Below are 60,948 nucleotides of genomic sequence, written 5' to 3' on the forward strand. Positions count from 1 at the left end.
CTACAGAGAAAGAAATTTCCCTGGTGTTTAAACCCAAGAGAGAGTTTCAGGGCCACATATGCCAGTTGAGTGACACTTGAGTAGAACTGTTGAGGAGGTAGGGCAAGATGTAACAAAAAAAGATTTATGTTAATGCCATCAGCTCCAAAGCCAGGAAAGACTCCATCTAAATGTGACTTCACACAGTATGTATATTCTACATCTTACAGTTTGAAACATTCAGAGTCTTCTTGGCATCAGTTTTGCTAATTACAGGCATGAGAGGGAAGACTGCCTGTTAGGCCAGGGGTCTGGAAGAAGGCATGGTGGAATTGCTGCCTGTTAGTACACAAAAGTCAAAAGACAACAAAATCTCAGCTACAGAGCTGTGTAGGAAAGCAAAACTGAGAAAACAAATGAAACAACAGGAATTTCCTTTTGGCTAGAACAAGTGCTCTGTGATCAGCAGGTTGCTTCCTGTAAGCCTTTTCCCCTGTTCACTAGATGCCTATGTGGATGTTTTATTACATATTTTAGGTTCAGCAGAGACTATGTCAGGACCTTGACTTTTAAGTTTGCAGTTTTCATTAAAGTGAAGGAGAGCTAGCAGCCTACCCAAATGTGAGGAACATCAAAATGCCAAGTGCTGCATAACTCATGCATGTTCAGCTCCAGGCTGCATTTCACAGCACCCCACGCATTAAACAGGGGAGAGGTACAGGACGAAGAGGCATTCAGTACTTGGAGAGTGCAACAGCCAGCATGCCAAAACCAAACACCCTTACTGGGCCTTCACTGAACTACCTCTAAAATTGCAGTTAGGAGCTTAATAAAAGCTTCTGGCATGTATGTTCTCCTGAAAGTCAGGTAATCCTCCCAGGCAAGTTGATTTCCTTGTTCCAGTGGGTATCCAAATGAGTTGGTTACAGTGTTTTGTGGAGGATGAGCACTGCTGTTGTGGTCAGATGTGGGCTCACAAAGAGAAGAGTCCAGATGATCTTTGCAATTAGGGACACAGCTCACCTCCCTCAACTGTCACTGTGATGCTTCAGACAATGGATAGAAGGCAAGTCCCCTTTTTCCTCAGGTTCCTACTGTCAGTTCATCCTGGCTATTGCAACTGTGTTTGGGTCCCTGGCTGTGCCTGAAACACTCCAATCTAATGGCTAAGGCACAAAGCTGAAGTTTGAACTCAGCACCTCCACCAGAAAAAGGTCAGCCTAGAGCCCAAGACTTTGACACACAGCAGGAGCGCTCCTTCAGCTCTTGGATGTTAATTCCAGCCCTACAGCCCTTTAACCTTTGCCGTTGGCTGTTTATTCCTGTTTATTCCTACCTCCTACCAGCCTTCCAGTGGCTTGATGTTTGTACTCAGTGTAACTCACAGCAGAGAATCTACTCAGTTAAAAAGCAACTTGAGGGGAGATAAAAAGAAAACAGAAAACAGAAAAGAGAAAAAAGAGAAAAAGAAAAAAAGAAAATAGATAAATGAAAAGAGAAAAAAGAAGAAGAAAAAAAGTCATTGTTTCCTCAATGTCTTACTGTGTGGATGTATGCAAAGCATTATGTTAACACAATGCAGGACCACAGAATAAGAGACATATGATGGATACTGAAGTTCATACTGGTGGCAGAAAAAGTACCTGCCAAACCCTAATCTAGGCCAATACATGCATTAACTCACCCTGTGTCTCATGCACTCACAGAATCTGTCTGAAGAATGTGCTTTGCAGCCTCCCAGGTGAGCTGCGTTTCAGAGCAAGGAGGACAGAACAGAGACAAGTGTGAATGTGGATCCATTTTAGCTCAGTGCTAACAAATGTGGTTCTGTGACATTGTGTTAGTTGTTCTCTGCATCTCATGTGACCCCAGTGGGGGATGAAGCTGCCTAGACATCCAGCTTGGCCAAGAATGGAAACAAGAAAAAGCATGCTCAGTCACACAATTTTCAGCATGTACATACATTTCTGGTGTCTCCACTGCTGTCCACACGTGTTTGGAAAAGTGTTTTATGGAAAATTATTCTCTGCCTGGAGAAGCTTAGCCTTGCAGCACTGATGTGACAACAAATCAGGCCCTGTGCAGGCAGCTCCTTTGGCTTTACCAGGTTGTGCAGAGGCAAATTATTAAATTGCCATTAGTCTTCAAACTAGTGAAAACAAAAGTGCTTGTTACACCAGAAGGGAGGATGATGTGCACAGATATGTAATTAAGTCGATACTAGGTTAGAATTGTATGTCATTATGGAGTTATTTTTGTACTATAATTAAAAACAAAGCGAGAACAAAAATAGGTCCACCTTGATGGAAACTCCTGGAATAGATACAGAATTTGCTGCAATAATTAACTTCATGCAAACAATTGCCTGCTTTTATGAAAACTTCTTTCAACCTGACTTCGAAATATGCTGAAATTATCTGCTTTACTAAAGTTAGCACTTCTGTTTGTGTACAAATACAGACCTTTTATTAGCCTACAAGAGAACTGAGGTCAAATGAAACGCCAAAAAAAAAAAAAAAAAAAAAAGCATTTCTTAAGTCAGGCCCAGAATGGATAAAGTTGATTCTAATAACTGCGTTTTGCCATCATACCCTCCAAGGCCACACCTTGAGGCGTCTTATTTGCACAATGTTTAATACTATAACATCCCAAGCTCTGATGCACTTTGTCAAGAAATATTGAAACCCACATCTGAAAAATGACATGGAAAGACTGACAGGAGAAATGCTATGAACCATGTAAATACAGAACTTCCTGTGCTCCTGAAAAGTATTTGTTACATATCTCTACCTCCTCTCTAGCTGAGATGTCTTTGTCTCACTACTTCTATGCTGATGCATAGAAATTTGGTTCCAAGCAGTGAGTGGGCTAACAGCTCAGCCCAAGGATAGTGCTGGAGAAGTCATATTTCTTTCCCTGGATACGGTTTAGTGTGGGTAGAGGGTGTTCCTGCCTGGAAGGTTTGTGCAAGGAGAATTTTGAAAATCCTAGCCACTTATTTGGGATTCACTGAAACTGGCAGCTCAGCTTGAGTTACATGAATTCTAGTTGAAAGGCTCCTGTTGATGTGGAGATCAGCTCTGGAGCGTATCTAAAGTTCATAACAGCTTAGAATACTCCAAATTCATCCAATATTCATCAGACATGTTCAGACCATGGACTGATGCACAGAAAATCTGAAGCAACAACTTACTAAGCCTTGTAGTACAGAGGGCATTTCTCAGTGAAATCTCTTAGAAATGGATAAAGCACGGCAATATCTAGCTGATAAATTGGTGATCAGAAAAGTGTGACTGACAGGAAAGGCACTGCATTGGAAATAGAGCCAACACAGCAGTGACAAAGAGTTGTGAAATAAGGAGCATAGTTAAAAGTTGCACAGAACATGATAGGATGTTTGAATGTGCTGCTGTCAGGGAGCCAGTGAAAAGCCTTGTAAAATTATGAGCATATGAATGTCTGAGATGTTCTTGATATCTTTTATTTTCAGATTTCCATGCTTCTCTGGCTATTACAAATCTAAATTGCTTCTGACTCTCATAAATCCTAATTTTTGTGATGTAATTAGGCCTTTCCACTACTGTACAAAGTATGCCTCTTCAATTTCATATCCATAAATCACACTTAGTTCTAGGACTGATTCCACCAACTCTTCCACAATCAGCAAGATTGTTACCATTTGTCTGTGTTTCTTCAAAAATATATATTTAGCTTTATTCCTTTCCAAGAATTCCTTTTGGTGTCCTATTTCACTGTATGATGCATCCAACGTGATGATTAAGCATGTGCTGTACTTTACACTGCCAGTATAACCACCTGCATGATGGCACAAGTGCTTAGATCAAAAAGCAGGCCTGCAGCTGTTAACTAGTTACAGCATGGAGATTGTTATAGCAGGGGAACTTCAGCACCAAGTCCCTTCTCAGGCACCAGTTCACTGTAGCCCCTGAAGACATGTTTAACTGAGGTATTACAACTTAGCTGAATGAAATACAAATGGAAATGCCTGCTTATGGGAGCATCAGAGGCCACACTAGAGCAAGGGTGGAAAGAATGAGCATTACTAGACACGGGCATGAACAACTGTAGTCAAAACAATGAATGGTGAGGAGTGTGCTGATTACATCAAGATCACAAGACCAAAAGTTTGGTTCCCTTAGCATAGGCTACTTGTCACACCCTCCCCCCAAAAAAAAACCTGTGTTCTGACAACATGGGCTCAGATGACGTCTTCTCAACAGGAAGGCAGACAGTAGCCATAAAGATGTGAAAATGAGGAAATATGGTGATGTGTCACTGCTGTCTGCAGGGATGGCGAGAAAAACGACACAGAATCCAAGTCCAGGATAAATGGAATTATTTAATTAATTACCGACTCATTTATATAGCTTTGTTCACAAGAGTGGTATAACGTTATTGGGTGCTTGACCATACACCTCCCAGAGTGATTGGCTAAATGCTACGACACCCATTTCAAAATATTTTCTTCAGTGTGGAAAACAAGACTGTGCATAACAAGTTTGCACCTGTGAGATACAGTCTTGGTTTACAAAACCCTCTACACCGTTTTCAGCTAGCTTGCATGAGAAAGGAGACTTTCACAAGCAGCTGTAAAAATGGGAAAATTTCTCTGCCAGCGTTTTTAGCATCTACAGTGACAGGCAGAAACTTTTCCAAAGGCTCTGTAGAGTAAGGCAAGGAAGGGTCTGAGGCAAGATCATTGCACAGCTGCTTGACTCAGGAAGATATAAAAGACCTGTTCAAAAGAATTGTTTGTAGCTGCCACTGAAGATGGACTCAAGGTACTCTGTGAAGACTCAACAGTCCATACCCTCGTCCTCTGTCCTACACACAAATGACCCTGGTCAGACACAAAGATCTTGGCATTTGGCAATGTGTGGCAATGTAATCCATCTCCTGTCACCTCTGTAATGCGTGCGAGAAATTTTACTTTCACTGCCAGCCATGAGGGTCTTATTACTGGCAGTGAATCCAGTATTTCAACACCATGTATTTCCCAGGCATCTGAGGTAGATTTTTTTTTCCCAGTGAAAGGAATGTGAGTGCATTAAATTTAATTGGTTTTGGCAAGTAGTGTTTTTCTTCCAATTTCTTTTTAAATTCACTGCACTATCAAAGTTAGTGCAGGTCAGTAGATCAAAGTCCTCCATTACTTCTCCCTGCAAACACAAAAACCACAATAGACTACATGGTTTTCCTGCAGACAAGAGAGACCAGGGAATTTTTTGAAGCCCTTTAGCAGTATATTACCAACATGTCCCTGGATTTACAGGCATAGATCTTTAATGATCAAGAAAATTCCCTGTATTTGAAAATAATTAATTACCAAGAATTTATTTCTCTGGGGTCAGTGTCCTCTTCCAAGAAAAGCTCTGTGTCAGCTTGACAAGAGATGCTTGCACTGAGACTTTGTAGGAAAGAACTGTTGCATTGTAAGGGCACAAAAATACATACGCTATCCCCAGTACTTGAGGTTATTCTTGGCATGAGCAGAGGTTACTCCTGTGTTTATCACAGCCAATCTGAGTTTTGTTATTGGCCTTCCAGAACACATTCAGTCAGACCCAAATTTGCTTTGTTGGTTGTATTATATTATTTTGTTTTAAAGAAAACAGGGATAGCCCATAAAAACAACCATTGACAGACCTTTGCTGGCAATACTATATATTTGCAATTTCAGGTTTTTGTAAATGCTGGTAGAAGTACTACCTTTCAAACTTCTGGTTAAACTGTATGGTCTGTAAAATGTGCACGCAACTTCTCAGCAGAGGAAGTTCTTTAATATTCTTTATTGGCTGGAGGAAAGTGGGTGCCAAATACAACTGTGAAACGGGAAACAATGCACAAAGGAAAAGTTCCAGAACATCAACACATCCGTTCCTTTTCTCTGCCATAAATAACCAACACACCCTTAAACACAAGACTAAATGTCTCCAGGAAACTCTCATTAATGAAAATGTCCTAGCTGGACTTCTCACTTTCATTTAGAATTACATGCCTCAAGAACTTCTTTCTGACCTAGACAGCAGATCTGCTGTTCTCTAAGTAATACTAAGAGATTACTGAGATAGACTAAGATAAACTGAAGCTAGCCTACTTTCCATAGAGACTTAAACCTCTCCCTCTCAATGTCCAAAATATTAGTGTTGAAAGGCACAGCCCTGTTGCTGTTGACATAAATGACAAGATCCTACACTGACTTATATAAAAACACAGTTGCACTTTCCAGCATCTGCTCTTCAGTTTTCTGGAAACAGAGATAAGGCAGGAAACAAAACAAATGGCCTTCATGTATGTACTCTATGCAGATAAATTTCCTAATAAAATATAGCAGGTACGATATTTTAGAGAGAACACATCATGTTGAGACTGGATGCGTTTATAGAATACTTACTGCAGATCAGAAGTAGTGGAGTAATTATTTCATTTATCTCATTATCTCATTTAACTATGGGATGTTTATATTAAAATTAACATTTTTCATTGTATAAAAAAAGAGATAACTGGTACCAACCATCTGTAGTCTTATCATCTTGAAACCTGTCCTATACAGACTTGTAAATTGCACCAGACCTAGAAACTTCTGTCTCTTAACTTCCAACCGAGCCACTGAAAATGGACCCATTATTACAATATCAAAACATTAAAATAACTTCAGGAACTACTCCTACCTCTGTTCTCTCCTGCAAGCTTCTTCTAATTTTACAATCACACTTTTCTGCTTAAAAAAAATCAAATAAACACACTTCCTGTATGAAATGTCTGTGAATTACAGGGAAGCTACCTGGCTAATTAAAAAGAGAAAACAGTAAAAAATACTATTGCTTGGTTTTGTGATCTAGAAAATTTGCCAAATCTTCTGCCACTACTGATGGTACCATGTACATAGTACAGGGCTTTCTGACAAGTGAGATGCCTGTGAGCCTTTACTAAAGTTGAAATAGCATGAGCTGCAGAAAAGGAAGGTGGTATAATTTAACATTTTTAATGCCTTTGAAAAGACAGTTCTTGTCTCATTTTCATGGATGGAAACCTGCATTTGTGTGTCTGTCATCCATGGCACAAGTGCATGCTACAGCCTCATGAAACTTGGATGCAGACTCTAGAGAAGGCACCAGGCTCCAGTAAATGAGGTCTGGAAACAAAGACAGAGGCAGTCTTCCCTTGAATGGGTGTGTACAATGAAATGTCCACCTTCTCCTCAAAACTTATGGTGCTATGGGTATTCCCAGTTACATTTTGATTTGGCTGCTTTTGCATGGAAAGAGGGTACAAGGACATCTGGGCTAGAATGGGAACTAAATGGGAAAATGTTCTTAGGCAGTTGACATATCAAACCTCTTTGCGCCTGCAGTGAAGTCTTCACCACAGAATTAGCTGTCCAGCAGCCTTTCCAGTGGGGAGAGATTTGGTACTGTGAAAGGATGACTGATGTGCTGGAAAGACACCTGCTTAAACCTACTAAATAGAAGATCCCTAATAGGGTCTTGTCTAAAAGTCTGTCCATCCTTGGAGTTGTGTTTCAATGTGCATCAATGTTCTGCTTGGGAGTCATAGCCCATGGCTTCTCTTCAGACCAGGTCTAAAATAATCCAGGAATGGTAGGTGTATACGGAGACTCAATCCTTCCTCTTGAGATGACACAGACCAACACATAGACAAGTATCACAGAGTTTAAGGCCTGAGGTCAAGTGTGTTCTTGAGCTAGAATAGATCTGAAGTTATATCTTGATGCATGACCAAATCACAAGGTTCACATACATCTTGCTGGTCTACTGAAGCTCCTGTTCTGTTTGCACAAGTAAAAGTGCTGGAAAGGAGATAGAACAGTGGCAGATTTCTTCTCTACAGAACAGCCTGTGTTCACTTAGACCATGCAGGCAATGTGCAGGATGACAGGAGAGTCTGTATTTGGTGACCTGAAATCATCTACTTAGCCATCATGGGACACAAGTTTGGCCCAGGACTTCCATGAAAGTATTTGCAGATCCCTGTCATCTGGGTTCTGAGACAAACGAACAATCTGCAGCAACTTGGAAAACCACACTAAGAAAACGTAGGCAAAAAAATGCAAGGAAAATCTAGCACTCACTTTTTCTCCCCATTCTCCTGTGGTTGACTGGGGCACAAGAGAGGAGCCACAGGCTTGCCAACTCTTCTGATTTTATGGGTCTCGTGGCATACTTTTTAATTGCCCGACTCTTGAGACTGTGGGATTGTGAAGATTTCAAGTTTAATTTAAAAGAGAGGCTGACATGCAACAGTTGTGGCTTCAAATAAATACTGGAGGTCAAGTCCCAGACCTCAAAAACTAGTGGCAAATACAAAGATAAAATGAATCAAGAATCGCCTGGGTCTGTAGGGCCAGGCCCACCACGTCCAACCCTGGAGGTCTGGCAGCGCTGGAAGCATTCAAGGTACTTTCCTAAGAAGGAAAGTGTCACGGAGAAAACCTGAAAGGGTGAGATGAGATCCGCGCCTTCACCCTCCCGGCCGTACACTCGCCACAGCCCGCTGGCGACCCAGCCACACGGCCGGTGCTGCAGTGTCCCCGGCAGCTCGGCCCCCGCCACACGGCCAAGGGCGCCGTCAGCCCGCAACCCCAGGCCGCTTCGGCCCAGCAGCAGCGGCGCTGAGGCAGCGGGGCCGAACCGGGCCGTGCCGGGCGGCGGGAGGCGGCGGTGCCTGGGGCAGGGCCGGGGGCGACGGCGGGCGGTGCGCGGCGCAGGCTCCTCCCGCGGGCAGCCCGCCAGCCCTGCTCCTCCATCCCTCCCTCCCTCCCTCTCTTTGCCTCCTTCCCTCCCTCCGCGTCTCCATCCCTCCTTCCTGTCGGCGCTACGCACTGCTGCCGCCGGAGCTGGGCCGCGCCGCGCACCGCCCGCGCACCCGCGGCATGCGGCCCCCTCAGGGCACGGCCGGGCGGCGCCGGGTGAGTGCGGGACCGCGCCGGGCGCGCACTCCCGGCCGCTCGCACCTGGGAGGGGGCGGCCCGAGGGGCGCGATGATGGATGTTCCCTTCATCCCTCCCTCGCTCTGCCCGCCCCGGGGAGGTGCCGGCCGGGAGGGGCGGAGGGGGGGGCTGGCAGCCCCGCCGCGACCCAGCGCGGCGGCGGGGATTTTCGGAGACCACCCCCCACCCCCCAGCTGCCTTACCGCTGTCGTGCGGCTCGGGGCTCGGCCGGGGCTGGGGACAGGTGGTGGCGGTGGCGGCGGCCGTCGGAGCCGGTGCGGGCGCAGACCGCGGCAGCCTCCCTCGGGGGCGCGGGGGGAGACCGGCGGCTCCTCTCTGCCGCTGCCCGGAGTCTGCGACTTAAATAGAGGCTGTGTTTTGTCAACAGCTCATTCTACTGGCTGGCAGGTTGGCTGGCTCAAGGACTGAGCAGCGGGTAAATACTATTTATGCCTCTTTTTGTGATTTTATTTTAATTTTATTTTATTTTATTTTATTTTATTTTTAAGTAAGTAGCACCCTTTTGAAAAAATGGACCTTAGGAAGGGACTCCAGAGCCTCTTCTGTGTTTGGGGAACATCCAGACATGCTGGGCGCCTCGCTGCACACTGGCTGTACAGGGACTCTGGCACAGTAGCAGCTGTGTCTGTTTTGAGTAATTGAATTTGTAATGTGTGTAGATATCGTATTTGTAAACGATCTCTCAAAGCCTTTGAGGTAGTTCTGTAAAGAACATTATTCCCTTGTTAAAATTCAACATGTAAATTTGAATCGAGTATGCTTGTGCTGGCATGCTGTGTGTTACTTCGGTAGGAATTGGTTATTGGTTTTTCAATTGTCCTTGGTGGTGAATGCCTCGGAAGATTGCTATAAATGGGAGCGAAGATCTAGATAGGTGTTATAACCATCTAATACTGGGGAGACTGCGATGGTGAGCTGTTGTGTAGGAATTGTCACTTTGATTCTTTTTGACAATTACCGTTGCAAAAATAGTCAAATATTTATATTCCATTGTCAAGGCAATGCCCTGTCAAATTTCTTTCAGGGAAGCCTGGGAATTGGGTAGATTTCTGCTGTATTTGAAACCCAGCTTGTTACCTAAGTAAGGCAGTGTGACTCATCTTTGGCATCTCACCTGGAAGTCCATTCTGTCTTTTTTCCTTACTATTCAAGAAGTCTTTAAATTCTTGCTAAACCCTTAGTTCAACCCCACAGCATGAACCCAGACTGTTAATAAGACTGAGCAGGTTTAGTACCTGTGGGAAAGATTAAACTCTATGTCATGCCATGTTCCTTCTCAAATCAGCATGTGGCAATGCCTGCTGACACGGTATGTTTTTTGTGGTGTAGATCCATCAGTGCCCACATGCTTTATATATAAAGCTTTGCACATCATGTGGGGAAGAATGCATGAATGCCTTGATATGCAAAAAGTCTGTGCTTAGCTTATCCTTAGCTCATCAACTGTTTTATGCTGCACGGTTTTGGTGATAAAGATAAGCTTTGATTTCTGTTGACTTCTGTACATAAAGGTGAGAATAGACATAGAAATCTCCTGCGTTTGGCCACAATGTGAATCAAGGTCAAAACAAAAAAATATCTTTGATGAGGGGAAGGATTTGGAAGAGACAGGAGCAAATGCCATGAGTGTATCCGCGGAATGAGTAGCAAGCACCATATCTGTACTTGATTGGTATTTCTCAGCATGAGCTGCTGGCCATTAGCTGCAGATTACTTCTGAGAGGACTAAGAAAAGACAGTCTAGTGTCAGTAGACTGCAGGGCTGTGATCTACCCTGGAAAATGTTGCAGAAGTTCACAAAAAGAAAGCTGAAAAATCACTAAGTTGGAGCTGGTTTCGAACATAACTTTTAGGGAGTCAGTAGATAATCTGATTTTTGTTTGCTTTCTGTTTACTAAGTCTTTGCATCCTTTCATCTTATCGCTGTTTCACCTATTCAAACTTTTATCAGCATTATTAAGTGATAACAGTTTCCATTGTGCACTCTCCAAATACGCCACTTTAGTCACCTAGAGCAACCAGTGGCAAGCATTATCTGTGGGTTAGATTGTGCAAAATCCCTTTACAGGTGTGCTGAGGAAAGGGAGAGACTTAACCTTTAGGTGAGGGCATTCTTGCCAAAGGCAAATCAGGAATACATGGGAACAGCCATATGGGTGGAGATGCTCCTCTGAAAGAGAGGAAGACTTTTTCACAGGTGGCAAAGCTGCTGCTGCTGCTACTCTAGCAGGTATTCATAGGGCTCTAATTTTCAAGTGCTTGTTGAGTTACAATCTGTGGCTGTAACGTCACATCTATTTCAGTGTCGTGCAGCTCAGTGCTTTAGAAAAGGTTAAAAAAATACCTGAATTTATTAACATCCATAGGTAATGCTAGAACAGAATCTCTAAGTGTGTTAGAAACAGCTCTCTTAGAGTATGAATGTTGGATTACTTAATCCAGTGAATGTCTGACAGCAAATATTGTGCTTTATGAAGAGGATATATTTAAGCTCTATATGTTAGCAAGAATTTCATCTGAAAGATGAAACCTCTAGAAAAAAGTGTTTGGCAGTCTTAAACAACCTAGATGTTTGTAAATACTGACTCTATCTTGCAGAGTGCAGTATATCACAAGGCTGATGCAGATGGATTATGTTTTTCTTTTCCCCTGAGGTTTGGTTATGATTACTTTTTGACTATTAGGCATCAAATTTTTGTCTAAAAATAAGAAAAATAAATTGCTTCTAGACAGGACTTGAGAAGTGCTCTATGCTTCAAAGCTGGTTGATACATTTTGTTCCATAAACAGTTTAATGTAAAAGAGGAAAATAATCCCTGGGACCAAGACCTGGAGACCATGGTCCCTCACTTCCAGTGAGTGCCCTCTCACAAGGACATGAGTTCTGCACTGGGTCAGTGGTTACTTAAGCTTCAGAGAGAAATGCCAACATCAGAAGAGCTGGAGGAGTCTTCATCCTGACTCATTTGTCACTTTGAGTAACCTCTGACGGTGGTCAGAGATGTTTCTGATACCCCAGCAAGTGCTGCAGTGACTGGGTTGCCTCAGAAAAAGGAGCACTCCTCCTGCTTTCTTCTCCTATATCTTTAACCAAAAGAAACTGCTTTTCTCTTTGGAACCTAATTCTTTGGTTTTGTGCTCATTTTATCTGCAGATGCATGCAGGGAGTAATTGCTTTGTGAATCTTGAGTGTTTAAGTATCAGGCAAGTGGTATGGCCCTGTCAAAGACAACGCTGTGTCTGTGCGTGCTGATGCCTACAAAATTTATCATCACCTTTTATTTTTTTTTCCTCTCTAATATTTACCTGCAGCTAAGTGGGATTTTGGAACATGTCTCCTTTAGGTTGAAGCATCAGAAGTCTGGGTTTTATATGTGCTTAAATGTCTTCAGGGATCATCAGCCAGAATTGCATGGATTTCTTCCAGAGTCATTAGCATGGCGATGATGAGGGCCATATAAATTCCTAGATAAACAGACCTAGATGAACAGACTTGCATTTTTAGGGCTTGAGGGACAACTAGGGTATCTATCACAAAGAAGTTCCCTCTATTCTTTGCCTTCCTTCCTTACTGACTTACAAACTAACAGATTTTAATTAGAATAAATGATCTTTGGAAGTTCTTGTCTCTCCCTGAGAAATATATCCAGGGACTGTTTTTCATACACATCATCATTTTTTTGCTGCTCATTGCTATCCTCCTTCCTCTGGAAAATTTGCAGTCCCTACATTTATGGACTGTGGGAGCCCTCCTGCTGTGTGTCTGTAAGGTCCTTGAACTCCTGCAAGCACCAGAAGCTCAACAGGGGCTTTTTGCCACTTCGCTGCTGTCTGCCTTTCCCTGCTGCTGTCTCTTGGAATCCCTCCTAGTAGCAGGTTTCACTGTAAGCAGAAAGTGCTTAAGCTAAAAATAACTTCTAAGCCATTGGTATGAATGTTGGTCAGGGTGTAAGGTTTTGAAGGGCATATGTCCCCCCTCCTTTCCATGCACGGTCTGGAGCTGGCACTGGAGTGAGGTCAACTGTTGCTACAACAGAACCAGCTTTCCCTTATCCCACAGGCAGAGAACTGCTGAGTTGTCAGCTGTTGAGTCCAAATTGTGCCTTTTACCTCAGGGAGCACAAGTTATAAAAGCACATGCCATGGAAACAAGAACAGCATTGTGGCAATTCCCTGCTCCTTCTGCCTCACTTTCTACCCTGCCAAAAATCAGACCCTCAGCACAGCGCACAGCAGAGGATGGACTGCTGTGTTGGCAGGTTGGTTTTAGGACCACCTCCCCCCTCTATTGGGCCATGTGTTGTCAGGGAGCAATGTCCTTTCTCATCTGTACCCAGCAATTCAGGAGCAGTTTCCTGCAAAACGAAAAGCACAGCCTTTCAGCCAGCCTCAGTCTCCTGAAATTTCCTTAAGTAGATAGTGTTTTCTTGAGGTTGATTTTATGTTGCAGCATTCTCTCCCCAGCCAGCCAGTTTCAGTGATACAGTAACACTGGTTAGGAAATGACAAGAGGTGTTTTTTTAGTTTTTGGTTGGAGTTTTTTAGTTTGGTTTTTTTGGGTGTTTTTTTGTTTTGTTTTGTTTTGGAGGGGGGCGGCTCTGTATCGATGAGTAATGTTATGCTGGTGTTACCTGCCAGTATAGCTTACTGCATTTTGATCATCAGTCAAAAGTACTTTCTTTTGGAATATACATATATGCCAAAAATAGAGGTATACCTTTGTGCTTGCTTTGTACCTACAACTGCACTTATAACAGTTTTGTAATATTGACTGAATCTTGATAGTTTCATATCAAGGTTGCTTGGTAGTTTGTAGTGAGTAATCATGAATTTTAAATAAAGCAATGTATTTGAGTGTTTTCTTTAGGTGATAAACACTGTCTGAAAAGTATGCTGGAATACTTCTTATGCTTGCATAATTTTGTCATTATTGCACAAGTTGCTTAAAGGTATAATAAAAGTACAAGTAACAGGAGTGGTTGAGGGTGGTTTACACTGTCAGTCTGGCTCAGAAATAGTCCATGTTTTACTTCTGGGCCTCAGCCATCAACTTAAGCGACTTTTGCTCCCTGAATAAATCAGCTACTTCCCTCCAAGAGGAAATGCAGGCTCAGTTGACTGTACATAACTCAGGCACAGTTAAGCATTTTTTCTGGATGGTGTGGATATGGCCTATGGCAAGGTTGGCTAGGGCGGTGAGCAGAGCAAGCCAGCTCTCTCCTAGCTGGCTTGATGCCCTTGAATGCCCCCCACATTGTGCCCTTGGGCATCACACATCTTTCAGCCTAAAGCTTTAAAGATTGCTCTTTCTTCATTTCAAACACTTTGAACATAGAAGCACAGAAAAAGCTGTTTTGGAGCCAGATGGTAACCCAGGCCACTTACTGCAAAATTGTCTAGGGTGGTCTCAAAAAGTGAGAAGGTGAACACATCTGCAGCATTTAGGCTGTGGGTGAAGATACCTCCACACTGCAGTGCATCAGGGTGGTCTGAGAATATCTGATATTCATATTTTCTTTACCTTTATTAGCTGCATTTCAAATTACTTCCATGTTTGAGAGTTGCAAATCTCACATGCCTTGGAGAACCCAGAGGAGAGGAAAATTTGAACAAGTGGAAGAAGAGTCTTGGCTCTGCTCAGCATGGGGCAGGTCTGCCTTTGGGGGTTATTTGGTGGTATCTGCCTTCGCCTGGCAGCCGTTCTCCTTTCCAAACAGGACTTAGCACAGTCACCCAGAAGCTCTTGTGCCAAGACAGCAGTGTTGCTCATCATGTGATTTAACTCTGTTTGTATGGCAGATCATGGTTTTGCCCTTCTTGAACTGGGTTATCTAACGGCCTCTCTTAAGTATAAAATCAGTGAGGACAGAGATTCAAAATATCTTTCTTAAATAATTGGTTTTAATATTACTGCAGGGCAAAAATGCTTCCTAAATCAAATGAACTTAGGAAGAAAATTATAATGGTCAGTATTATAGGTGGAGCTTCTGCAGATTCTGAAGCCCAAAGGTGAATGTAAGTTATAAGTATTCCAATTGTAACTAATTTTCACAATAATTCGTATTTTGGATCAAGTTCAGCACTTGCGGCAAGAGATGTTTGACCTCTGAGGTTTTTACAGCTACTCTGGAGCTAAAACCAAGGAGATAAGCTTCTAATGTTTAATCCTAGGCAGAAAAAAGAGAGGAGATGAAAGAAAAAAAAAAAAAAAGAAAAACTGATTTATTTATATTGTAGACTTCAGTGTTGGCTTGAGTTATGTGCAACAAAAACTGAAGTACTGTGTGTGTGAGGTGAACATAAATGTCAAACCCTTTTAGGGCTTCTCCTGGTTGTGAGGATAATAATATCTGTTCCCTAGAGTATACCTGTTCCTCTTCCTTTTCCCCTCCTTCTCCACACATTTCCAAAGGTCATGGCTGTGGGAAGTCTTTAGTGCACAGGTCTCAAGGCACGTAACTCGTAATTCATCTGCTAGAGCAGCATTGTCACAATTCCCAATATAGAACAGCCTTCTCCAAATTAAATGTGGTTGGTCTGTTTCTTTCTTCAAGATGATGGGAAATTTTTGACCAAATGTTGCCTCGTATTTCAAATGACGGAATCAGTCTGGATGTAAATCCAGCAAGATGTTATATGATCCTTATTTTAAATCTTACCTCAAAGTTTGTATTTTGTCTCCTGTATATTGTCTTCCTTCAGCATTAAAATCCTTATTAAAGTGAGATCTGTGCATGATTTGTGCTAATCTGGTCTGACATTGGAGTCATGTGAACAAAAGGCTTTAATACAGGAAGACTTGCATTGAACCCATATTTAGAATTTCTTGATAATAGATCCAATCTTATTTTTTATTTCAGTCAGTTCACCCCTCCCTTGAAAAGCTTTGCCAATACTTAATTAGTTTTACTTCTCACAACGTTCACTTTTCAATGGAGGTCTACTGCATGGCATTTCCTCTCATGTCTTAACATGGTGGGTTAAGTTTAAATCCTTTCTCTGTGTAGGTAATTGAGAACTGTGACCAAGTAACCTCTCTGAACTAAATGGTTGCATTGTTTTAGCCTTTGCAACAACAGACCCAAACTGCTTGAAGTAATAATTTGATCCTGAGTATAAATCGACTTTGTACTGGATGAAACCATTTCCACTGCTAATGAATGGCTAGTTTTTCTCTTGTGCTGTTGGATCAAGGGCTTTTGTAAGGTAGCCTGATCCATACAGAAAAAGTTGTTATGACTTCAATTTTCAGTATCTTTTTTGTATTTATTTGCTTGAGCTGTGATAACTGATACTTTGAAAATTGAATGTTTTCCAGTTCCTTCTTCATATTTCAACTAATGAGCAATGCAGCTGGTGTTAATATGCAAAGAATGTATCATTGAAAACGTTAGATTCTTGTCTGCTATCCTTTTGCCCTGGTGTATGCATGGTTGCTAATCACTGTAGGTAGCTCTGGGCTGGAATTTGGGCAGTGATTACTGCAGGCAGAAATGGGAGCAAGCACTCAGCATTACAATAGCTGCTGTAGAATTAGGTCACTAACAGGCTTTCAGCAAAATAGTGTTAATTTTCCTCTCCACACACTCAAACATAGAATGTATAGTTATAATTCCACATCTTTTCTGAGTGATCCTCAAGTGTAGCATTCTTAGCAATGGTTTATATATGAGTCCTTCAACTTCAGGTGCCTCATGTGACTGCCCTGTTCAGTGATCACCTCTCCAGTACTGAAGACTAAGGAAAGAGCTCATGTAGTTGGGCTCCTGCCAACAGTGCAAATATAAGTTTGTGCGTACCTTCATTCATAAGTTAGAATTAGTCATATACTTTATGTGTTTGCAAATTCCAGAGCAATATGTGTATATATGTGGTTACTGAGGCTTATTATCTTGCATAAATCTGCAGTGAGTTAGTCATGAGCAGCTCTCCTTGGCTGTGAAATGCTCTCTCATCAGAGGACACAGGTGATCTCTGATAGCATTTAGCTGCTTGTTTCATGAGACCTGAGAACTAAGATGAATAAGGTCCTGCAATCTAAACCCAGATTTTTGATTAGCCGATCACATTAAGAATTTAACAAGTGTTGGTAAAACTTGTCTCCATTTGATCTCTTCTTTTGAAGCAATGACCATTAATTTTTGCCATCTTTAATGATGGTCAGTTGTTTTGGTTTGGTTTTAGTTTTTAAAATTTTCTTATTTGGACAAAATATGGTATTTGTCACTTGCATTCTTAATACCTACACATATATCTGATCTTTTTAAGCTCTTCTACTGTGCCTTGCAAGTATTTTCTGTATATACTATTCCAAAGTCAAATACTTACATCCTTGAGGCATCTGCATTGACATCTAAATATGTTTTGCATTTATAGTCCTTGTGCAGATTCTGTGAATAGTATGGGAAGTTGCAGAAATGGGAAAAGCAGAGTACTCTTCAAAGATGTTTGAGATGGTGTTATTTGTATAATGCTTTGTGAGTTCTAATGACTTGCTTCGTGGTGAGATTGGCACAGGCTTTTGTAGAAGAATATTTCAAACAAGGAAGAAAAAGAGATGTGTTGGTGTTTCATACCATAAAATTAAAAGTTCTACCAGTTTCTGGGTTTAGAAAGGTGAACTTGTAAGGATGTGCTTGGCCTCATGCATCATGTGCTGTGTGTCTGGATAGACCTGATTAGATGCATGAAGAGCAGAACTTTTGCTAAGGAATAGAATACTGGAATAGAAACTAAAAATAAACTGAAACAGAATATGATTCATGTAACTACACCCAGATTTTAATTCTCCAGTTCTCCAGCTCTTCAGGTTCCCCTTGCCCCTGCCTTCTCTCCCCCATGTCTGGGCAGCCACCAGAAAGACCATTGAGAATTGTCGCACGTCTCTCTCTCCCGCAGTCGAGAGCCCTTGCTCAGCGCTTTGGAAACAATAGCTGCTTCATTGCTGACTTGTGAAACAAAAAAGTTAAACATATCAGCAACAATGCATGAAAAATGTGATGAACTGCCTTCCACAGGAAGAGGTTTTTCATTCCACTGTGTAGGTATACAGAATTTATTGGTGTCAGAAGCTAATAAGTAAGAAATCCTTCTTCTTTGTGCTTTATCTGCCAGCTCAATACTGAGAGAAGATGTGTGATTTACTAATAATAGCAGGAAGGAAGAATCCTGTTAAGCAGAGATAGAAAAGTTGGAATGACTTGTGTGTGTAAAATCCAAGGTTGTTTTTTCCTCTCCTCAGCCCTTTTTTATAGTCACTCTTCAGAAAAGAAAAAAAAAAAGAGAACTTCAGGAGGTAAATCTCACTTTCAAAGGAGGATTGAGGGAGAAGAGGCAGATGCAAGTTACAGATGCTATAATGATGGTCATGTGAAAGTGATGTGAAGATGTGAGATGTGGCCTTAAAAATTTCTGTTTTGTTTCTTATTCTAAGCATGAATCATGTCAGAAGAGACTTGTGGAACTGACTCACTCCATGTCCTATTAGTAGCAGTCTCAATCTTGTAGGAGCTGCTTTCAGTTTTAAATGAGGTGCAGCATCATTACCCTTGCAGATGCTGCTGTCTCAGCACTTGCTGGTGGGTTATTTACAAGGACTCAATTCTCTGTTTTTCTTAGCTTCTAAAAGAAATTGCAGAAAAGCATTGTTTTATTTTACAGCAGTAAATATCATGGATCCTAGCCATTGTGCCTATTATTTAAAAATGTTCCTATCTTCATTGCTTTGTTTCTTTTGCTGAGCATTATCTTAATGGTGCAGAGTTTGCTTAAGTATTTTATCCCTGTTGAAACCAGGACAACATCCCTGCAAAGTACTTTCATAGCAGTATTTTCCATTCTGAGATGCTCCATGAAACACCTAAAGGGCTGGTAGTTTTTTTTTCATCAAGGAAAATAAAGGAACTTTATAAGATAGAAAAACTCATCCAACAGACAAAATACAAACTTCTCATTTAGATTACTCTGAAAAAACTTAGGAATTTTTCGCATCTTTGTTTTCTTTTTAGACAATGTGCTGCCTAAACTGAATGATCAGTCTAAATTACTTGGAAGGGAAAGCTGGGTGTTAATTTAATTGTAAAACAACTACATCTTGTGCCTTTGGCGTTGCAATAAGTGATTTGTTTCAGTTAGGGCAATACATTTAAGGAAGTGCTGCACGTTTGTAGAGGGGATAACATGAAGGAACACACTAAAACTGAGGTGAGGCTGTCTGTTTCCTGGAAGCATCAAAGTCTATTAGACAGGTAGAAAGGATGACATGAGAGAGTCAGTTTATATTGAGACACTGGTTTGCTGTGCTGCTACAAGGTCTACAAGTAGACCATAAACCCTTTGCAGGGATCTCTGTGAGAGGAGCAGAGCAGAAAAGGAGGAGTAGTTGCCCTCAGACAGCTAGATTAGAGTGCCTGCATGTCTTTTGGATCCTTGGCTCCAGTGGAAGCTGTGAGAATGAAGCAGCAAGAGAATGAGGGAGTACCATAAGCAGGCATGAGAGTGAGTCCATGTATATGCATGAAGTGCATGGTTAATATTAATTTCTTATAGCCTGTGTCTATGAGATTTGATTAGGAAAGAGACCAGCTCTGAAGTATATCAACTGTAGAAGTCAATATTTGTATTTCTGAGTACTTAATTCCCACACTTTGCCACCTTAAAAGGAGGGGTATGCATGTATATATGTGTAAGTGAAAAAGTCCAGGGGGGAAAAATATGCAACTAAAACAGCATGTGAAGGAAATAAACAAAGGAAATACAACTGCTATGTAATTACACATGGACTGACTTGTTCTGATAATGTCCTACTGTATTGCAGACCTTCCTCCTTTGTCAAGATTGGAAGGGGAATGGCAGCATTGAGGGCCCACTTGGGAGCCGAGCAGACAGGAAAGTGTCTGCCCACCCCAGTGGAAGGGTGGTCATACATGATAACATCCTTCAGTATGTCTTCATATGATCTGTCAGCTACTTATTAAGAGTGGAACTACAACAGGGAGTGAGAGCTTTTAGTCTCAATAAAGATTAGTACAACAGGAATTTGTCAGAAAATATAGATCTATAGTTTCAGGAATTGCCCATTTCCTTGATTAGTAAAAAAAATCAATTTATTTCTCGTAAGTGACTCTCATTCCTTACATTCACTCTAAAAGGATATCACATAACTGTTGCTCTTTATTCTCAATATATTATTTAATGTGAAAGCCACATTTCAGCCTTTGATCTATTTATATGCTCCTTGTAAATATGAAGAGAGACTTTCTTTGGATTTGGTTCATTGTACCTTAAAAATAATTCAAATACCACAGGTTTCATTGTAAACAATGAAGGATTCCAGCCCTTGGGTCATTGCTGGTTTTTAAAAAAAACACACTTGGAATTGCTTCAGTAATTATCAGTGTTCTCTTATAAAACTAATTAGGCTTTTCCTGTGTTGGAAAGAAGATTAGAGGTCATATAGTTCAAAATAAGTTTTTGGACATTTCCAGATTAAGGAAAATAAACTCTTCATTAATAAGGTCAGCTTCTTTAATGTTTCTGAGTTCATAAGGAAGTATGAGCTGAAGAGAGCCGGCAGGGACAAAATTATGACTCTTCTAAGGAACAGCAGTTTTATTCTGCAGTCTTTGTAAAGTCTGAGTGATGTGGTCTGGCTCTTGAACCTGACATTGAGTAAAATGCAGTTGACAATGTGGGCAAACGGCATTTTCCTCTGAAGACATGCTGTCTTGAGAACTATACTGTGGCTAACAGTATCCTCCAAAACTGAAATGTGCTTTGGAATAATTGGATTATGTTTTCTTTCAGTTATGTGTCAGTAAAATGCAATCAGTACTGGAGCTGGGGGAAACCTTCTCTGTGTGTTTTCATTGGATCCTTGGTTTATCTACTGCAAAAAAAAAGAGGCTGCCTTTTTTTCTATGCTTTGCACCTGTATTAAGTATTGAAAAGGCATAGTGGGTAGCCATTGGAGTAATGATAAGAAGTATTTTTTAGTAATCAGACTTGTGTGCCTTTGCTCACTGTGCTTGTTCCATGCTGCATTGCAAAGCACAAGAATTCAAGGAAGTGTGTTGATTGTGATGTCACCAAATTCAAGCATATCAGGAAATGTGTGTAGCCGAATCAGATTTATACAAGTACATCCTTCATCTCCATACAATATTGATTTTCCAGTTGTAGTAAGTATCAAGAAAATTTTTGAATGGGTTAAAACAGAAGTGTGCAAGTGACTCTGAGTTGTTTCCTTCTCCTGCACAGCATAATAACCTAGAAGATCAAAAATTCTCTTTTGGCCAGTAGTGTCCCTTAACCTTCACCCCTTTGCTTTGTTCTTTGTTCAGATGATTAGGTGTTTTCCATCTGCACCTCTATGGCAGAAGAATCTGTGCTTGTTAATTTGAGCTGACTTCCTAAGGAAGCTGGGCTTATCTGATAATGTGTTGTCTGTCCTCTCACCCCTGCAGTAACCTTTGAACACACTGCTCAGGTTCACTTCAGTCAGGAGGAGGAGGTGAGATCTCAGCATACTGTGTCCTTACAAACTTGGTGAAACTCTGCAGCTGGAAAATGGCTGCAGAGTGAAGTCAACCTTTACTGGACTGCAATTCAAACCTCTCTAGCATGCCTTTTCTGATGTCTAATAAGGCCTAGGGGTAATCCATAATAATATTGTCTTAATATGTAACAACAATAAATCATGAACAGGCTTGCAAATATCCCAAAACATATTTAGTCTATTTTTGATTGTATTTGGGTTCACTGGGTTCCTCAGAAGAGTTTGTTTTTTGTTGTTACCATCTGGAGAGCAGTGTTGTGCTCCTAGTAGTCATTGGTGTGCTTGTATTTAAACATGTACTCGATGACTAATTGATATGGCAAGGGTTTCCAAAATCAGGAGTGAGATGCCCAATTTTCCTTTGAAAGTGTCTTGTTCTTTTGAGTAGCTCACGCTAGGAACATTAAATGCAATGTCTGGCTTGGGAACTACTCATGTGGGGTACACTGAACAATACATGAAAAAATTACTCTAGTAGGACTAAGAGTTTTTAAATTAGCATGCAGTTTAACTGAAAACAGGCATAAATCAGTGAGAGCAAAAGGCAAAGTGTGCAAAACGCATATTTTGCTTGAAAAACAGAAAGTGACTGAATAAGTTACCTTTTGATTATGGTAGAAATAAATCATCAGTTCCTACAGTGTCTCTTTGCTTTGTTCTGCCCTTTCAGCCCACTGCTCTGCCTGACTGCTCCACCTCTTCAGTATCACTGTGCTTTTTTTGTCTCCAGCTCATCGGTCCCAGCAGGGGTATTCTTCCCAGTAGTCTCTGTCTTGTTCTTGTTTGGTGGGGCTTTTTTGTTTTACATCAGTAACACAAAGGAGTCTTCCATTGTACTTTCCAAATCCATCTCAAAATTGTATACATTGCTATGATTAAAGTATTTGATATCTGCTTCTGCTACGTATTTTCCTTTCTTTCAAAAGGCAAGTCCTGGGGGTCTCAGTTTCTCTGTGTTTGTGTTGTATAGTCCAGCAGGTACTAAATACTTTCATAAAATCACCCTTGACTTGTGGCACTTGTTCATGAATTTGTCATCTCATGTCCTTGCCAGGTAAAGGTGCTTCTCATGCAAATCACTACCTGGAAATACCCTGCAGCTCTTCCAGTCTGCAGCTTGCTTATTTGTATTTCCATAGTGTCTGACAGTCTTGGGATCAGAAAAAAAAAGGAAAAACTGAAAATACTGGAATGCATGTGCAGTTGCAAGTTTGCCTTACAACCTGAGACTGATGACATACTTACCCTGTCTGGGGTGCACTTTTACCCTTGTTGGTAAAATTGCTTGCTAAAACACTTGCCTCTGTAGGTGGTACTAGAGACCAGGAGCTTTAAAAATGTTGAAGTGTTGATCCTTATGTTGAGCTTGTGTGCTGTCTCCTGACTTCTCACTTCACCTTGCAGAGGCAGGCTGGGTGTCTGCAGTGGCTTTCCAGTATCTCAGAGGTGATGCTGCTGTTCGGCAGCTAGAGGAAGCAGTAAAGAGGGAATTTTTCTCCTTGTGCTTGACAGGAAAAAAACCCCACCAAAACAAATGTCTCATAAGACTGAAAGTTTGGCCTTATGTACTCATGCACATTTACTGAATAATATATTAACACCCTGTCTTTGTTTTCTTTTCTTCCCCTGCAGATTAGGAAAAGACATTTGGTGCAGATAGGAAACTTAAATTATTTTATCAGCTTTCAGAAAGAGAAATAGCAGATTCTTAAATTAATTCCTCAAAACTGGGGAAAGCCAGATTCCCAAATGGGACTCAGTCTTCATTTATAAACGCATTTCAATGATTCATGTCCTGCAAATCTTTTATAAAGTGGAATGGTGCCATGTTATAAAACAGAGAGGGAAAGCCTGCATTTAGATTACTAGAGATTTTTGTCTCAACTTTGGAGATTTTTTCAAGGAGGTGGAAGAATGTACTCTATTAAAAAACAGCCAAGCTCTCTCTGCCTCAAATAAATCTTATTAATTCTTTTTTTTATTATTATTACTCAACTGGTTATAAAGTCAAAGATTGGAGGCTGTGGGATCAGCAAAGCTGTTCTAAAGAAAGCCAGTTCATCTTCTGTTTCTGTGTTCATTGCCTTTACTGTCAGCTGTATTGGCCATTTGCTTGGTTTCCGAGAAATGTGTACTTCTGGCATGGTTTTTCAGATAGGGGAATTTTTTTTTGGAAGCTTTCAGTTAGCAACAGTAGCATGCATAACTTGATATATGCATTTTTATGTGGATGTAAGTGTGTTTTCTTTCACTTTGAAGGTTGAAGTAGTATCTTTCAGCAGAGACAAGTAAAATGAGCTTTCTCCACCTGCTGAGCAGAGTAGTTTTTCTTCTAGCAAGGTTTGATCTAGGCACATACTTAGCACCTGCATTTCTGCCTGACAATATTTGGGATGATGGCTGTCTAGTATTGCCAAAAATTCAGCCTCTTATCATTCTCTACAATATTTTGGTGCTGTGCTATGTAATTATTTTTCTTGAGAGCTTTTAATGTTCCATTTGGTGGCAAATTGTTGTGATGATACCTTTAGCTGTGGAGGCAAAATATAAATTGTAGCTGGAGAAAATTTATCGATCATGAGACTTTTTCTTTTACATTTAATACATATATTTTTACTGTCTTAATGGTTTCATCTAGATTTCTCCACTTAGTTTCCCTAAACCTTTTGTATAAGCTGACTTTTTAACCATTTCTTTTCAGGTATCTGCTTCTGGAGCACAGTTTTATATATAAAAACTCTGGCAAATAATCTTCAATTCACAGACATTTCTAAAAAACAAATCTGGAGGCTTGTGACTGTCAAATCAGGTTGCAGGTAGAAAGCAGTCTGGAAAGATTATTGTTTTTTTTTTTTTCTTTAGCTGTTTTGTTTGTTTGTTTTCAAAGTGGTTTCCAAGCACTTGACAATGAAAAAGTTTGGAGACCAGAAAACTCAAAAGTACAACAAAGCTTTGCAGAACTTTTGTGCTTAGAGAACTGATCTGTTACAACTGACTAAGTGTAAAACACTTTTTTTTTTTTTTTTTTTTTTAAGAGAATTGAGCACTTGGTCAGCTGTGCTTAAAAAAAAGATACACGGAACCAATTAAGCCAAGAAATATGTAGTAACAGAGTCAGAAAGAGAGATACCAGTTATTTTCTGATTTCTCCTTTAAGAGGTAAAGTCTAAAGAGGCTGGTAATATCTTAGCTGCCCTCATTTTCTCAGTTTGTCATAGAACCTTTAACCTTCTTTACAGCTGACAAGGTTTTAAAGCAAAGCTGTCTACATGTATTTTCCCATTATTGTCTTGGAGAGCCTTCCCTTTCTGATCTATCTGATCACTAGTAGGTGCACTGACTGCATCAAAACATCTTTAAAAGTCATTTAAAAGTCTATGATGGCTACTGAGCTCTTTTAAATATAGGCCACCAACTGCTGGCTTCAGTGGTTAAGAATCTGAATCTAACTGTTCTTTTACTGTGTAAAAAGAAATTCAGAATTTCTTTTTTCTGACCACACGCACAAGGGTTCTTCCTCTACATGACATAAAGCCCTGGGCAGAAGTCAGGACATTCCCATGTGCTGTACCTTCCAACAGTTATTATGGAATCCTGCTTGTAGTAGCTGCTCTTAAAAAAGGGCAGTATACACTGCAGCCTGTCATGCCTTTGCTGTTGGTATGGCATGAATTTGCATGTGAATACTTTTTATATACACCCACAGTTTTTTTACTTAGCAAAGACTTATTGGAGGCTCTTTCCATATTTTAAAATTTCAAAAGAGAAAGACCTTTTCAGGCAAAGGCTTTAAGATGAATTTGCTGTGCAAATACACTCATGCTCAGTCAGGAGATTTGCAGTCCATTTGAGGATGAGATTGAAGTCTGAAGTACTAAATAAACAGCTATGTGGCAGCTTTGTACAGTATCCAAGGCTGGATCACACACCGAAATTAAGTCAACAAGGTCTGAATGTAGGAGAAAGCAAATATGGCATGGGCTGTGTAAACACGTAGCTTTGCCTTAGGAAAGTTCCTTCATTGTTCTTGATAATGCTCAGGCCTCAGGGCAGAGATATTTCAAAACTGTGGATACAGCAGCTTTGGTTCACAGAGAAATGTTTATTCCAGGAATGATCAGAAATCTAAAAAGTGAGACAGTGAAATGGTGAAAAAAAATTGGAGTTTTTAAGGGAGGAGCTATTGGAGATCAGATATCAGTCATCTTCTATGTAAGAGGTTGCTGCAAGGCAGAGGATAAACTGTTCTTTGTCTCCTGGATATAGGACAAAGTAATGTGCTTAAAATGGAGCAAGAGATAGTTGTGGAGCACATTTGAAACACTGATGATAGTGCCAGTGAAGTGATACAAATACATTGCCCAAGGAAATGAGATTGTTATGGGATGTGCTATTGCTGATATTTTTTTAAGATGGACAACTGTTAAAAGTGGTTTAATTCTAATGGCTTTTTCTGGTGGAGACAATGGGCCTAGCCCCCTTCATACCATTTTTAAAAACAAAGACCGGCAATGTAAAGACATTTACATTTAGTAACAACTGCTCTTGTTGTGCTCCGGCCAACAATGGTCAAGGTTTTGCCTTCTTCCGACAATGTTGAGCTTTCTTGTCCTACATAAATATCCCTTACTCCTAAGAGTGCCTCTGTCTAGAGGATAACATGCTTTTGATATCTTTCAGGGTAAGGAAAAACACCCTTTCCTTGTTTGATTTAGTCTTGAACTGATAGAAGGCAGCTTTCATCAAAAGAAAGGAAACTTCCTATTTTTAAAGTACTTCAATTATTTTGTAACTTTGTAATTAAAACAAACCTATAAATGGGAATCTTCTCTCCTGACTAATGGCCCTTAATTATGTGACATGAGGCTTCTAATTGCCAACTTTTCAGCAAGTTATAAAACGTGTATGAGAACACAGGAGCCAGGGAGTCTATTCTTGTTACAAAAGTTTGTGGTTTACAAGACTCTCATCATACCCTGCATGAGACTACATAGGTTCACTTCTGTGCCTGACTCTGAAACTGAAATTAAAACTGTGCTTTGAATTAGGAGAACTTGGTATGACTCAGATTTCTTGTAATGCACTGCTATGATGTTACTCTTAAAAATTTTTCAGTAGGAGGACAACTCAGTAAGCTATGTGTTGAAAGAGGTGCAGAAAACCAGATTTTGTTAGAATACACACACACACACACACACACACACACACAGAGTTGCTGAATCTACCTCATAAACCTGGCATGACCAAACAGGTTTTGCACAAACCTACACAGGTAATGTGTTTAGAGGGTTGGGAATAATATGAGAGGCTTGGGATTTAATTACTATCACAGTTCTCTCTCCTTCATATGGCATCAGGGCTTTTTATTCTTTCCTAGACTTTGCCAGCTGATAGGGGTCTGTCAATCGATTGCGATATAGAGCTTGAAGTTTTTGGGTTTGGACTTTTCTGCAAACCGGAAATAGCCTTCAAAGAAGTCCTCAGAAACAGATAAAAGTTACATATGCTTCACAAATATAAATCAGTCATTTTATTCATGTAACTCCCAGGCCTGAGTGGTCTTCAAGTTTTGTATGAAGTTAAAGTCTTGTGAGCAAAGTTTAAACCTGGAGATAACATCCCATATTTTCATTAATAGCATGGAGAAATACAGTATGAAGACTCTGAGATATACCAGAATGCAGTGGGGGAATTTGGCACAGAGACTAATATATTTTATATGCTCATTGGTTCTTGATTCATCTTTTCCTGGATTTGTCAGCCTCTGCTCCTGATTTGGCTTTTAACAAGTTGCACAGCATGGATATTACAAATTAGGAATATATGAATGATACTGGCTGGGGGCAGTGTAGCTTAAATTAGTGGGTGTTTAATGAGGTTTTCAAATGGTTTGAGAACATGCTGAAATTAAAATAACTATTATGTGTTATGGGTGTCCCTCCATATGTAACAGTGGTCTTTTCCATAGCATTTCTCTCATCTCTTGTGCTGCCTGGGCCTTTCCTTCAGACTGGTTATTGCAGACCAAGAGAAAGAAGAGAAATGGCCTCTTTTGAGCAGCTCTGGATTATTTGGCATAGTGCTGCTATGTTTCTCCTTGCGCAGTGCAGATTGGTAAGGGACAGAAGAGCACTTCAGCCATTTCCAGCTGTCCCCTAAGGGAGGATTCCTTACAAAAATAAACAAAAAACCAAACTAATAAAAATACATAGTTGTATTGCAGGGATGAGGGAGCACACTCCTTGTGGCACAGGGGACTTCAGTGAAAAGGGGTTTCTTTTACAATTACAGAGGCTTTTAGACAAAGTTTGTTGTTCTGCCAGTGATGTTCATCTGGCTTTGGAAGATATTTCTGAGTCAAGGTCAGGAGCGTTTCAAAATCTGAGCGTGGACAAAATGGGAATAAAGCTGTAGGCTTGGTCATATTCTCACATGAAAATGGCCCAGCTCCTGCTGTTGGTTGCTGAGAGAACTCCTCTTGCTACCTGGGAGTTATGGTGTCTGGAAGGGTGCTCAAGTCTTCATAGATTGAAGCAGGGAAACCATGCACCAGGAACTGACTGAGCTTTTGGATAGGTTTTCCTTCAGTTTTTCCTTTTTGAGAACAAAATCTGAAGGTGGTTGATGTATGGGTGGAACTGAATGTGTTGCCTGGGTCCTGCCGAACAGCTGAGCTTCTCTTTATAAAACAAGAAACCTGTTAATCTTCAATGGACACACTAAACATCCAGATAAGTTTTTACTCTAAGGTCAGTAGTTGCAGCGACAAGTATCTTTTGATAGAGAAATGGCTCACTTTTTTTTCCCCATTATTTTTCCTCCAGGGGTTATTAGTTAACATTGTATTGAACCAGTGATCCTGGGTGATCAGGTCTGGTTCTGCAATGTCTTGGGTGTTCCATAGCTTTGAATAGCAGCAATATGAAAATTGAACAGAGGAAAGAAGAAAACAGATGGTGTGTTTGGTCTTAAGTGTGTAAATGAAGTAGGGGACATTTCCATTCACGATATACAGTATCTTTTGTGGATATGACATTTCATCTAAGATGAAGAGACTTATTCTAGGGGAATATTCTGCCATGCCTGTTCTGTTCTGATATTAGATAGTCCTGCAGAATACCTATGGACTATAGAGTTTTATATGTCTATGATTCTTGAAGAAATATCTTACTGAAAATGCATGAATCAAGGAGTTGTTGGGACAGAGAAGAGGTTTGTTTGCCAGATGAAGAAAAAGGAATTGCTATGCCTGGGAACGTTACTGAAGAAGAAAAGTATATGGAACAAAAAGTGGCATTTGTGGCATACCAGGTCTAGAACTTAAAACTTTGTTGTTTTTTTTTTTTTTTATATCTGTATTTAATTTTAGAACTGACCAGCTTGTTGGAAGATGACGTTTACTCCCGCTTAAAGCTGCTATTCTTAAAACAAACAGTAGAAGAATGTGGGAGAGCTCAAGCCTCCGCTGCCTTTTAGCACTAGCTATTTTGTGCTTAAGAAGCTTAGTATATAGCCAAGAGATAGGTAAGTTTATTGCCATGTAATTCACTAACTACTTTTTCTCTGTAACTTCTGTACCTTGTAATTGCGTTGCTTTCCTACTATATGTATGTTCAAAACCTGTCTCCTCTGTGGCCCCACACCATCCTAGGAATGGAGGCAGTGCCAGGCCTGGTCTTCTGCTTTCCAGCACCCAGCAGCATCTTCTAAACCAGTGAAAAACTGGGTGTTAAATTTTCCATAGTGCCACTGATAGTCTGCATATGCATTGGTGTAAATGTCTGCATTGAAGCCTTTTGTTGGCTCTCTTCAACCGTTTCACACGTTATCATTAACTGCCCTTCTGTCATTAATCGCCCTCCATGTATGACATGGAGGAGAGCAAAAAACTCGTTAGGTTAAAATCAAAGCTTGTGGTTTTGCCATTGGCCCAAAGCCTGCTTATTAGGCTAGGCAAGGAATAGGTATTGTGGAAAGAGGCAGCTGCCTCTGTTATACACATGGGTATAAATCCAGATCTCTGGTCCCTCTAGAAATGAGTGAGTCTGTGGCTGTCTAACCAGGCACACAATCATTCTAAAGTTTTAAAATACTGGCTAGACATGCATGCAATACAAATGTAAGAAGAATGGTTATAGATGTGAAAAATAGCAGTTGTTTTACAGTTGCTCATTTTTGACCTACAATTTTTGACTGTATTTTGACAATTTCTTTTCTTATATGATTTCAGGCTCTCTAGGGGACCCCCAGAATTTGAAATGTGTAACGCACAATTTACACAAGATGCTCTGTACTTGGGATGTCTCTTCTAGAGGAAGACGTGGACAAACTGACTTTTGCTATGCTACCAAGTAAGTCCCCCCCACATACCTGGTTGAAAAATACCAAATGATGAAAATACAGTTTTTCCTCAGTCACTGCCCATGGAAATTGTGATGCTGTTGTTTCCCAGCATCTCCCCATCAGTTTTCCTCGGGTGGTGTTCTCCCTAGGCCTTGTTAACTCAGGCAATGGCAGCGTTTCTGGCAAAATTGTTCCATGCTAACAATTTGCCTGCCAAAATCTGCTTGCTCTGTTCAAAGGACTGGAAGATGCTCTTATTTACTCAGACTTCTCTGTGTGTCTGCCTATCCCTTGCTCAGAGTTTTCATGAGGGATGTCTTCAAAAGAGGTTCAGTCCAAAAGGAAATTAGAGTTGGAAGCAGTGAATCCTGATGTTATGATCCAAGGCAGTAGAATATATGACCCAAGTGTTGAGATTCATGTGGATTTCATGTGGAAAAACATGAAAAATCTTTCAGCGACTGCCTCACAACCTTTGTAAATTTTAAGCTATCTGAAGAACACTGTATTAGAGAAAATGTAGAAAGTATTTCACAATTAAAACAGCTTTTCTGAAGTGAATGCAAGTTGAGAATTTTGAGAAAAGTTAAAAAAACTTAAATCTTCTGTGCGTTTTTCACTAATGAGAACTACATGTTCAATTCCCCGTGCTGTGGGTCTGCCAAATACTTATCATGGGCTAGGGATGAGTTCAAATCCATTCTGTATCTTAATCCTGCCCCCAATCCAGATATTTGTACTGTCTTTTTTTCCTGTAAATTCTGCAGGCAGCCCAGACTTTTCCTTGGGGTCCCAGGGCTTGGCTGCACTTAGTCCACCTACATGCTTGATTTTCTGTGTCTCATTATTCCTGCTGCATTGCCAGCTATCATTTCTATTTTAAAAAAACACCGTATATATGACCCTGTGGCAAGAGTTCAGAAGTGCAGAGTTCATGAGGTATTGCCCTCTGAACAAGAACAATTATGTAGCTGCTGCTGTCTCTCTTTAGCAAAGCAGGACAGGCTGGGGTCCCTGAAGCAGAGAGTCAGAGATGAGCTTGGTGCAGACATTCCTGAAGGAAAGAGGTTGAGTTTTTCAATTTCCCAAACATCCTCTAATAATATATCAGTACTGAGGAGGAATAGCCTTTCTGAGCACTCAAGTCTCAGCTGGCCTTTGCTAGCCCAGAGTTTTGTGTGAATCTTAAGAGTTCAACCCAAGCTCTTGACTCCAGCCGATGGGAGCTCCAGGGTCCTGTTCCAGTTTCTAAGTGAGTAACAGTCCCTCAGCAGGAAGTCTGGCATTGTTCTCTCTGCTTTCCTTCCTGCCGTCATTCCCCCAAGAGAAAGGTCTGGATTTTTCCAAACTTTCTGCCTTTCTAGTTGCGTATCCGTGATAATGAGCAAAAGGACTTGACCCATCCATTATTGTTTCCTGTATATATCTACAATTCCAAGACAAAAGCCAGATCATGTTGTGCTGAGCACTGCACAAACATTAAGCACAGACTGCATTTTCACCTGGTATCTTAGGAATCCTCTGCCCTGCTGTCTGCTCTTTCCTTGTGAGCTGAGCAGCAGAAGGGAGCTAAAAGATTTGTTCGAAGATGTGGACACAGATGGTAAACCTGCCCTTTCAACCCATATGCCCTTGCTTTGAGAAGACATGGAGGGAGAGTGAGTCAGGAAACACAAAGAGAGGGGGCGATACTACTAGGTTTGGTTTGGGGTTTTTTATTTTTCTTATTTTGAAATATTGATTCATGGTGACTAGGTTTCAGAAACGTGTCTTTTGTTGGCCTCGAGTTTAATATTAAGAAAATATTAAAATATTAAGAAAATTTTTTGCACAAAAAGGGTTGTAAAGCATTGGAACAGAGTGCCCAGGGAAGTGGTGGAGTCACCATCCCTGGAAGTGTTCAGAAAACATGTGGATATGGTACTTAAGGACATGGTTGAATGGTGAACATGGTGCTTGTGTTAGGTTAACAGTTGCATTTGATGACCTTAAAGGTTTTTTCCAACCTTAATGATTCTATGATTCTATGATTTTGGTTAAAAAGCAAAGTGAAGAGTTCTCCTAACAACTAGGTGGTTGCATTACACAGCCAGTGCACAACCTATCAGTATGATAAAAAGTGACTTGAAAGGTGAGGGAATGCCATTAATCTGAGATTAAAGCCCGTGTAAGGCTCATTTCTTCACAAACTTGATATGGAGCTGTCTGTTTATTACAGATAATTTGTGTTTTATTAGTGTGCAAGAATAGGACTTAACTTGCCTTAGCTTCCTATCAGCTGAAATAACTGCTTAATCCTCTCTGTCTTTTCAGTGACCTTACCCCTCAAGTGTGTTTTAAAACTAAGGAGAGAAGGGTTGAGATTCCAGTCCCAGAGAGCTCCATCACAGTGACAATCAAAAGCCCTGGAACTGCTTTTGCCACCAAAGAATTTGTAATTCACCAGAAAGACATCTGTAAGTATCAGGTCGTATGTGTACCTAAGGCCTTTATACTATGTTTAACAACTCTTCAGATGTGTATATGCTTGCAGGTTTCTTTGGCAGCATTCCTGTATGTAGCATGTTGATATGCTGAGTCCATATGAGGCTACCATATATCATTGTTTTCTCTAACCTTTCAAGAGAAAGAATACTCCGCTTACCCCTAGTTCATAGCAAAAAAACCAAGGGCAGAATGTGAGGAGGAAAACAAAATACGTTACATCCCTCACTCTTTGCCCTTTTTTGTCCTACTTATAAATTAGGAAGCATTTGTAAACGAATTCCTAATCTACATGTATAAGTAAATTACACTTTTTCCCACTTCCTTCCGGGAAAAGAAGGAAGTTGTAAACAGAAGATGGCAGTGACACAATCTGCCATCCTTGCTCTAGTTTTTGCCTTCGGTTTGCTTGCTTACTCCTTCAGTGTAGTCAAATTCTAGTGTCAGTAACACTTCTTATCCATGGTTCTGTTTACAGTCAAGAGCAGCTTATGAACTTCAACAAAATGCAACTCAAAAATATTTGGTCAACACGATGAGTCGCTCGGGTTCATCATAGGTTATCATGGGCAGTTTGATTGTGCTGAACACTTTGCAAGCTCTCAGATTCTTGGTCAGGAAGTGGGATGTATCACACATATTTTTAAAATGTTTTTGCTTGCACCAGGCCCAACCTTGTATTACCAAGGTTCTTCCCTGTTTCTCAACCTCTTGCTTACCACCACACATTTACAGAAGAGATGCTTCTGTTTAATCTCCCTGTCCTGTCCCCTCTGTGATCTCATGCCCTTAGTACTTCTTGTAGCTTAAAATCACTTTCCCCATGATCTTCTTCAGAACCTCATGTGAGCTTCTTCCATCATGTGGTCTCCTTCCTTGCCACTCTCCCTTTTGTTGCAAGTCCTCACTTCCCTACTGGTCTCCAAAACATACTTCTTCTTCTGGGGATGTTTTTCCACCATCGTCCCTAGAAGTGTTCTCATGCGTACTTCAAAGACTGCCACCATGTTTCCTTTATCACTGTGGCATTGAAGGGAGGTTGAGAAAGATGGGATGTGTTCCCTACTATGCATTGTGAAGAGTCATATTCACAATCAGTTACTTGCCCATCTGCAAGCTGAGGTATTAAAAGAAAATGCTACCTGATGATTCACCAGCACCTGTGCTTTCCTGAGAACTCTCATGCTCAAGTAGCCACAGAGCCTTGTTCTAATTACAGAGGTTGAGTTACGTGTTTGTATGGCTACTAGCCAGTTCAGAGCAGAAAGATGTGGCTGTTAAAACACCTGTAGGGCTGGTGTTCCTGACAAATGACCTGAATATGGCTTCTTCCCCCTGCCTCTTTTTCAAGCCTTTGTTCCTGCCACTCCACACATTCTTAGTTTAACGCCTGACTTTCCAACTTCCACATTAAATCTGAAGTGGAGTGATAATGGATTGGTTTTCCCATATGGACTGGATGCCCTTTGGCAGATTCAGATACTTCGAAAAGAAGCAATGGAAGAAGTTACACAAGTAAGTCCCTTTCTTCCTTTATGAAAAATATATGTACAATTTCTGCCCTTGGTAATGTTCTGAGATGTCACTTGAAAAAAACTGAGAATGATGAAGATAGTAGAGCTTTGCAGGACCTGAGTGTAGTCATGCTTCTGGTAGGTAACTTCTTGTTAAATTTCAAAGCTATGGAAACACTGGCTACTGTACTGTTCATACTTAGTCACAGCAGTTTGTTTTTTTCCTGGTACAAGGATTTTATAATTCAAACTTACTTATGAATTTGGCAGATACTTTACACCATTGTCTCTATATCTCCAACAGTGTCTCCTGTCTTGGTCATCTTTGAATTCTCAGCTTGCTTTTTTCTTCTTTTGTAACAGGAGTTTTTCCAGGCCAGTTTGTAGCTCTGTACTATACATTTTAGTATTGGAGAAAAGATGAAATGTGCAGCCTGGGACTAATATTAGAAGAGTTTTATTTTGGAGAAGTTGGAACATTTCCCTGCCTGGGAGAAGCCCAGGATGCAGTGTATACCTCTTTACATGCATGGAAATCTTCCTGCTCTCCTCCAAATATCTGCCCTCTGGTATTTCTGGCTGACAGACTACCTAGCTAGTGGGCTATTTAGCAACTTAGGCTTTTGTCCAGGTAAATTAACAGCACAACTAAAAGTTAGGTAGAACACGCCAATAATTTATGAGGATTTTATGATTTACTTCACCTAATTTACCATTCTGTTGACACTTGGGAGATGGTATGTCATTTTTAGCAGGTGTTCATAAGCTCTATCTTGGTTGCTTTCTTGGTGCAAAAACTTTGCAGGTTACTTACTACTCAAAACTGACTCATGAAGACATCATTCTTTCTTGGAACTGGACATCAGATATGCCTTTGGAGTGTACTTCACACTATGTGAAGATTCGCTGTTACATTAATGCAACACAGTTTGTTGGCCCCAAGGATTGGAGTGACTGGAGCCCAGCAGAAGTGATCCCTGGTATGTTTGTTCCCTTGCTACCATGTGGACTTTTATTTCTTTATAAGAAATAAGCCAAAGTCAGAGGAAGGGCATTAGGCAGTGATGAGCTACTGCCTTTGAGACTGTTTTGATTAGAGAAAAAATACTATCACTAGTTACTGAAACCTAGCAAACATTTATTTGTGTGCATTGGAGTGCTCCTCGGTCACATTTTAGCTGATCACATCATGTTTATAGCAAATTGTTCATGCAAGGTTTCTTGGGGGTTTTTTTGTTTGTTTTATTCCTTCTCTGCTAGGAAAAGATACTGAGCCCGGTGGGAGTGGAGTGTTTCCTCTGGACACTGTGGTGGCAGTAGGTTCAGATGTGACATTTTGTTGTGTCCATGAAGAAGATCAGCGCATAACAAATATGACTTACGGATCAAAATCCTACACAATGATGCAACTGAGCAGTCGAAGCCATGCCATCAGAGTGCTAAATGCCAGTGCTTCTAATAGCAGCGGGACAAATGTAGTGTGCAGACTCGAAAATGGGATGGATGGATCTGTCGTGTTTGTTGGATGTATGTATCATGTTTACTAACCTTAGAAAAATCAAAATAAGTTTGAGACTCTTAGGGTTGTGCTAGGAAAAAAATACTGTTGTGGCTTTTTTTCTTCTTGGCCCTTGATTTTGAAGTTGAACTGGGGATTGTACGTGTTTGATTTCACTGTGGAAAGGCCAGCTCTTGGTGGAGACACCAAGTCTGGAATGATAAGGTATGGTGAAGAGGATGAGCCATTCAGGGCTTGCTTTAATTTTCAAATTCCATGTGGAATTCATGCTAAAGGGACCATTTCCTTGACACGACTTGTTTGGAGAATTCAAAGCAGTGGTGGGGCTGGCATGTTAGAAAATGTGACGCACAGCCGACAGCATTCCTGCATTGCTCAGCAGCTGAACTGATGCTCAGACTTTAAGAAAACTCTTGGCAGAGTTTCAGTGAAACACTTCCAGGTCAGAGCCTGGAGCTTGTGAACATGTTTGCATGTGATTTGCCAGATTACCCACCCACTTAGAATTCTCGAGTCAAGTGTTAGTCAGATGGGGCTGATAATAATTATCCATCTACTTTATTGTAATTTTCTTTAAAGCATATTACTTCTGTGATTGGGGTGTAACTATTGCCATGTATTTTTGAAGCACGCAATCTAGGCCCAGCAAAACAAAAGAGCCATGCTTTCAGGAAGCCAGTGACCCAAATGTCACACTAGGATGGCAAAACATCAGCTAACTGATTTGGTTTCCTTTCATGCTACAGATGCTCCTGATATTCCCCAAAACCTCAGCTGTGAAACATCCAACTTTCTGATAATAAAATGCACCTGGAAACCAGGCAGGCCCAGTGGACTATATGGAGAACGAAAAACAAAGTACAGTTTGTTTGAAAGGTAAAATTAATCAGCACTAAAAGGAGTAAAAGGGTACAACTGGAATACCTCCATTGCTGCCTGGGACTTACTGCATTATACCTATTTAAATGTGATTGCTTGGAGCCTAAAATACTTTCCAAGAGTTTCTGGGAGCTGTACCTAAACTAAACTTGGAAAACCCTTATGTAGCCCTGCAAAATTCCAATGGGAATTAAGGATGACTTTTCACAAAGGTTTATACCATTATGAACTCACAGTTAGATAAAGGCCTTAGTGTCTCAGGTTGCTGCCAACATGTGGACAAGGCCAATATGAAAAAGGGAGATAGGAGGAGTCAATCACTAATTTTAAATTTTTTTTAATATGAAACCTGGGTCAGATTATGTCAGACATTTATGGAACTTCTGCTAAGCAGGATGACAGAAGTTCACTGAGAAACAATTGTAAGGCAGGTCGTAGGGCCTTTCCCAAATGCCACTAGGGAAAATAGCAGTTGGCCTCCATCCATTCTCCTCTCAGCATTAAGAATTAGAGCAAGCAAAGTAAATGTTACCCATAAAACATCGAAAGGGACAAATACTGGTTTCACCCACAGAAAGCAGTCATGTTGTGTCCTACTACATTGTCTTACACCATGTAAAGCCTTGCAAAAGAAGAAATGTTGTTTGGAATAGCACGTGCAAAGTGCAAATCACCTCCTGGTGGTTGTGATTAGAAGTTAGTGAGGAGCTAACAAAATTCCCATGGTGAGGAGGCTCCTGTGTCATTCCAAAGGAGCAGTCAGGGAAAGAAGCCAGGAGAGGCCTGAGTCACACAAAATGATGAGAAATGGAGTCTCATGGTTGCTTTAGAAGCATGCTGGAGGCAATGACGTTTGAGTTACAGTCAGAGATGTCATCTAGAGTGCCAGTGCTAAAAAAGCCACTGGGTAGGGTGCAAAGAGATGGACAAAACAGAGCAGGTATTCAGAAGAAAGGAGCTTCAGTCACTGCCTATATTCATCTTATAAGGAAGGATGTTGTCCAATCTTGTTTTGCTCAGCCCAAAGCTGTGAGATTAATGTCATGCATTTCAGGATAAATACTCCCATCCTTGTTCTCAGCCCACACTGAACTATTGAAACAGAGAGTGTGGCGTGGAGGGAGATCAGAGCTCAGCTAGAACACGATAAAAATGCCCAAGGGAACAAGTTAGTTAAACTTGTGCTGCTTGAATGAGAGGCTTACACAGATTGTAATTAAAGCAAATATATGTACATGCATCCAGATACACAATTTAGATTTTATGCCTAAAGATGCACCACTGTTCTTGTCTGTTATCAGACTGCCTGTCCTACTCTTGGTTAAAAGACAACTGGGACTAGTGCATGTATTCCAGGTAACAAACCTTAGTTCAGATTTGACAGGGCTTTTAGAAAGACAATGTGTGTAGCATTTCACTAGTTCAGAAAGCAATTAAGAAAATTCTTTAAAAGTAAGTGTATGCTGATCTGAACAAAGATACTTTAAATCAGAATCTGAGTTGTGACTTGTGAGGTGGTTTTACAGGACCTACCTGTTTTCCTGGCTTTTGAGAAGTGAGAGAGTGGAAATGTTATGCTAGTGGAAGAGGAGAGTTTCACATGAGAACAGGGCAAGTCATGACTGATGTCACTTTAACCTGCTTTGTGGTGTTAGATATGCCTCTGCAATCAAATCATTCTGTAAGCCATGTGAACTGAACCCATTGTTCTGTACCATGTTTTCGGTCTAGATTTCTGACTGTTGCTAGGAATTAACTTACTCAAAGATTAAGCTTTTCCCTCCTCTCTTTACTTTGTAGAATATCTAGTAAAAATGTTTCATGCGAAGTCAATGAAATGAACAGAGACCGTGTCTGTGGCTTTCCAGTACTGCCTGATCAAAAAACCTATGATTTCGTATTAGATGTCTCCAATCCTATTGGGCAAGCACAGTCATCTCTTTTGGTTGATATAACTCAAAGAGGTAAGACTAATGACTTAAAAAGGGAAAAAGAATTAAAATTGGGGTGAACTGTAAATGACCCTGTATTTCAGTGTCTGCTTATAGGACAAAATATCACACAGTTTAACAGCAGCAGGATTTGGAGCATAAAAGAAATAGCTTGAAAAGACAGAAGGTAATATCAGGACTATTGCATGCTGTTGGTAATAGCCGTGGTAATCTGCTGTCATGGTTTGGAGAAAGGAGTACTTTTCTCTTTAGATCTTCAGTTTAAAAAAGGAAAGGGAGATGACCACCTTTCTAGCATTGCCAACCTTTTCTCCTCCACAACGACAGCTGAGGCTACAGGGATTCCTATTGGTTGCAGTATTCTGCTGTTCTCCAAAAAACTGAATTTAAGCATGAGGATAGTGCATTTTTTTTGGTCCAAATCCCAGTTCAACTAGCCTGAGATTAGAATTGTCAGAGTAAATTGGCAGAGTTGAGAGAAACATAATTTGTTTCTGTTGATTATAAACTGGGCTGTTTCACACTCAAGTGATATGCTGCTATTTCCTATTTGTTTCCTTTTCTTTCTTTCCCACACTGTCCACTTAATTCCTGAAGCAGACTACGTATTTCCTTAAGGGTAACTGGACCAATTCCAACAGTAGATATTTTTTTCTCTAATAGCAGTGAATATTAGTGCTGAATATTTTTGAAAAATTCTGTGAAGGGAGTTTTGGGGTGTAGTCATTTAGGAATCCTCCTCTATCCTAGTCTGCAGATTTTAAGTCCTGACTTGAAAAGTTCACAGAAGTTGAAAAAGTTGAGTAAATTTCATCCACCACTGTGGTCATCTGAAATAGCTGATGTTTCACTTTTTTGATAAAATCAGTAAGAGGGAAAATGTTTTTCTGTGTCTCAACTCTTTATTACATGTTCCAGTATAGCCAGTCTTAAGTAAATCTGTTTCCATGTTTGATAGCTGAGAAGAGAGTCAGGAATGGGACTGCTTGCAGGTGCCTTCCCAGCACCAGTTTTCCCAGTTGCTGATTGAAACACTTATCCTTCTATTCTCTCTGATCTTCTAAATTAAGATTTTTCTGAACTAAAATAAGTGGGTTTTTTTCTTATAACTGAAGGCTTTTTCTTTCCTTTTTAAGTTCATCCAAAAACCCCAGAAAAGTTAACTGTTATTGGAAACAACTCTACAAGCATCCAACTGCGTTGGTTTATAAATGGCAGCTTTGCTGGGATCAGGCTTCTGTGTCAAATTGAAATTATCAGTGGTCACTCTGAGAAAAAACTGGTAAGTGTTGCTTTTAAAAGATCAGCATCCAAAAAATTGTCTTTTTCACTGAACTAATCACATTTCAAATTCTTTTCTCACTAAGAGCTTCATTCTGATGATCTTATTAAATCATCAATGTAGTAATGAGTAGAAGTTCATTTACTAAAATCAAAAAACTTCCTGCTCATCTCTGTTGTTGCCTATTTTGGGTGATTTTGGTTTGTTGGTTGGTAGGTTGGTTGGCTGGTGGTTTTTTATTTTGAACACTAGAGAAAAGTCAAATTGCACACCATGTTATTTGGTACTTGAAAGGGGTGCATAGTGCTTTGTGCTGACCTCTTAGGAAACAGTCCTTGTGCTTTGTCCTTCCTGGTGCAAGCTGTATTAACACACTCTAGTTCCAGGATGCATTGCTGCCCTGCAGACTTCCACAGTGGCTGTTTCAGATCTTGCAGTCTGCAGCTGAATTTCTCCCTTTATTTTTTCCCCTCAGAGAACAGTTCATTTGTTTGCTGTCAGCAGTTGACATGCATGTGGCCGTAATGGGCAGCTGCTAAACCTTTCATATCTCAGTGATGTAGAGACAGGATAGGGAAGGATTCTCCCATGTGATGTATCAGTAGGTAAACTCCAGTGATACATCCTCTGCAGCAGGACAGAAGGTGATATTTCCGGGTGGGGTTCAGATTTTCAGCCATTCACGCTTCCAGCTGCTGCCTGGTGCTCTGCATCACGGACTGGAGCTGCATATTTACTCTGCAGACTGTCAGAGGAGCTTAGGATACTAATTTAGACACCAGCATCAGATACTGGGTGTAGGTAGTGTGAATATATCCTCTTCTGTATTGCCTGGCTTAGCATGGGGTGACTTGTCCCACTGAGGAAGCCTAATGAGAACTGCATTTCAGTTGGCCTGAGATTTACCCCCAGTTTCTTTGTGTGTACATTTCAAGTAGGCACATAGTGAATTCTTAGGTCTTGGTGCACAGAGCCTGAATTTTTAATTTGAGCACATTAACCTCAGAGGCTTCTTTTTGAAATGCTTGTTTGATTTTTAGCAGTATTCTATTACCCTTTGCATTTAGTTGCCAGCTGGGCACAGCTGTTGAGCACAGCCTTGAATAATGTAAATCGAGCCACAGAAATGATGCAGCTAAGATTGAAGATAATCATTATGTACATGCCTCCAAAATAATAGGGTGCGTGCTCTGTAAGAGTATTTTTAAAATACTTTCAAAGCACTTAATGAGTATGGAAGCCTTAAGCTTTCTTATTTTCTCTGTAATTACATGTGTCAAGTAATACCAGAGATTAAATACTACAAAAGGAACTCAGATATTTTTGGAGTACGCAGCTCTAAACCTGGGGCATGCACTCGTTTGTGAACCCTGCTGCTGGATCAATCATCTAGGGTAGTGGGAGAGGGTCAGGACTTACGCTTCCGCAGCAGTTTGATTCCCTGTACCTGTATCAAAGCCTGCAGCCGCAGATATTTTGTATGCAGCAAACAGCTTGGCAGAAGCTTTTATTGCTTTGTTATATGGTCGCTGGTTGCTTAACAAAAAACTCCAGGAGTTCTCTGTCACAAAAGTAGCTGTGAAATTGTTATGGAGTTTTACATGGCATTTTGAGGATGTTTTCAGAAGCATTTCCATCCATATGAGAGATTGTTGGCTTTTCTAGTATTTTTCAAGTTGTCATTTGACTTTAGAAATGCACAATTGGTTGCATCTTAAAGTCACTTGGAGCCCAGTTTTTGGCAGCTGTGATGCACATGTGTTATAATTAGATTCAGTAAAAAAATATTCCCAGGCTTAGGGTTTCTTTAAGTAATTGCGAAACAGAAATGCTATGTAGAATCTTGCCACTTTAAGAATAATAAGAGAGACTAGTCCTGTCAAAGGAGCTGTGAACTGAGATCACCTGGATAAGAACTGGGTACCATCTTTTGAAGGAAAAATGAAGGAAGCAGACTGCATGGTAAATATCTTGCTCAAATAGACTGTCTTTAGTATACTTCTGTGCATGTCTGGTAGGACTGTCCCCACAGTCTGATGTCCTTGTGCTCAGTGGAAGTGCAGGTTCTGAATACCAGAGGTGAAATCCTGGCCTGCCCCATGTGAGCAGCTTTGCTGCATATGGGAGAGAGGGGGACTGAATGGGATAGACAGGAAGTAACCACCTGCTGCTTTGTGCAGAGCTCAACCTGTTGAAGGCTCTTCAGTGTTGCATCTCCTTTTCACACTTTATATCATCTCAAAGGTGCTGCCTACTGTCATGCTTCAATTTCTTTCTATACAGGACTTTATTTTGGTGCATCTCTGAAGTTTTTTTCATTGGCTAGGGTGACTGCATAGGAAATATTTTTATTTTTCACTATTTTCTTCATAGGGCTTGACTGTAGCTTTGACGCTGTCAGTATTCTTGGGGGAAAAAAACCCCCACCTTGTTAGGTGTTGACTAGCAGCGTAATCAAGGGGGAAAAAATGCATGTATCATGTCTATTTCTGTAAATTTTTAACAGCAAAATGTCTCCATGACTGGTGGGAAATCCTCAAGTTACACAGCTCAGCTGAATGAGTTGCACCCAAACACCAATTACCAGTTCAGGGTGCGCTGCTCAGCTGCTGACCACTTCTGGAGGTGGAGTGACTGGAGCAGGGGAGTGGACCAGACAACATCAGAAGCCCGTAAGTTCATCTATCTCTTGATGACAAAATGTTGAATTTGTGAAGACATATATTTTAAAATTAGTCATCTAAAAAAACCTAACTTTTTAATAGATGGTAAATTGTCTACTATGCAACTGGAGAAAAAAACTACCACTCTTATTTTTTTATTTAGCTCCTTCAAGAGGACCAGATATCTGGCGAGAGAGAAGTCCTTCTGGAGAAAGCCTAAAAGTCTTCTGGAAGGTAGATAGGGGATTTAAAAGAATATGTAATGTAATTGTACAAAAAGCTATTTACTTACACTTTTATAAATTAATGAAGTTTATAGTCAATAAACCAGGCTGCTTTTCTAAACTTCCATAGAACCATACGTTGAGACAGTATTTTTCCCCAAATGGGAATGTTATTAAAGTTTTATAATTTAAACATTGCATTGAGAAGCATTTCATATGAAGAATTAAATTTTTATACATCTCAGTTGGAAATCAAAAACTTAGAAACTTACATGTCAATTCTCAAAGTCACACTTGAGTAACTTTTTTGCCTTGTGCAGTCATCAGACTAGATCAGGAACAGTAAATTTGTATTATCCTATATATTCTTCTGTATATTGCATTTTGATTTTAATGCGCTCTTTGTCTGTTCATAGCCCTTATCCCTTTCTGAAGCCAATGGAAAAATAGTGTCTCATGAAGTGTCCTGCTTCCTGCTAGAGACACTACTGGAGCATAAAGTAGTCACTGAACCCTCAAACAGTACCGAGATAAAACTTGGAAAAAGTGATTGTATAATTAGTGTTGTAGCCAAAAACCATGCAGGCTCATCTCCCCCCTCAAGGATAACAAGCGTGGAACTTCCAAGTGGTGAGTGCTCCCAGTTGAGAGTTAAACACCTTCAGAGCTTGGGGAATACTGGGGAGAGTGAGTTTATTGAAAAATAATGCTTTGTTTGTTTGTGTTAATTTCCCCACACAAATCTGCTGGGCAGGGAAAAAAATGCTGCTTTGCTTTTCGTGTGGTGTCTCACCAATTAATTGTGCTCTTTACATAAAAGAAACATGATTGCTTGAAGTCTTTGCAGCTGTTTGCACATTTCTGGACACCTCTCAGGAACAAGAAGAATGAGGCTTCAAAAGCATTGGTCTGGACCCCTGATATTTAGGGAGCTCAGTTTGTTTCTGTGTGTTCTTGTTGAGACACTGAGAAGTGTTACATGCTAAAGAGATTCAGAAGTTTTGGAGGTGTTGTGTGGCTTTTTAAGGCGAGAATTGTCAGTTCAATGCCTGTGAGCTCTGCAGGAGAATATTAATTGGACTGGTTGGTAAAGTGTTGGCATCCTTGTGCTAGGGAGCTAGTATTTGAAAAGGATGTAGGGCTTTAGCTTCCCAATTAAAACACTGCCACTCTTGCTGAGGGTTTTGTCAAGGAAAGTAGCTGAGCCAGATAATGATTTTCTGCTCCTGAGACTGAGCTTGGAGAGTAGATAATACTGTGAAGTGGTTATTGAGAGTCCACACTTCCCTTCACGCCAGAAAGTGTAATCTCACAAAGCACAAACCTTTAGCTCCAGATCTGGCTGATGCTCTGCAGGGAGGACAGATTTACACAGCAAGGCCCCTCTCTGGTTGTTTGCCAGGAGCATTCATGGTTCTGCTTCTCCTTGCCCATGTGGAGAACAGGTGTCACAGTTGCTTGTGTGGCAGCTCAGGTTCTGATAAGACATGGCCATCTCTCATAGGAAGAAATGTGTTTTGGCTGAGATCCACAGTGAGATGAAAAAACAAGTTTGTTACTATGTGAAGGAAAACCATTGTACATAATGTTTATTGTGCTTCTACAAAACAAAGATTCCCAGAATGGGTCAGGTTGGAAGGGTGCACAGTGAGTTTTCTGATCCAACCTCCCCACTCAAAGAGGGTCATCCCAGAGCACACAGCGGAGGATTGTGTCCAGATAGTGCTTGGGTATCTCCACTTAGGGCGACTCCACAGCCTCTCTAAGCCAGTTCCAGTGCTTGGTCACAGCACAGTAAAGAAGTTCTTCCTCATGTTCAGGTGGAACTTCCTGTGCATCACTTACTGCCCATTGCCTCTTGTTGTATTGCCCAGCACCACTGAGCAGAGCCTGGTCCCTCCTCTGACCCCTCCTTGCAGACACTGACAGACATTGAGGAGGTCCCCTCTCAGTCACCTCTTCTTCAGACTCAGCCTTTCCTCATAAGAGAGATGCTCCAGTCCCATAAGCATCTTTGTTGCCCTCCCCTGGACCCACTCCAGGAGCTCCATGTCTCCCTTGTTCTGAGGAGCTCAGAATTGGGCATAGCACCAATGGTAATGCCTTGTAGTATATTCTTAGTCTGCCCGTTGGAGGGAAAAGTAATTGTATGGGACAGTTGATTTGAAATGCTTTTATAGCTCTCCTTCAGCAGAGAAAGAATGAGGCTCTGGAAGTCAAAGAAGTCTCTGTAATAGGTTTGTGATGTGGGATAGCTGATGGCAGCTAGAGCTTTGCATTCATTTATAGGTTTCTCTCAGATGTCTGAGGTTCCCTTTGGTGTTACCCAACTTGTACTCTTAAAGATTTGCTCCTGAGTTGGTATAGGAATTGAGTCACTGACTGGAGTCATAGAAGATGATTCATTCAAAGAACTGGATGACATTTTTGCCCAGACATCTTTTCTGGCTGCTTCCTGTGTGCAGTCTGTAAGTGCTTTTAATGTCTATAAGAAAGCAGAGGATCTGAAGCTGGAGATCTGCTGAGGTTTTCTGAAAACTGAAAACACAAACAAAGGATACTGTGTCATAATTAATTTGTCACTATCTCTGAAAAGTGCTCTGTAGAGAGTTGGGGCATATAATCTGTCTGATCCAGGCTTCCTTACCACAGTAGTGCTCTAGTGCTAGTAGTTATTTGTTCTTCTAGTCTAGGTGGCGACTATAAATACACCAAAATGAGCAGTACTGCCCATGGTGAATTTCTAGTCATCTAGCTCAGGAAATAAGATGGAGTGTGGTGTATTTAAGTATTTTTTAGACAGTATGTGCTTACTGTCAGTAAAAGCTCTTTTCTGTAATTAGGAAAATTAAGGTCTGCTAATTAGAAATATGGTCTTTTCTGGCATCATAGAAATGTAGTTTCACTGGATGCATAGTAGTTTTTCTGGGGAAAGTATCAAAACCATTGTGGAGTTGGTTTGCTTTTTTTATTCAGTTGTCTTTTTCTTGCCATGAGCAAGCTACAAAAGGATTGTACATTTAACTGTATGTTAAGATTATTTAGAAATAGGCAGTCCTTCGACATTCACAGCACATCTGTGAGAGTAAAGTTTTCATAGCACTAATTCTTAAAAACAGTCCTTGCCCTTCAGCCTTCCATAGTTTATGGCTTTAATAAAATGAAATAATAGACTCAATGGGGAGCATAAATGAGAACACTGAAAAAGGAAAACTGAAACCCTGAGATTGTTTTTGCAGATCTGTCATGGGGCCACTGCTTTTGTGGTGGCCTTTGGAAACCATCCCTTAGCTCTGCGGGGTCCCATCTGATGGACAGCCATGGAGGGCAGCTGCAGGAATCGGAAGCTGTTCCCAGATCCAATCACTTCAAGGGCAGCCAAACATTTGATAATCAGAAACAAGGAAAACAGACTAAAGGCAGAGATTTTTTTTTCCTTCTTTCTTGTATAATTTACCCTTGGTAGACTGAAGCCTCCATAAAGTTCACCAGGGACATGATTATTGCTGTTGATTCTTCATGAAAAATGGTTGTCTGTGGTTGGGCGAGTGACAGCAAGACATTTTGAAGGAAACACAAAGCAAATCATTTGATGAAATGACAGCAGGAATTTATAGCTGGAGGCTCCTGCCAAATTGGTGTCAATTCATATTTGAACCTGACATCTGCTGTAAATCCTTACCTTGAAAAAGTGCTTTTTAAGCCAGTCCTGAGCTGCTGCATTTCTCGTCATCATACTTAAGGCTGGCTGAGGGATTTGCTGCAGGCTGTGTCTGAGTCTGAGCACTCCAGAAAGCTCAGCTGAGTGCACTGCTTCGAATTTCACAGTTCACGCTCACCTCTCATTCTTAGAAATGACAGCTGTTTATAAAGCCATTGTGCTCTGTCTGGAAGGCTTTCTTTCATCTTGGGCTATAGATAAGTGTCTGGTCTTTGATGGATTTTTGTGTCATCTTTGTTGCAGACAATGTCACAACAGATCAGGCCGTGGCAATGGGGAATGGAATTAATATTTCTTGGGATTCTTACCCAGACATGACCTGTGGCTACACAGTAAAATGGTGTCGTTCATCTGGGTCTGAACCATGTATTGTGGACTGGCAGAAATTTCCTTCAAATACAACAAATGCAGTGATAAAATCTGGTAAGTCAAAAATAATTTCTTGTGACTTTCTGGTTGAGACCCTGAGCAGCAAGTGGAGTAAGAGCAGCGCAAAGCTATAGGTTGCAGATTGATTGCTGTGTACTTGTGTAAATAAATGAAATTCTTCTTGGTACTGTGTTTATTTTAATTTCTTACACAGTCTTGCCAAATCCAAGTATCATCTTGACTTAACTTCTATCATCCTGTGTTTATTAACTGTTTTGAAATAACCTCTTCTAGCTGTACCCCACAATTTCCTAACTCAGCCTAATGCGTAATGTTTAATCTAGAGTTTGGGGTTTTATTTGGATTCTAAGCATAAACAGTGCTGCTCAGGATGGTAGAAGACTAATCCGTTGTTTTTACATCAGGCAGATACTTTTAAGTGTGACCTCCATGTGTTGGCTTGCTGTCAGCTATTGAAATTTCCTGGAACAGGGCACATTCCAGGTCTCTAGATGCTGGTGGGCAGATCAGGGAAATGAAACTCAGCTGTGGTGGGACTAGTAGCAGCAGAAGAGAAAAGAGAGTAAAGATTTAGGATTTTTTTCTCTGCTGTCTATGAGGCTATATATTTGCTTTTTAGAAGAATTTAGTATTAAAGTCTCCATTCACGAAAACAACTTGGAGCTGTGTACATAGGAAAGTTGAGGGGGAGTGGGACCTGGGAGGGTGGGGGCAATATGTTTTTCTGTCTGTAATTACAATGCTGTGTCCATGTTGTTTTCGTTTGTGCTAGCTAGAGATTGCTTTTTTCAAGCAGACAATACTGTGTCTGTCCAATGATGCACTGCTTTACTCCTGAGCTCTTCCCTGGGATGGTTCTTGCAGAATGTGACTCTTGTGTGCGTTATCCAGCTGCTAGGGCTGGCTCAAGCTGGGAAATCCACCTCTGCTCTTAGTCTTTCTAGGAGAATCTCTCAGGCTGGACTTGAACTCTTGCAAAACCCATTTGACTTCTGTATAGTTTCACAGGGGCATCTTGTTTAGAAAAAGTCTTGAAAGTAGTGTACAGCCCTGACTTGAGAAAATCCTAGAAAGTGGTATTTACACATTATAGGATCAAACCCCTATGTTTCCATCAAAGACATGAGAAGCATAAATTTGATGACTATCTGTGTTTTGTAAAGTCAGTTCAGGACTGAAGTTCATTGCTAAGTTGCTTCACTGTAACTTTTGAGAGTTTTCTGCATACCTTTTTTGCTCCAGTAAGCCTGGTTATTTCAAAATACATTTGTATTTCTGAGGAGGCAGGATCTACATGGCTGCTGTGGGAGGAAAGGAAGGGGATTATTTCTGGTAACTTCAGTTTGTGTTTTCCCCATGTAAAGGGCAATTTATGCAATTTGAGTAGCTTGTTTTGAATCCTTTTTGTTTAGTACTAAACTTTCTCTGGAAGCTAGATTTGGTTACTGCTTCTAAACCACATCTGATGGCACAGCTTTTGTAGGAATTAGAAGTACGGATGGTATTTATACGATTATACTTTGAAATTTTTTAATACATATTTATATGTCTGCATCACGTGAAATCTAAAAGTGTCATTCTTCAGAAGTGAAATGTTGTTACAGCAATTTTCTCTTGCAGCTCTGTTCAAACCTGGCGTGAGATACAACTTTTCACTGTATGGCTGCAAATCCACTGGATATCAGTTGTTGAAAAACATAACTGGGTATATGAAAGAGCTGCGTAAGTGCACTTTTATCACTCAGGATCTCTGCAAAGTGAACTTAGTCTGTGTCTATTTTTAGTTCAGTGTTGGCAGAAGAAGACTGAGACCAGAATCCCAATGCAGTACTACTGACTTCTGTTTGTTCTCAGTCTATAACTGTGATACATTTCTCCAGCCACTTCCAGTTCCAAGCGTATGCAATAACCCTGTATTCTCCAGCTTGTGTGGTGGCACAGTGTCACGGCAATTTACAGCTGTAACTTGAACCACATGGCTGTGGTCCCTTCTACAGGACAGAAGGCAACTTTTTTGATTCATCAAATCAAAGTAAACTTCCAAGCACATTTGGTACAGCTCAGCAAATAAAAAAGTATCCATGATATTTCTGTTTGAAAGCACTTCTTAAATCTCAACTAGATTGTAGAGCACAAACCACCTTGAGAATTGCACTTGTATTCTGTCCCACACCAGCCCTGTCTGGGTAACTGGGGTTTGACCCAGTGCTGAGCTTTGCTGGCCTGAATATGCATTAGTGTCTGAATGCTTTCTGTTCCCAGGTGTCTGAACATGACTTTACTCTTTAACACCACAGCTGTATTGTATTGTATTGTAACTACAGCACCCATTTCACTTTGAAGTTCAATGTGTTTTCTGCTAAAATAGTTTGCTTGGAAAACTGATCTGCTGACATAATCTGAGTCCTTGGAAATGATGTTGTTTATTTCATCGCTAAGGTTGAAGGTGAGGTTAAGGCAATTTTACCAGAAACTCAATTTTCAGCCATTTGAATATCTGAACAGTTTATCTGAACAGAATTCTGAACAGTTTCCCAGAAGAGTTTTTCATATGTGTTATGAACAGATCAGACAGAAGCTTTCAAGATACAAAGACTTTGAGGGACTAAAAATGCATTGAATGTGCAGAAGAAACTTATGAGGAACTGAGAAATGCACAAGAGCATAGATTTATCCTAAAACTTCAGATTTGCCTTTGGACAGATAATCATCAGGAGAAAAATGGATGCATTCTTAAACATGAATTCAGCCCTGCTGGATCAAAGCCAAATGTCAGACTTAGTCCTGGTGCACATGACCTTAAGCATTATCTGCTCTAGCACTTTCAGTAGGCTTCAGGTATTGGAAAAAGGACTTGTAAAAACTGCTAAGAGTAGTTCTTTTAAGCTGAGATAGAATTCCATGGTAGGAATGTAGAGTTTGTTTAGTTTTAAGACAAGCTATGAAGTCACAGAGTTAAAGCCTTTAAAAGCTAATTTGTATCCTCTGAATGTTTATACAATCTTTTGGGGTTTGTTGCAGGAAGAAGGGTATTTACACGTACGGGTCTGTAAGAAGGCTGACCAAAGAGAAATTTTTCTTTTAGCACCCCTTAGCAGATAATACTGCAGTAATTAATAAGTCCAACATAGCTGTATTTTTGTAGTATCTCCTGCTAAATCTTTCACATATACTTTACAGTGAGGAGTCCTGAGGAAAAGGTTGGAAAATGCTAGTCCCAAAACAAAAGTGATGAAATACCTACATGGTTTCGGCATTTAATGATAAGGTAATTTCTTACTAGTTTCTTCCTTCATAATTCTCCCTACAGCTCCAAAAACTGCACCAAATTTTATTGTTGAAGAAACTTCTTCAGATTCTATATTGGTAAAATGGGAAGACATTCCTGTTGAAGAATGCCGAGGCTTTTTAAAAGGATATCTTCTTTCCTTTGCAAAAGGTGAAAAAGATGCTTTAAAGCCCAGACTTTCAGAATCAGGTAAATTAATTGTATAGATTGCAACTTCCTTACTTACATATTTCTTTTTTGTTTTTTAGTAGTTTAATTTCACTTTAATAAAAAAGAGTCTTTAATAATAATTCAGTTGCATTACTCACTGTTATAATTGGCCCCTGATATGTGACAAAGGCATTTAAAATAATCAGCTCCTTGTGTAGTTAGAGCGCAGTTGTTTTTTAATATAAAGCAAAAGTTGGAGAAAACGTTGTCTCACTGGGGCCATAAAGTAATGCAGTGACTAAGTGGCAATGTGTCATGCTGTCGCCTGCTCAGATAGCCTGGGCAGATGAGGCAGGGAGGTTACATGGCTATATTTAATAGGGTATATTCTTCCAGTGCCTGTCCTGTCAGGAGTGAAGGCTGACGCACATTCATAAGAGGATGAGCAGGGGGGTAAGGAAATGAAGTCAATCTGCAGCAGCAGCACCACACTCCTGTGCTGTTCGGTGCTGTGTAAGCAAGCAGCATTGCTAGGGTTCTTTATTTCAGTTTTCCTTTCATGGACTGTTCTTCAGGTTTCATATGCTCACTTCATGAAAGTTTTGCAAAAGCTGAGGTTGTCTTTTTGAATCCTTTCTTACAAAGTTATGCTTTTCTTACTGCTTCCAAACAAACAGGGAATCCAGAACTTAAAGTTAACAATATCACTGACTTAACAAAGAAGTCTATGAAAATACTTGATCTTCAAGGCAAAACAAGTTACCAGCTGGAACTACAAGCCTACACAGCTGGTGGGTTGAGCCCTCCAAACAGCCTCTATGTGGTGACAAAGGAGGACTGTAAGTTGATTTTCCCTGTTCCCTGTCTTTAGCACAGGGGCTGTACAATATGTATAAAGCTGAGCTTATTTTGTTGGTTTGTGGGCTTTTTTCTCGTCCTGTAGGTAGTTTGGGCCTACAGTCTAATTTTTTCCTTTATTTAGCTGGTTATTTATAAATACAAAAACTGGTACGTTTCAGAGTGAGGGAAAGATCCTTTCCTATTACAGCTACTTTGTAGTTCATGGTAATGTATGAAGAAAAATAACTTCTAACCTACTACTAAATATAGTGGAGTCTGAGCTTAGTTTTCTCAAACAGCCAGTTGTTTTTGTCAGGGTTCCCATAATGAATATCTGCTAACACATGGTGGGAAGAAGGACATTGTGGAAATATTTATCAGTTTCAGAATTGTAAACAGATGCCTCTCTACTTTGAATTCAGTTTTATTGATCCCCTGACAGAAGCAAACACAGACAACTACAAAAAAAAAAAGATATTGACTTTGGGGAATGAGAGAAAAAAGTATTTCCTGTGAAGTACTAAACACTGGGGTGCAACTAAATACATGAAAAATCAAACTTGAGGCATTTAATATCAATGGAAGAAGGCACTGGGGATGTATTGGAGCTAAAACGCAGGGGTTGGAAGCATTGTAAAACATATAAAAGACAATGATGTTTGTGCAATGAGTTGTTGGCCTAGAAGAGTCATTACCAGAAACTTGGCCAGCTCAGGTAGCGTGAAAGTGCAATTCCAGAGCTTAGTGAGAATAGAATCACAGTAGCAACAAGTCTTGAGCTGCACATGAAACCTTCTGCAATTAAGCAGTCAGAGAGAAATATCTGCTGATTCCTGTAGTTATCACTGAATCTGTTTATGGATGAACTTTGCCCATCCAGCAAAGGGGAAGGGTAATGGTGTAGGTCACTGTTTGCAGTCCACTGCACTAGGTGAGTGTAATGGGATGGCCTTTAATTGGTGGGAATGTTAGAAAAGGCATAAAATTTGCTGGTAACATTGGATATATATTTACTGTCTTTTCTTTTCTTTTATCCCCCAGCTGTAGGATTAATCATTGCAATTCTCATCCCCGTGGCAGTGGTGGTGCTGCTTGGAGTGTTGGCCAGCATCTTCTGCTACCGAAAGAGGGAATGGTAAATGCCTGCCTCAGGTTTTCATCTTTTCCTGGAAGTTTTTGCTTTAGTGCTAGGGTTTTCCATTATTTTAATTACTCCTTTGTTTCTCTAACTACCCAAAGATGTTAGTGGGCTTTGTGTAAAGGTGGGTGGCAAAAACACATTGTAGAAGGTGAGGGAGAAACTGAGTTGGAGAGAGGTCAGAGGGAGGAATGCAAAAAGTTTTTGCAGGAGCCTGTCTCCCAGTGAGCACCATTTATAAATAGTTCCCAAGTGGAAATAAGCTGGTGACAAACTGTAATTTGTGTGCCCTCTACAAACAAAGGTAGACATACCATCTTCAACTTTTAGTAAATGTGGAGTATTAAATTCCCCACTTAAAAAAAAAAAAGGTTGCTGTTTTTTCCTTTATACTCAGTGAAACTTCAACACACTAAATCTTTGCACCAGATGTCTTCAGTATTCTGAATTAAAGGGAGATGTCCTGACTCCTTTTGTGTATTCACAATCTGTTTCAGGCCTAGCTATCTTTATAATAGTTTATTCTTTCATCTTTAAAGGATTAAAGAAACATTTTATCCAGAAATCCCGAATCCTGAGAACAGTAAGGCACTGCAGTTTCAGAGGAACATCTGTGAGGTAACCCTTTTTTTAAATCTAGTATTTTAAGCTTCTGAAAGATAAAACAAGTTAAAGAATTCTTTTGCAAACTTACTCTTGACTCATTTGTTCCAATTGTAGAAAAAACTCTGTGGAAGGGGGAAACAAGCCAATTTACTGAGTAACTCCTGTCAGGTGCTATCTAGAGCTTTGTTGTTAATGCAGTTACTTGCAATGTTTGATCTAGGAAAGGACTGCTTTGTCAAAGTGTTAGAAGCAGAAAGTATGGAGGTGTGTATATGCTACATGAGCCAGAAAATTATTAACACTTTCTTTTTTTTTTATGTATTGGTATTAATGGCTGTGGGATGAGTAATTTGGGCAAGTTGTTGCTTTCAGATTTTCCAGATCTTTTAGCTTAGTGTCTCCCCCTTCTCCTTTTTCTCATTTCAGGGGAATAAGACACTTAAAACACTGGAAATGAACCCATGCACCCCCAACAGTGTTGAAGTGGTGGAAACACAGTCTACAGCTCCAAAGATTGAAGACACAGAGATGATGTCCCCAGCAGCAGAGACCACTGTGCCTGAAGATGGCTCTGACTCAGAAATGGAGAACCATGTTGTTGTGTCCTACTGCCCCCCTATCATTGAAGAGGAGATCTCAAATCCCCCTATGGATGGACCTGGGGGGTCATCTCAGGTGGTTTACATTGACATCCAGTCAATGTATCAGCCTCAAATTAAACCAGAGGAGGAGCCAGATATAGACTTAGTGACTACAGCAGGCTATAAGCCACAAATGCAGCTGTCTATCAGTGCTCTGAAAATGGAGGGTCGTTCACCTGTGGAGGAAGAATTGGATAAAACCACAGGTTACAGACCTCAAGCAAACACAAGCACCTGGAACATGGGCACTCCAGACTCTCCTGGATCAGTTGAAAGCAACAATGAAAATGCATCTTTTGGGAGCCCATGTTCAATTAATTCCCGACAGTTTCTCCTTCCCCCAAAAGATGATGAAGACTCTCCTAAACCCATTAACACAGGGTGGTCCTTCACACACTTTTTTCAGAACAAACCAAATGATTAACAGTGAGTCCTCACTGAATGTGAACTTGCCTTCTGAATAAGCTTTTATTCCTGATGTTGTAAAGAAAGGAAGAAGAAAAGTGCAAAAGGCATGAATTATTCTTGGAGACAGTCAGCAGAAGTTCTAGTGAGCTGAATGTTACCATGTTTAAGATAGTCGAAGTGTTAATATTCCATTGTAATAGAGGCCGAGAGGCCAAAATTATAGCAATTTAGTTATTACTCTAGTAAAATATACTGGATGTAAGGGGTACTGAAGTTAAAGCCCCTGATAATTATAGTCAAAGAACTCTGCCTACCTTCACATAGTGCTCCAAGATTAACATGGTCTCATGCAATTTATAACTTGGAAAGGTTGCTTTGCTTTGTTGTAGCTGTTCTCAACTGTGCAGACTCAAATGATGCAGCAACAACAGGTTTCCTTACTGAAGGCTTAATTTATCACAAACCTCAGCCTAGGACATGGAAACAACATGGTTGGAAACTGTTGAGATCTTTTACCTAGTTATAAACTAAGAACAAATGAGAATGCTATTTTTTTTCTTCTCCTGTATGGAAGGTTATTGTCACTGTTTAACACTTACAAAGCAATGGCCATTCAAATCTGTTGCTTTTTAACTAGACACTAATTTCTGTACCTACTGTACAATGTTTATTAAATGTTTGACTCAGGGGTACAAACTTGGGGGAAAAAAGTGTAACACTGACTTAAACCTCAACAAGAACTGCATAAAGTTTAAAATTTCCTTTTTTTAAAAAAAGCTTAGAATGCTCTATATTTTTTCTATCCTTTGGTTAAGGATTTAATCTTTCCTAATGTATTGCACTAATGCATTTTGTATTTCATAGCTTCTGGTCTGGATCTCCTGCTTCGAAGTGGTACAGTAGTCCATTCATCCTCAGAGTTCAGCAGTCTTTGCACTATGCAGTAATGTAAGCCACGGGGAAATCTCTGTCCACTCACCTTAGCTGCCATTAGAAGCAGTTTGGCACATGAAATTGGAGGTAGTAGGACTAGCTCCTTGATAAAAAATTGCTCTTCAGATGGTCTTTATTGTATTAACTTTGTATTACCTGCTGCCTGGCTGATCTCAGGTGTCAACAGGACCTTCTGCACAAATCCTGCCTGGGAGTACAAGGTAGGATTTCTCTAGTGGCAGAGAGAAACCCAGAGAGGTTTTAGTGCCGCTAATTCTGCCTCTCCTTTACCAGATATGTGATGCAAAGAAAGTTTAAATTATGTTCATTTGTGTGCTTAAAGGAGTGTTTAGAACAATCATCTTTTAAAATGCTTGTTTTCACATGTGCCTCTCCAGACAGCTGTAACTGTAACACTTTATTGTGTAAATTTCAGGCTGTGGCATACATGAATTTCACTAGCTCACAGGAGAAACTTTCAAGAAACTTACCTGTTTCTTGCTGTAAAACACAGTGGTGAGGCATCAGACCTTGGAAGAGCTTGATCAAAGAGGGTCTCCATAAAGTCCTAGCCAAATCGATTTTTTTTTTTAGCTCTCTGTCTCCTTAGTTACTTTGTGTTTTGGTTTGGTTCTGTTTTTTTTTAATAAATAAGACATGGGAATGGTTTTAAAAACAAAACAGATACAGAAACTGAATTACCTAGGCTGCTAGTTGAAAACGTGTGAGAGGAGACCAGGAGGATGACTATCATGACAGAGATTTGGTCTCCAAACCACATGATCTGGCCATCAAAATAAAACCAAGCATTAGGTTAAACCTAATCATAGCAATGCATTCTGCAGTTTCAGAGGCTGGTATGTCTCTGCCATCTCCATAGAATGAAAGTGTAGAGGTGTTTCAAAACTGACAAAAAGGCAAAACACTAAATAGTTACCATAACCAGTAACAACTGCCTGTGTGTGCCTCCTGGAAGAGTGAACTGTGAAGAAGTAAAAAACAGACCAGTCTGCAGGCCTGGCAGAGTGCAAGGTGTCTCTGAAAGAACAGAAAGTGCACATTGGATTCAGCTATTGAGCCTTGGAAATAGCTAAGCTATGAGTGAAAAAACAGTCAGTGCAAAGAGCTGACGTCCATTTGTGACCAGGAATCAGCACAAGGGGAGTGTCATAGCCTATTACTCCGAACATTAAACCAACACATGGAAGGAAGCAGTTATGCCCTTTTTGATTGATTGCTGGGAGGAGGCTAAATCCTAATAGTAATAACTGTTTTTCATAATTCTTTTTTAGAGTATTTCTTTTCACTAGTGTGGATTTGGCTTAATGTGTCTATCTCCTAAGATGATTGTTAGTTTGTGCTGCTATATGCTTTTAATTGAAAGCAGATGATGTCATGGACAGTGTGTATGGGTAGTGGTTTGGGGTTTTTTTATAGAGCAGTTTCTCAATGCAGAGGAGCAATCAGTATTGTATGGTGATTCAAATGAAAAAAAAAAAACCCCTCTGTAGTGGAACAGCTGACCATGAAGAATAACTGTGCTTTTCATATGGCTGTGTATTTCTAGAAGCAAAATCAAACTGTAGTTTGAGAGTACTAGCAATTTTTAATTTGGAGACTGGAAATCAGGGCAGCTGCAGAGAACGAACAGAGCTCACAGGGAGCAGTTCAGGACCATTCACAGTGTTCACATGGTGAATCAGTTACACACAAGCATCACATACTCAGGTTTCCCAGTGTGCTGCTCTTCCTACTCAGTAAAGACAACAACATTTTAAATTGCTTCATTTCTTAGGGATTAGGTAAGGAAAAGCTCCACAAATGCATGGTCTGCCTCGATGTTTATGCTATAAACTCCCTCTTACCAAATTATTCATCTCTTATTTTTCTTTTTTTTTTTTTTTAACTTTTGACTATACATTTTTTTTGCCTAGTGTTCTGACTTCCAGGATGCAGGGCAGAAAGGTCCTGTTAACAGCAATGGCTTCAGTAACAGGAGAGTGGGGCAGATGTGGGAGAGACACAGGCTTGTGCAGTATCTGTAGCATCATTGTTGCTTAATGCTGATGAGCCAGTAAGCAGTTGTCAATCCAGCACTTGAAAGTTCAGCTGCTTCACCTCTGTGGTTTCCTCTGAGCCTATCCAGTGCTGCCTTTCAAATGCCTATCTCAGACTTCAGCAGTGAATTCAGATGTGTAGGGAGAGGTGGTGTGCTAATGTTGTGATCAGGTGAAGCCACCCCTAGGTGCATGGAGCAGTAGAGATGAATGACAAGGACTGTCAGGGAACAGACTTACTTTCTGAGCCCAGGTACCATGTTAAACCAGTGAAGCATCTTTAGGAATGTCTTTAAACCAAATACTCTTTCAAAGTATGGTGCTTTTAGCCTCTAAATCCTTTGATAACAATTGTAAGCTTCAGAGGGGATCAGGCTCCTTGTACTAGTGCCTTCTAGCTTCCTGATGAGCCTCTTCGGACAAATTTTTTTTGAAAATTATCTTAGGAATCTTAAAGTTTAAACTGCATTTCCTTACCATCATTTTGTGAAATATCTTATCCTTTATTGAACATTTATTTTGCTTTAGTTCTTTTGGCTTTTTACTTTGGTTTGTAGAAGAGTTGAAAGTGAAGCTTTTAAAAAACTAAATTAAAAAAAGAACAAAACAAAAACCAAAACTCAGCAACTTCCAGAAGGGATATGACCAGAAGGGATTGTGTCCAAATTACTATTATGCCTAACTCAGTGCTTCAGACCTCCAGGATCAATGTTCAGAGAGGCAGGGTATTAATGCCAAGCAGTTGCTTTCTGAAGAAAGTCATTGGTTCTGCTGCTTTTTGTTTTTGAGCCATGCCTGTCATATGTGACAATTTAAGTTTTGTAATGGGTTTTTGTACTGATCACTGTATGCATGGAACATTAGTCACATTTGATGTATCACTGTGCACTCTCCTATTTGACACATTCATTGTTTTTGTTTTTCTGGCATGCACAGAGATCTGGGATCTCGGGTTTGTGTGTTAGATTTTTGGTAGATCTGCATTTGATATACCTCACAGAACTACTAGTTAATATATCGACAAAACAGTAAGCTAATATTACAGGCAGGCAGTGAATTACCTCCCCTTCTAAGCAGTGGCTGTATAGGCAGACCAAGAACCTGATAACTGAGATTTGCTGTGGTAGCTTCTTTATTATCTCTAGTTGCTGCTTTCATGGGTAAACCATTTCCAAAGGGAACCAGTATCTGTGTTGTCTGTCATGGCTCAATTGGCAGATGCACTGTGTTTCTTCATCTTCAGGTGGGGGACCAGAACTTTCCCGTGCCAGGAACATGGCAGCAGCACACTCTGTTGACCTCCAGCTTTAGGCTGCTCTAAAGAGGCATTTTCAAGCCACCTTTTTCGTTGCTGTTGATAGGTTCAGCTGGGTAAAGCTTAGAGCTGTGGTGTTTTCTGTGACCATGTCCTCCAGGACACTCAGTTGAACATAAATAGCAGCAAAAATGTAAGCAACTGGGTGCATTGGAGAGAGAAGGTGTTCAGACATCACTGAAAAGGCAATGATCAATTGCGTGCTCTATTTTAAAATAAATATTGCTTTGTAAATACAATACTTGTATCCCTGCAAGTAGATAAAAAAATAGTAAAATAATTTGAAATATATAAGAACAATGTAACATTTAGAGAATGAGATTGCTAACAGGGCTCTGTGTACCATAAACCTATGAAGAGCTTCCCATGTAAATAGCATCTTCTGTTCTGCCACAGACTTTGATGAAGGCTTCGGTGTAAATGACATTTAATATTTATAACACCAAGTTCTAACTCTTTATGCACACATGTGCTTACATCATCATGTGCCTAGGTGCATATGGCAGAGGAAGTCGGCTTGCAATCGCTGAAGTGATTTTTTTGGAGCCCTGTGTGTGAATATATACCTTCTGAGACAGTTTTGTCTAGAGGAAGCAGCTGCCATCTGTGCTCCTCCCAACACACTTCACACCACTTGTGGTGCTGTGCATTTAATGGTGCTCTGCATGGCTGATGCTCAGAGATGCTGTTTCGCAGTTTGCAAAATTTGTTGGTTTTTTTCCTTGCCTTTTCCTTAGCCAGCCTGGAAACACGGTCCCAGACCCCAGATGCTAGATAAGGATTCAGAAATGTTAGTGTTTAATTTCCTTATGTTTAAGACTGTCCTGAATATCTCATTAGGAGCTGGAAAACAGTTTCTTCAACCACAATTTTCTTTCCCCTCCCCCATTTATATAACTCTGGATTTTCCCCAGTGTTTTTAAGATAGCCAGTGTTTGTTTCCTTTTTGCATGTTATACAAACAAACCTCAGATGATATTGGCAGGCTTTCTGTAACTTACAAGTTGTCCCAGGGTGCGTGACAATACTTCTCCCTCACAAAACATCTATTAATTCCTTCTGCTTTTACAACTAAAAAAAATGCCTCCAGAGGTATTTTGCATTTTGGAGGGCAGGGGCTCAGCTTCCCCATGCGGGTGAGCTGGTCTAATGACAGGGTGTTTCATGAGAGGATGGCGTTAATCCCTCTCCAGTCTCACCTTCTTCTTGCAACAGCACTGCTCAGGTGACTTTGTGGTACAGCAGAGCAGATGAAATCCTTGTTTTTTAATATGATACCTAACAAAATCTCTAGGACAGTCCCAAATCTGCACTTTGACTGAAAGCAAGCTTCAGTGGAGGTGTATGCACAGCTTCCGCTGGAAGGCTCAATACCTTTGCAACTCATTTGGTCTCATATTGTGCAAAAGGTAGTGAGTAAAACTAACCCAGAGACAAAGCAAGAAATGAAGTGTTCTCATTTTCATTACTTGGATTAAGAAAAATTAAAAAATAAATAGCTTGAGAAGGGCAAAATAAAATAGAAAGGTCACTCTCTTTAGTAGTAATACAATTTAAAAAGAATCCTTGAACATCATTTTGTCAATGTTTTCTTAATGTGGTTCAAGAATGGCTTTGGATGAACATTTTATGTTTCATAGCATGTCAAAAGTTTGTAAAGCTGGGGATAACAAAAAGAGAAGACAACTGAAACAACTCATGTCTGAAATCCTACTTGAAGGTAACACTAATTTGAACTTTGAGCCTGTTGTGGTGCACAAAACATCAGAACTGGTGTAATCATACAGGTCACCTGAAAAAAACACACAACATTGTACTATAATGCTGTAACTTTAAAACATATACTGTGAACAGGTTCAATGTTTTTTTAGCTCTTTTTATACCGTATTTTTTACAGCATAAATAATTTGCTTAGAGATGTTTTTTATGTTCTGTTTTTATGAAAATTTTAATGGACTTTTGTTTAATACTAGTGAAAATATTGTTTGCCAATTTCCAATTGTCATCTATAGAAGTTAATTCTGAAAACAAATCAATAGACTGAGCTGAAAAAAATAGTCTTCATAACACACTAAATCTAATAAGTCATTCAACACATTTTTGTTGCTGAATGATACTGAAATCTTCCAGCTTCCATGTCTGCTATTGAAAAATTACTTCTTTCACAATTTTAGCAAAATCATCACATGGCACTTTAATGAAGCTGTAGCATGTCAAGTAAAATACTGTTTCAACAAAGTGTATCAATATAAAAATTTATCAGCTAAGCAGTTAAACAAATGCATGCTTAAAAAAGGAAGCATGGGATCATGTTGGGGATATAATATTTCAGTGTGGCAGTTGACATTTAAGACTAACCTAACACTAAGATACAACTCTGCATATATTTTAAACCTAGTTTGCTTGCTTGTTGTAACTCCTGTTGTATTGCTTGGGTGTCTAAAAGTAAGCATGTGTTTAACAATTTTGCCATAGTATTGCCATGAAATTTAATAAATATATTTTCTTACACTCTTATATGTCTTCATATTCTTTGCTTTCCTATTTATTTTTTAAGTAAGAGTTAAATTTTGATCATGCCTCAGTACAAACAGAGTTATTTGAATTTTGTGCCAGAGTAAATAACCACAGGATCTAGCAAGAACAGCCTTGGCTTCCTGATAGTCAGAGTGGGTAGTAACAGATACTCCCCAAGTGGCTTCTCCTCAGCACAGCAGACCCTAGCACATCCAAGGCCCCCTGAAGCCCTCCTGTTGTGATGCAGTGATAGGAAGAAGTCCTGGTCACTTACCTGTGTCCTCCTCAGCTTGTGGCTCTAACACAGCTGGGGGCTGATAGGTGATCCCCCTGCATTCCTGGGCTGAGGTGTGCAAACATCAGTCACTGGAGACTCTCCAGTAGTCCACGTGGTGGACGTGTCTGCATGGTGGACATCCCTGTGCCAGGATGAAAGGTGTAGCGGCAGGATGAAGGGGCACAGGCTGTGCACTGTGGGGTTGGTTTGAGTGGCATAGGACACTTTCTCAGCGTGTTTTAGTGGAACAGAGATGACCAGCTAATACAGTGGTTGTAA

The 60,948-nt window shown here is 40.3% G+C and overlaps 1 protein-coding gene across 2 annotated transcripts; it reads left to right on the top strand.

The window, feature by feature from the left end:
- The first annotated feature begins 8,833 nt into the window (after positions 1-8,833).
- On the top strand, positions 8,834-60,392 carry LIFR (LIF receptor subunit alpha). 2 transcript variants are annotated; one of them, XM_032097243.1, is made up of 21 exons: positions 8,913-8,929; positions 9,339-9,386; positions 28,897-29,051; positions 29,758-29,878; positions 32,184-32,326; positions 33,706-33,869; positions 34,674-34,848; positions 35,129-35,395; positions 36,134-36,263; positions 38,067-38,230; positions 39,355-39,500; positions 42,007-42,172; positions 42,327-42,397; positions 42,804-43,017; positions 46,352-46,531; positions 48,119-48,220; positions 49,809-49,976; positions 50,615-50,776; positions 51,819-51,912; positions 52,455-52,533; positions 52,948-60,392. In XM_032097243.1, the coding sequence occupies exons 3-21, from the start codon at positions 28,970-28,972 to the stop codon at positions 53,584-53,586; spliced, it is 3,267 nt and encodes a 1,088-aa protein (XP_031953134.1). In that variant the 5' UTR covers positions 8,913-8,929; positions 9,339-9,386; positions 28,897-28,969; the 3' UTR covers positions 53,587-60,392. The 2 variants fall into 2 exon arrangements, with proteins under 2 accessions (XP_031953135.1, XP_031953134.1); XM_032097244.1 differs by lacking the exon at positions 9,339-9,386 and having other exon boundaries at positions 8,834-8,929.
- Positions 60,393-60,948: the final 556 nt, after the last annotated feature.

This window comes from Corvus moneduloides, chromosome Z (assembly GCF_009650955.1).
Source record: "Corvus moneduloides isolate bCorMon1 chromosome Z, bCorMon1.pri, whole genome shotgun sequence".
Lineage (NCBI taxonomy): Eukaryota > Metazoa > Chordata > Aves > Passeriformes > Corvidae > Corvus > Corvus moneduloides.

What these genes read in the sequence shown, in the direction of transcription:
- LIFR (XM_032097244.1), top strand. Translation starts at nt 28,970, where the DNA reads ATGTGGGAGAGCTCAAGCCTCCGCTGCCTTTTAGCACTAGCTATTTTG. An exon ending in AGTATATAGCCAAGAGATAG is followed by an intron (nt 29,052 to 29,757) that starts GTAAGTTTATTG and finishes ATATGATTTCAG; the next exon opens with GCTCTCTAGGGGACCCCCAG. An exon ending in TGTGGTGACAAAGGAGGACT is followed by an intron (nt 50,777 to 51,818) that starts GTAAGTTGATTT and finishes TTTATCCCCCAG; the next exon opens with CTGTAGGATTAATCATTGCA.